This window comes from Camellia sinensis, chromosome 9, assembly GCF_055761805.1.
Source record: "Camellia sinensis isolate YWXY chromosome 9, ASM5576180v1, whole genome shotgun sequence".
NCBI lineage: Eukaryota > Viridiplantae > Streptophyta > Magnoliopsida > Ericales > Theaceae > Camellia > Camellia sinensis.
The window spans coordinates 79655008-79727096 of record NC_138969.1 but is presented as its reverse complement, the minus strand read 5'-3'; the positions used below and the strand labels follow the sequence as shown (position 1 = coordinate 79727096).

General features: G+C 41.1%; 1 long non-coding RNA gene across 1 annotated transcript; it reads right to left on the bottom strand.

Annotated features, from left to right (window-relative positions):
* Positions 1 to 40822: 40822 nt before the first annotated feature.
* On the bottom strand, positions 40823 to 62783 carry LOC145798667 (uncharacterized). Its single transcript, XR_014340012.1, has 2 exons — positions 62671 to 62783; positions 40823 to 40931 (listed from the first exon to the last, which is right to left on the bottom strand). It is a non-coding gene; the product is annotated as an uncharacterized LOC145798667 (long non-coding RNA).
* Positions 62784 to 72089: the final 9306 nt, after the last annotated feature.

The window sequence follows — 72089 nt, the reverse complement described above, 5'->3', positions numbered from 1 at the left end:
ACATGCCAGAAATTTCATGCCAAAAAGGTCCCCAATCTTGGGACAGGTTGCATTGGACGAAGGCCAATCTCTTCGCAAAGTGGAGGCAAATGGAAAGAACAAGGTAGGGGCAAGCATTGGTGTAGACACCCCATTTTTGACCGACCTTGAGACTCAGACGTCACCAGTTGAGCACTTGGTGATATTGCATAATGTGCTCGTTCAGAAGTTTCAGAGTCTTGGCTGCGAGCCCTGCCTCCGGACTTCCGAACCCTCTTTTGTGTCTTGCATCGGTTTGCGAACCAGACTCGGTTTTCTCTGTTTCTTTTCCTGAGGGGAGGGAGAGGTCCCGTAGACCATCTCTTAATGTCCGTAGGCTACATTTTGTGGCCGTAGGCCATTTTTCCCATTTCGGAGTCCGGTTTCCGGTTTTCGGAGCCGTCAGGCCGTGTGCCTCGGTTCGGGACCGCTTAACCATCTCTGTTTACTCTAAATTTTGGCATACATCTTATTTTCTCCCTTTCAAGGGACACTGGGGCCTGAGAAACCCACTTCGTGGCCGAACGCCACTTTCGGTGCTTGGCAGCCAAATTTCGGGATCCCGAACTGCGTGTTTTGGCCCCCGAGCATTCGTTTTGCATTGCTTTTCGTTCATTTTTGGCAGGTGCCTCTGTTTCATCACCAGGGAGGTCACTGGAGGGTGAGAGGCCAGCAATTATCTTGGCAACCAGTTATGTTCCATTTTCGCCCTCCGACACCCGTTTTTCGCACTTCCGGGCCAATGTTGAACACCTTGGAGCCATTTTCTTCAAACCCAAACCACATATTTGTGATGTACACACATGGGAGGACCCTAAAAGTTCATGGCCGGCCACTAATGTTTCTTGACCCTTTTGAACCCCTCCTTCCGAGCCAATGTTGAACACCTTGGGGGCACTTTCTTCAACCCCAAACCAAATATTTGTGATGTACACACATGGGAGGACCCTAAAAGTTTATGGCCGGCCATTAATTCCATTTGAACCTTTTGAACCCCTCCTCAAAATGGCTTTTTCTCTCTCCTGTTTCAGAGTTTCCAAATTCGAACCACAGGGTTATGTTGAGGGCACATGGGAGGACACCATTATGTGGTGGTCGGCCACTAATGTTTCTTGACCCTTTTGACCCCTAGCCGGTCGGCTAGGGGTGGTGGCCGGCCGGCCACCTGAAACAAAAATACCTGGCCGGCCATGATCCTCTCTCTGCACACTTTACAGCTGTACAGCTGTTTCCCCCAGAAAATATCTATATCCGGGGGATATTTTGTGGGGGAACAAGAGGCTCATTTTGGCTCCACTTTGGCCTAGAGTCTTCTCTCCCTCTCTTGCATTTTTTGCTGGCCTCCCAACTCAAGAAAAGGGGTTACAAGGATTGGTTGGAGCATATACATACGTATCACCCCATTTCCTTCAAGTTTTGGGCTCCATTTCTTCATCATCTTCAAGCTCTACCACTACCCCTCCATTCCAGCAGCAAGGGGAGGAATTCCAGCAGCTTAAAGTCATCAAAGTTGGTCCAAGAAGCAACAAAAGCATTGGTCTTCAAGGGTGAGTAGCATTTCCCCCTTTTTGGTCCATTTCTTGCACCTTTTGTAAGCCATACATGCTTATTGATTTGAGCTCCGACCAAAACTGAAAAGGTCATTTTTTTGAGCTCATTTTCTTGTTTCATTAAGGGATCAACCCTGTTTGAGCCCTCCATATTGCACTTGCTTCAATATCCTCCTTGAATGCCATTTTCTTGCATGCTTTGGCAGCCTATCATGCTTCTGTTTTTGGTCTTTTTACAGGCCTAGAAATAGTCTTATTTTGATCTTATTAACATGTTTTATTAAGGATCTTTGGCTGTTTGGTGAATGCTTTGCATACTTTGTGTTATAGCCACCTTTTGAGCCTCATTTTGCATTGCATTTCTAGCATGTTTGTATACTGTTTTGGAGTTTTTACAGTTCTGTAAATATGCTTATTTTTGGTGCCTCTTCAATGTTGTAGAAGGGAATTTTTCAGTTTGGGCTTTGCATATACCACTTGCCTCTTTGGCCACCTTTTGGCCCTTTTTCTTGCATGGGAGTGCAGCCATACTTGTGTTTGTTTTTGAGGTTTTTACAGTTCTGTAAAATGTCTTATTTTTTGCCCCTCTTCAATGTTGTTGAAGGGCCCTAACCTATTTGGAGTCAGCAGCTGTGAGTTGCTTCATAATCTCATGTTTAGGGCCATTTTTGCATGCCATTGTTGCCCTATCTTTGCTTGCTGTTTGGCCATGATTTGTACTGGAAAAATTCTTCTTTTGAGGCTGCCTTGCTTCTGTCTTTCCATTCCATGTACCAATTATGCATGCTTTGTATAGCTATAGTTCATTCTATGTGCCTAATTTTGCATTTCGGGAGAGATTCCATGCATCGGGTGTGTTTTCGCCTCATTTCGGGGCTGTTTTCCCCCACTTTTCATTGCTGAAAATCCATTAGCATGCTTATATGTCATTTCCATGCCATTGCATTGCGTATGCCATTGCCTCGGTTTGCGTGCCCGCGTGCACGCATTTCGAGGCACTTCATTTTCATCCATCGGCCTCTTATGTGAGTGCGGCTGAGGCTCTCTCATGTTAGTATAAGTCCATGTTGCATTCTATATGCCATTTTAGCCATATTGCATTGTGAATGCCATTGCCTCGGTTTGCGTGCCCGTGTGCACGCCTTTCGAGGCACTTCATTTTCATCCATCGGCCTCTTATGTGAGTGTGGCTGAGGCTCTCTCATGTTAGTATAAGTCCATGTTGCATTCTATATGCCATTTTAGCCATATTGCATTGTGTATGCCATTGCTTCGGTTTGCGTGCCCGTGTGCACGCATTTCGAGGCACTTCATTTCCATCTATTGGCCTCTTATGTTAGTGTGGCTGACGCTCTCTCATGTTAGTGTAAGCCCATATCCTATTTCCATGTCATTTGCATTACGTATGTCATTTTTTCGGTTTGCGTGCCCGTGTGCACGCATTTCGAGGCATCTCATTTTTATAGCATTGTGCATACTAGGTTGTATCTTAGATCGTATTCTGTCATTTTCTCGGTTTGCGTACCCGTGTGTACGCATTTCGAGACATCTCATTTTCATAGCATTGTGCATACTAGGTTGTATCTTAGATCGCATTCTGTCATTTTCTCGGTTTTCGTGCCCGTGCGCACGTATTTCGAGGCATCTCATTTTCATAGCATTGTGTATGTTAGGATTGTATCTTAGTCGCATTTCATGCATATCATGCATATTGCATCGTATCCGGGATAGGAGTTAGCCCGGGCACAGGAAACGAGGTGCATTTCGTACTCCGAGTGACGGAATGTGTCTCAATTCCCAGTCACCGACACTCCGGATTATCCATGATGGAGTTAGGTTTTAGCTGTGTTTTCATGTGCATTCATCCTATATTGAATTGTGCATTTCGACTCCTCGGCCATCATGCCTCGGTATGCGTGATTGGTGGCACGAGGATCGAGGCATGCATATATTTGTGAAAATACATTGTTATGCCCCTTTCCTGCTCTCTGTTGCAGCAAAATGAAGAATCAGCAACTTTTCGGGACTTGGGACGCTTTTCAAGAATAACTGCTAAACAGAGGCTAATTGGGGCATCCCGGTGGATTTCCGCGCAAGGCAGCCTAAATGTACATCATTCATCAGAAGCAAGGCAGTCCCTGGCTTGCATGCCAGTTTTTACTGTTTTCTTAGTTAATTCGTTAATTAAATTAGGAATTTGTACATATTTGGACTGTAATATTCTTTCATTCGGGACTGTATTATTTATTCGGACCCTCTGCGCGAGGGGACAACTGTAATAAGTGTGCGTGTGTGTGTTGTATGTCTTCCAACCCCACGTCTTTCTCCCTTTTATTTACCTGCTTATGATTGTTAGATTAGGGCATGTTTAAATTAGCATACAGTATGACAGCATGTTTGCATCATTTATCTGTATTGCATGCACCGGGCTCGGCGCATCATACTAACTGCATTGTACTTTCAATTCCAAATTGAATACATGATAGTTGTAGCATTTCATATGCCATCTTAGAATAGCCGAGCCTGCTATAGTTTCATTTTGCATGTGTTGCATTAGGCATTTTTGTATACTTAGGATCATGCATGATTCTAATGTAGTTTCTATTTTGGCTTGGAGTACTCGGTAAGTTCTATGCTTTAGCATCCTTGCATGCGTGTGAGTGACTGCCATGAATAGCATGCTTATCATGAGGCTAATTGCTTATGTGATATAACTGCCTGAGTGCCTGTGGGTGAAGGTTGGGTTATTTGAATTGGAATAATTCATCAAATGTGTGTTTTAAGCCCACTAGATAGTGGCAAAATCATGTTTTCTAAGCCCACCCGAGGGTGGCAAATCCACGTCTTAGCCTACTTGCGGGTAGCACCATCAAACCACTTTCAAATAAACAAGCATGAAATGTTTTGTTCCAATTCAGGCAACTCAGTCTATACTTGTATGCTGTGCGCATCACATAGTAACCTAGGCTAATAACCGGAATAAGAACATACAATGTTTTCAAAAATAGATATCATGGTTAGTAGAGGCCGATCTTTGATCGGGCGAGCGGGGGTGCTCACGAAGTGACCTTCCCCAATCGTACCCAAGTTCCCGAGCCGAGGCAACTTTGGTGATGACGGACACATGGCCTTAGGCAACGAGTCAGGGTTTCCTAAATTTCCCAAAATAAAATATTTAGGTGGCGACTCTGTATCTGGCAAAGCAGTCCATGTTTGGCACTTCTTTCAAAAAAATCTGTTTTCTCAAAACGATTTGCCGGATTTGGACTCTTTGGTTCAGACTTAGAACCGTGACGAATTTGAGAGTCCTGAGCTGTAGTGACCGCAAAATGAACGGAACGGGAGCTCGTTCCTCCCGGGGCGTTCGGGGACGTCTACAGTTTCTGGCGACTCTGCTAGGGATTTAGAGAACTTGACTCGAACTCATGATATCTGTTTTTGACTACACTTGTGTGTTTCTTTGTATTGCATTTGCATTGGTGCGCCTAGGACACCGTGTTTGCCATCTGCTATTCCTGAACGGTTTGCCGGAGGCTTGTCTTGTCAAGGCATGACCATAAGGCTGACCGGTTGTGGGCTCTGCCAGTATGGGAACACAAACCCCGGTTTTACCGGGGCACCCTTTTTGACCATTCGACCTTGTGCATATTCGGATCCATAGTGACCATTCCAAACTAGGACAGGTTGCTTACCCGTTTATAGGTTGTTTGAAACCGCTGCGTGCGTAGTGAAACCCTAGCTCCTAACAAAATAGGACAGGGAAACCCTACCCCTTCATAGGGGTGTTTTGGCTCTCACTTATCTGTTATGTGCTTTAGAGTGCGTCTCTACAGGAATGCATGTATCAGTGTATGAGTTTGGGCATCAGGCCTGCGGGCACCAGTTTGCGAATTTTGGCATCAGGCTTGCGGGCATTACTATCAGTATTTTGGAGTCAGCTTTACCCGTGGGTATCAGACTCAGTTTAGGGCAGAATTTTGGGGCAGAATTCAGTAGAGAGCACACTCATTCAAATAGGTTCGTATCTATTCAGGTGGAATCAGGCTGAGATGCTGTCTGTTTTCTCTTTTGCTAGGGTAGTCTGGGAACCATAGCTTCAGAAGGCTCCGATATCCCCCGAGGTTCATCGAACTTGTGCTGATAGACTTTGTCAGGTCAGAAATTCAATTCAAGGGCAACCAGTGTTCTTTCGCTGAGGCAAGGTAAAGAAAAGTCGGTCAGGGCTCATCTGTTCATCTAATCCGTCAGTCGCCAGTCACATCACCTTTGTTCGGACTCAGCAGACCGTGATGGCACAAGGTTCGGAACAATTTGCGGCCGTGACAGCAGCGCTAAATCAGGGAACTGCCATGCAAGCTGAGACCAGTATTGAAACGCAGCGCCCATCTGGGGCATCTGCCTCACATCCAGCTTTGGGACCCCAGCCGAACTTCGACCCAATTCCGCCAGTTGAAGATTTGCAGTGTCTGAATCCTCAAGAAGGGTTGGCTCACGCTCAGGTGCTTAGACCCCTGGTGCAGCCTAATGAGAAAACTCAACCCTTTCATGTTGATGAGTTCAATCTGACTGCAGTGAAAATTGCAAACCTTGAGAAGCAATTCAAAAGGGCACAGGGCCTTAACTCCATTCCTGGCATTGAGGATGGGCACACCGAGGCTTTCATCCGGCTCCCAAATAGATTCAAAATGCCATATATCGACCGTTTCGACGGGTCTGGAGATCCAATGGTACATATCCGACTTTTCTTAGATGTCCTGAAGCCGATGGGTCTGACTAAGCCACAGAAACTCTCTCTGTATGGAAGAACCCTGTCGGGTGTAGCAGCTACTTGGTATACCAAACTGGAGGATACAGTGAAGCAAAACTGGGAAGAACTGGCTGAGGCCTTTGTCGATCAGTATTCCTACAACACCCAAGTTGAAATGACCATCCAAGAGCTTGAAGCAACCCGCTAGAACCCAACAGAGCCTTTTGTGGAATTCGTTGCAAGGTGGAGAGCAAAGGCAGCACAAATGACAGATCGTCGCCCTTCTGAGAAGGATCAAGTGCAGATGATGGTCCGAAACCTCGAGCATGATATGTTGCAAAAGTTGATAGTTGCTCCACTATTCACTTTCAAAAGTTTGCATGAACTGGGGGTTCAAGTCGAGAATGCGTTCAACAGCGAGATCATTCCCAGGACAAGGGAACTGACAAGAAAGGTGATTTCAGGGAGTACCAACGCTGGTAGTAGCGCTATTCCCAAACCCACCGAAATCAATACAGTCGCCACAGCCGACCCTTTTGCCAAACCAAGCCTACAAACAGCTGGCCCAGCCCGAGCTCAGGGTAGAACTTTCACCCCCCTCTATATGAGCCTGACTAGCACACTAAAAGCCTTGATGGAAAAAGGGCATCTCAAACCCCTCGGTCCTCAACCTCTTCCCAACCCACTCCCAGCCAAACATAACCCCGCCAAGTACTGCATGTACCATCAGCACCGCGGTCATGGCACCGACCGTTGCTACCGCCTTCGTCATGAGGTCCAAAATCTCATCGACAACCGGACGATAGCTCCACCTTCAGACCCCAATGACCAAACATCTCCTGCCTACCTCAATCACATCCACATACTGCCATCCACCTTTGACCCCAGGATATACATCACCCTGGCCCATCTACCCAAGCCTGAGGTGTTTATCCCAGAAAGCATGGACTTATGCATGATGGGTGCACCTGAACCTCAACCATCTCAAACCCGTGAACCCACTGCTTCTGAGTTGATGGGAATGATTAAAGATCTTCAAAAAACCGTGACAGATCTGGCCTCTGGGACATTGGCTCCATCATCGACCACACCACATACCGGGAACTTCATGTCGAAAGACTCCCCGATGTTGGGACGGGTTGCATTTGAGGAAAGCCAATCTCTTGACAAAGTGGAAGCGACTAGTACGAGCAAGGTAGGGGCAGGCATTGGTCCCCATGAACACCTTCGGTGGGATATTGAGGCTTTGAAAGCTGAGGGACTGAACAAAGAGCAAGTCCTCGCAGTTGTTGCAAAAGCTGTGGATGACACTTTCGCTGCTCAAGTTGGGGGCGGTCTGAATCAAAGGGAACATCGGGAGAAGGACTGTCATACTAGAGACGATCCTGCTATCTCTAATCCTCCACTCGGAAGAGATCGGCAAACCAGGCCAGCACCTGCCAATCCCTTTGCTGGTGCGCCCAGTAAAAATCCACAAGCCTTGAAGTACCAACCCCGAGGTCGGAGGGTCTTCCATGCCCTCTATATGCCTTTGTCCAAAGCTCTCCAAATCCTTGTTGGACAAGGCCATCTCAAACCCCTTGAGCCTCGGCCTCTCCCGAACCCTCTTCCGGCTACACATGATACTACCCAGTACTGCGCGTACCATCAACAAACTGGCCATACTACCAACGCCTGCTTCTGTCTTCGCCATGAAGTACAGGATCTATTTGACAATGGGGTCATCCCCGCACCAGGTCCTGCAAAATCTATCGGCACTTGATCAGTGAACTTGTAGGGGATAATGTGATGTGATCGAGGGATGAACCACCTGCGGGCAGCGCCCGGTTTACTCCAGATATGGTGGACGGCATGCACTGTTTTGAGCATTTGCAAATGCTAGTTTTTGTACTGTCTGACTCGGGTATTGGGTCAGTCTTGTTCTTTTGTTTTGAGTCTGCCTTTTTTCTTTGAGTCAGTCTCTTTTTATTTTGGGTCTGTCTTGTTGTATCGAGTCAGTCCTATTGTACAGGAGTCGGGTGATTCCGGGGGGTGTTACCTCGGGCATCACCATTTTGTTTTGTGTTTGTCTTTTCTTTTTGTTTTGAGTCTATTTCTGCCAAGAAGCCAGTTGTGCTAACAGATTTGAATGAAACAACAGTGGTTTTTCACGCTCTTGTGTTTGCCTCGGCCGTGTGCCAATTGCGCCAGAAAGTTTGAATGAAACAACAGTACTTTTCGCCTACTCTTCTGCACCCCGAAATCATTGCATTGACCTAAGTTTTTCAAAACTTTTTGAACACCGCGGTGAAAACAAAGAGGAAGGGATTCCTCGGGTTTTGCAAAATTTTGATCAATTGAGAGAAAGAGAGGCGTGCTAAGCCTTTAACGAATGGAATCATGCTTGTTAGCGTAAGTACTGGGAAGGATCCTGGCTTGATCCAGATTGGTTCTACACTATCTTCAGCGCGAGCGATTTGTCGCTTTCTTAAAAATTTTCAAAAACAAAATGTTTTGCGCGGTCCTGTGAAGACTTGTGTGGAATCGCTCTTGAGATTGTGCAGCTTAGGATCGCTCTCAGCCTCGAGACTCGAGCCCTTGCTTTCAAACCTTGGGCCCATTCAGAACGTTCAACGGTCAACTACAATGTGAGGCCTGTGTGGCCAGATTCAAAGCAGCCCTCGAACAAGAGGCAAGGAAGTCGGGTCAAGAAGATCAGGTCTCATCAGAAGAAGTTTACGAAGCTAGAACAGCAGCCATTCTCCTGGATACAGATGGCTTCGAGATCCTAAAACCATTTGGCATAGACTTGTCACACTTTTATCCTTTGAGAGGCTCGCTGGGCCGAAAACCCGGAAGGGCGGTCCAGGCAAAAGTTAGAGCATGAAAAGAAGAAAAAAAAAGAACAAAAGAAAGATGCAAAGAAAAGAGCAAAAAAAAGAAAATCAAAAAAAAAAAGGAAATGAAAAGATACAAAAATTGAAAAAAGAAGAACAAAGCTCGCAAGGTCGAAAACCCGCAACGGGCGCCTTGGCAAAAGTTAGAGCCAGAAAAGGAGAGGTTAATACCCGAGTGTACCTTAACCCCGAACTACGTAAGGCCTGATTCCCATCTTTGGGATACGTAGGCAACTTCATTCTGAAGTCCAGCCGTAAAACAATTCGATTGTGTCCATGCGATGGTTCTGGTCATCTTTGTCTTCTCTGTATCTGAGGATTTGGTTGTGTTCGTCACTCTGAGAACTGCCTACAATGCGCTGCGATGTCATCCAAACAAGGGGCAACTTTCCGTTGCCATTCAATGCGCTACGGTGCCATCCAAACAAGGGGCAACTTTCCGTTGCCATTCAGTGCGCTGCGGTGCCATCCAAACAAGGGGCAACTTTCCGTTGCCATTCAATGCGCTGCGGTGCCATCCAAACAAAGGGCAACTTTCCGTTGCCATTCAAATGCGCCGCGGTGCCGTTCAAACAAGGGGCAACTTTCCGTTGCCATGCAGTTCCCCTCAAGCAAGGGGCAATCTTCCTTCAAATTCGAGGTTGTGCATCTCGAGAGTAGGTTCCGTGCTCGTTGAGCAGTGGTCGTTTGCAAAAATAGTTTTTGAGAATTTTTACTAAGGTTGACTAATCTTCTTGAAAAGTATTCCATTTTTAAAACTGGACCATTTCTTGGATCCAAAAGAGGAAAATTTTCAGTGCTCATAGCCTGACTTGCATGATTTTAAATCAGAAAATTGAGCAAGCATGATTAATCTAAATCTCATTTTGGTCAAATTTTTTTTTTAGGAGAAAACTAAAACAAAAATGGTCAAAATGATGAACTAGGGGCTCAGTTGAGTCAGGCTTCCTGTCTTTCCCATTGTCAACATTCTTGCCAAGAAGGGCATTCTACCTGCCAGAAGAGGGCACAACTGAAGTTAACAACAAAGGGCTGAAAGCTCTCTCATCCTCCAAGCAACGAGGTATCAAGCTAAGTGCGAAGCACGAACTGGAATGGGACAAGACATTCCACTCCCTTATCTGGACAGATTTGATCATAACCCCTCTGTGGGAGAAACTCACTGTTGTGAACAAGAAGAAGAATCTAGCGGAATGCTAAGGGCACGAGCCCACAATTTGCTGTTTATCCATCAACCACCCAGGGGAGGGATGAAAAATGAGAGATTGAAGAATAGAGAGAAGTGCGATGAGAGGAAAAGTGAGAAGTGGGCTTTTTTCAGAAAAACAGAGCTTGAGGGCCGAGTGATGTGAGAACTACAAATGAGAAAGGGTGGGAAACACTACCCGGCGAAACAGGCTCCCTGTGCACGTCTGAGTGTCGTGTCTTTTTGTTTTATCTCGATTCTTGTTTTGAGTCGTTTCGAGTGTTACTCGATGTGTCTAGGTTGTGTGCCTTTTATTTCCTTGTTGAGTCGCTTTCCTGTGTTCAGTCGTAGGCTCAATACCCGGTTAAGAACTCATTTCTCAATTTCAAATAAAATCGTTTTGTGCTCCGAGTGCTGTGCCATTCTCCACATTTGTACAAAACAAGATTCATTCTTTCATAAAACTGCAGGGTCCACCCCCGATAAGTGTGAGCGGTAAAACAAGGACCTATCTGAAGCTATATAAGTTCCGGACTACGAAGCAAAAGAAAATAGGGAAAATTTTGAGCATCTAAATGTGTTTCACCTTCAGAAAATTCTGCGATTGCATTCCATATGTACCTCTTCAGGCCTTGCCAGTGCCCTGAAGAATGAGCGTGCCTCTACTCCAAGCTTAAGCATGTTTCAAGCCAGAACGGCAATTAAAGCAGCAGTAGCAGATGTTATCTCTCGCCAATATGAACAGGGTGTGCCCTTTTTGAGCTGAGTGTGTTGCAAAGTCCTCTAAGAGATAAATCAGCGGCACCAGAGTACATATTTGATGCTCCTCTACTACATAGAATGTGCACTTTCATATACACTTCTGTGACATGCGTGCCGCACATCGTTATGATTCATGCATAGAATATGCTTGCTTTCGATTCTGCATAGAATTTGCTTTCAATATTGCATAAAATATGCTCCTGTTTCTTGCATAGAAAATGCTCATATCTTTTGCATAGAAAATGCACTCTTCCATACTTGCATAGAAAATGCACCTCATTTGCATAGAACATGCATTCACTCGCACTATCTTGTGCACTTACACTTTGTATCTCACTAGCATTGTCTTGTGCATCTTGTGGTTGTATCTCACTCGCACTATTTTGTGCATTGCATTTCAATCGCGCTGTTTAGCGTATCGCACTGTCTAGTGCATTTCAAATCAATCACGCTGTTTAGCGTATCGCACTGTCTAGTGCATTTCAAATCAATCGCGCTGTTTAGCGTATCGCACTGTCTAGTGCATTTCAAATCAATCGCGCTGTTTAGCGTATCGCACTGTTTAGTGCATTTCATTTCAATCGCGCTGTTTAGCGTATCGCACTGTTTAGTGCATTTCAAAATCACTCGCGCCATTTTGGGCATCGCACTGTTTTGTGCAGTTTACATTGCGCGCTATTTTACGCACATCACTCGCACTGTCTTGTGCATTTCAAATCACTCGCGCTTTCTTGCGCATTGCACTGTTTTGTGCACCTTACTTGCATTTTTGCATGCATTCCATCGCTCTATCTTGCGCATCTCACATGTACTTGTTAGTGCATTGTATCGCGCTATCTTGCGCACCTTATCTGTATCGCACTATTTTGTGTATTCACCTTGCTCGTACTGTTTTGTACACCTCTAGCATCGCACTATTTTGTGCATCTGTTTGGCACTGTTCTGTGCATTCACTCTGCATCGCACTGTCTTGTGCACTCCCCGGTCTAGGAGACCTTAAATCCTCTAAAGGTGCAATTCCTTTGGTGTTTGTCGTGCCCGAACGACTTCTGGTGGTCTGGTATAGCCACCTGCCTGTGTTTGCGGTAAGTTCCTAGGAGACCAACTGAGACGGTGGAAACTAGAGTTCGAATGGCTTATGCCTAGAACGCAAAGGTTCGGAATTTTCCGAGACTAAAGTCTGGTTTAAATACCCAGGGGCGCGTCCTCGGCTTGAAATCTGTATGGAAGCCCCATAGGTTGAGATAGCATGTATGCACCTCAATTCTGGATACTGAACCAACCTAGTCTGTCACCCTGTCGGAGAATAGGGAAAGCTGCGACCATAGTCGGGGAGAAAAGTAGTACCTGCAGTTCAACCAAGAAGAAGTGAAAGATTCCCAACAGCATGAGGTAAGTCATCGCCATTACCTCTTAGCCATTACATTGCATTTTAGCCACTACATTACAGTGCATTGCATGAATCCTCAATTTTCGAACCGGCTTCGCGTAGCGTATAAGTCCAATCTTCAAATTTTTTTTTTCTGCATATCATTTGCATTTTGCCCCTGCCTGCGGGCATACCTGCGGGCACATCTTTGTCTATCCTGTCTGCTCTGTCTAAGTCTTCGGCCTTGTCAAAAATGGGTCGTCTCTGGACTTTGACATTCACTCCCGTCATTCTTATGACTTCCGAGTTCTGCCAAAGAGGGGCAACTATAGACACCCCATTTTTGACCGACCTTGAGACTCAGACGTCACCAGTTGAGCACTTGGTGATATTGCATAATGTGCTCGTTCAGAAGTTTCAGAGTCTTGGCTGCGAGCCCTACCTCCGGACTTCCGAACCCTCTTTTGTGCCTTGCCTCGGTTTGCGAACCAGACTCGGTTTTCTCTGTTTCTTTTCCTGAGGGGAGGGAGAGGTCCTGTAGATCATCTCTCAATGTCCGTAGGCTACATTTTGTGGCCGTAGGCCATTTTTCCCATTTCGGAGTCCGGTTTCCGGTTTTCGGAGCCGTCAGGCCGTGTGCCTCGGTTCGGGACCGCTTAACCATCTCCGTTTACTCTAACTTTTGGCATACATCTTATTTTCTCCCTTTCAAGGGACACTGGGGCCTGAGAAACCCACTTCGTGGCCGAACGCCACTTTCGGTGCTTGGCAGCCCATTTTCGGGACCCCGAACTGCGTGTTTTGGCCCCCAAGCATTCGTTTTGCATTGCTTTTCGTTCATTTTTGGCAGGTGCCTCTGTTTCATCCCCAGGGAGGTCACTAGAGGGTGAGAGGCCAGCAATTATCTTGGCAACCAGTTATGTTCCATTTTCGCCCTCCGACACCCGTTTTTCGCACTTCCGGGCCAATGTTGAACACCTTGGAGCCATTTTCTTCAAACCCAAACCACATATTTGTGATGTACACACATGAGAGGACCCTAAAAGTTCATGGCCGGCCACTAATGTTTCTTGACCCTTTTGAACCCCTCCTTCCTAGCCAATGTTGAACACCTTGGGGGCACTTTCTTCAACCCCAAACCACATATTTGTGATGTACACACATGGGAGGACCCTAAAAGTTTATGGCCGGCCATTAATTCCATTTGAACCTTTTGAACCCCTCCTCAAAATGGCTTGTTCTCTCTCCTATTTCAGAGTTTCCAAATTCGAACCACAGGGTTATGTTGAGGGCACATGGGAGGACACCATTATGTGGTGGCCGGCCACTAATGTTTCTTGACCCTTTTGACCCCTAGCCGGCCGGCTAGGGGTGGTGGCCGGCCGGCCACCTGAAACAAAAATACCTGGCCGGCCATGATCCTCTCTCTGCACACTTTACAGCTGTACAGCTGTTTCCCCCAGAAAATATCTATATCCGGGGGATATTTTGTGGGGGAACAAGAGGCTCATTTTGGCTCCACTTTGGCCTAGAGTCTTCTCTCCCTCTCTTGCATTTTTTGCTGGCCTCCCAACTCAAGAAAAGGGGTTACAAGGATTGGTTGGAGCATATACATACGTATCACCCCATTTCCTTCAAGTTTTGGGCTCCATTTCTTCATCATCTTCAAGCTCTACCACTACCCCTCCATTCCAGAAGCAAAGGGAGGAATTCCAGCAGCTTAAAGCCATCAAAGTTGGTCCAAGAAGCAACAAAAGCATTGGTCTTCAAGGGTGAGTAGCATTTCCCCCTTTTTGGTCTATTTCTTGCACCTTTTGTAAGCCATACATGCTTATTGATTTGAGCTCCGACCAAAACTGAAAAGGTCATTTTTTTGAGCTCATTTTCTTGTTTCATTAAGGGATCAACCCTGTTTGAGCCCTCCATATTGCACTTGCTTCAATATCCTCCTTGAATGCCATTTTCTTGCATGCTTTGGCAGCCTATCATGCTTCTGTTTTTGGTCTTTTTACAGGCCTAGAAATAGTCTTATTTTGATCTTATTAACATGTTTTATTAAGGATCTTTGGCTGTTTGGTGAATGCTTTGCATACTTTGTGTTATAGCCACCTTTTGAGCCTCATTTTGCATTGCATTTCTAGCATGTTTGTATACTATTTTGGAGTTTTTACAGTTCTGTAAATATGCTTATTTTTTGTCCCTCTTCAATGTTGTAGAAGGGAATTTTTCAGTTTGGGCTTTGCATATACCACTTGCCTCTTTGGCCACCTTTTGGCCCTTTTTCTTGCATGGGAGTGCAGCCATACTTGTGTTTGTTTTTGAGGTTTTTATAGTTCTGTAAAATGTCTTATTTTTGGCCCCTCTTCAATGTTGTTGAAGGGCCCTAACCTATTTGGAGTCAGCAGCTGTGAGTTGCTTCATAATCTCATGTTTAGGGCCATTTTTGCATGCCATTGTTGCCCTATCTTTGCTTGCTGTTTGGCCATGATTTGTACTGGAAAAATTCTTATTTTGAGGCTGCCTTGCTTCTGTCTTTTCATTCCATGTACCAATTATGCATGCTTTGTATAGCTATAGTTCATTCTATGTGCCTAATTTTGCATTTCGGGAGAGATTCCATGCATCGGGTGTGTTTTCGCCTCATTTCGGGGCTGTTTTCCCCCACTTTTCATTTCTGAAAATCCATTAGCATGCTTATATGTCATTTCCATGCCATTGCCTCGGTTTACGTGCCCGCGTGCACGCATTTCGAGGCACTTCATTTTCATCCATCAGCCTCTTATGTGAGTGCGGCTGAGGCTCTCTCATGTTAGTATAAGTCCATGTTGCATTCTATATGCCATTTTAGCCATATTGCATTGTGTATGCCATTGCCTCAATTTGCGTGCCCGTGTGCACGCATTTTGAGGCACTTCATTTTCATCCATCGGCCTCGTATGTGAGTGTGGCTGAGGCTCTCTCATGTTAGTATAAGTCCATGTTGCATTCTATATGCCATTTTAGCCATATTGCATTGTGTATGCCATTGCTTCGGTTTGCGTGCCCGTGTGCACGCATTTCGAGGCACTTCATTTTCATCTATTGGCCTCTTATGTGAGTGTGGCTGAGGCTCTCTCATGTTAGTGTAAGCCCATATCCTATTTCCATGTCATTTGCATTGCGTATGTCATTTTTTCGGTTTGCGTGCCCGTGTGCACGCATTTCGAGGCATCTCATTTTCATAGCATTGTGCATACTAGGTTGTATCTTAGATCGCATTCTGTCATTTTCTCGGTTTGCGTGCCCGTGTGCACGCATTTCGAGGCATCTCATTTTCATAGCATTGTGCATACTAGGTTGTATCTTAGATCGCATTCTGTCATTTTCTTGGTTTGCGTGCCCGTGTGCACGTATTTCGAGGCATCTCATTTTCATAGCATTGTGTATGTTAGGATTGTATCTTAGTCGCATTTCATGCATATCATGCATATTGCATCGTATCCGGGATAGGAGTTAGCCCGGGCACGGGAAACGAGGTGCATTTCGTACTCCGAGTGACGGAATGTGTCTCAATTCCCAGTCACCGACACTCCGGATTATCCATGATGGAGTTAGGTTTTAGCTGTGTTTTCATGTGCATTCATCCTATATTGAATTGTGCATTTCGACTCCTCGGCCATCATGCCTCGGTATGCGTGATTGGTGACACGAGGATCGAGGCATGCATATATTTGTGAAAATACATTGCTATGCCCCTTTCCTGCTCTCTGTTGCAGCAAAATGAAGAATCAGCAACTTTTCGGGACTTGGCACGCTTTTCAAGAATAACTGCTAAACAGAGGCTAATTGGGGCATCCCGGTGGATTTCCGCGCAAGGCAGCCTAAATGTACATCATTCATCAGAAGCAAGGCAGTCCCTGGCTTGCACGCCAGTTTTTACTGTTTTCTTAGTTAATTCGTTAATTAAATTAGGAATTTGTACATATTTGGACTGTAATATTTGGACTGTAATATTCTTTCATTCGGGACTGTATTATTTATTCGGACCCTCTGCGCGAGGGGACAACTGTAATAAGTGTGCGTGTGTGTGTTGTATGTCTTCCAACCCCACGTCTTTCTACCTTTTATTTACCTGCTTATGATTGTTAGATTAGGGCATGTTTAAATTAGCATACAGTATGACAGCATGTTTGCATCATTCATCTGTATTGCATGCACCGGGCTCGGCGCATCATACTAACTGCATTGTACTTTCAATTCCAAATTGAATACATGATAGTTGTAGCATTTCATATGCCATCTTAGAATAGTCGAGCCTGCTATAGTTGCATTTTGCATGTGTTGCATTAGGCATTTTTGTATACTTAGGATCATGCATGATTTCTAATGTAGTTTCTATTTTGGCTTGGAGTACTCGGTAAGTTCTATGCTTTAGCATCCTTGCATGCGTGTGAGTGACTGCCATGAATAGCATGCTTATCATGAGGCTAATTGCTTATGTGATATAACTGCCTGAGTGCCTGTGGGTGAAGGTTGGGTTATTTGAATTGGAATAATTCATCAAATGTGTGTTTTAAGCCCACTAGATAGTGGCAAAATCATGTTTTCTAAGCCCACCCGAGGGTGGCAAATCCACGTCTTAGCCTACTTGCGGGTAGCACCATCAAACCACTTTCAAATAAACAAGCATGAAATGTTTTGTTCCAATTCAGGCAACTCAGTCTATACTTGTATGCTGTGCGCATCACATAGTAACCTAGGCTAATAACCGGAATAAGAACATACAATGTTTTCAAAAATAGATATCATGGTTAGTAGAGGCCGATCTTTGATCGGGCGAGCGGGGGTGCTCACGAAGTGACCTTCCCCAATCGTACCCAAGTTCCCGAGCCGAGGCAACTTTGGTGATGACGGACACGTGGCCTTAGGCAACGAGTCAGGGTTTCCTAAATTTCCCAAAATAAAATATTTAGGTGGCGACTCTGTATCTGGCAAAGCAGTCCATGTTTGGCACTTCTTTCAAAAAAATCTGTTTTCTCAAAACGATTTGCCGGATTTGGACTCTTTGGTTCAGACTTAGAACCATGACGAATTTGAGAGTCCTGAGCTGTAGTGACCCTAAAATGAACGGAACGGGAGCTCGTTCCTCCCGGGGCGTTCGGGGACGTCTACAATTGGTCCCTATGAACACCTTCAGTGGGCTGTTGAGGCTTTGAAAGCTGAAGGACTGAACAAATAGCAAGTGCTTGCAGTGATTGCAAAGACTGTAGATAACACTTTTGCCACTCAAGTTCGAGACATTTCGAAACAACGGGCAAGTCAGGAAAAGGGCTGTTATACCAGAAACACCCCTTTTAGCTCCAATCCTACACTCGGAAGAGATCATCAAAAGTCAATACCTGCCAACCCCTTTTCTGGTACATCCATAACTCCACCAACCTCGAAGTACCACCCCCGGGGCTAGAGGGTCTTCACCCCGCTTTACATGACCTTATCCAAGGCTCTTCAAATCCTTATAGAGCAAGGCCATCTCAAACCCCTTGAGCCTCAGCCTCTCTCAAATCCCCTTCCAGCTAAGCATGATGCTACCAAGTACGGTGCCTTCCATCAACAAACTGGTCATGGCACTGACATTTGTTTTCGTCTTCGCCACGAAATACAAGATTTGATTGATAATGAGGTCATCGTCGCACCAAGTCCTGTAAAGTCTATCGGCATTGGATTAGTGAACTTGGGGGATAATGTGATTATGTGATCGGGGGATGAACCACCTGCTGATGGCGCTCTTTTTACTCTAGATGTAGTGGATGGCACGCACTGTTTTGAGCAATTTAGGAATGCTATTTATTGTACTTTCTGACTTGGGTATTGAGTCAATTTTGTTGTGTTGTATTGAGTCTGTCTTGTTGTATCGAGTTAGTCCTGTGGTGTTAGAGTCAGGTGATTTCGGGGGTGTTACCTCAGACATCACTATCTTGTTTTGAGTTTGTCTTTTACACTCTTTCTTTTGAGTCTGTTTCTGCCATGAAGCCAGTTGGGCCAGAAGATCTGAATGAAACGACAGTGTTTTTTACTTACTTTTTTGTGCCTTGAAATCATTGCATTGACCTAAGTTTTTCAAAACTTTTCTAACATTGTGATGATAACAAAGAGGGAGGTATTCCTCGGGATTTGCAAAAATTTGATCGATTGAGAGAAAGAGAGGCATGCTAAGCCCTTAATGAATGAGATCAAGATTCATTAATGTGAGTACTGAGAAGGATCCTAGCTTGATCCAGATTGGTTCTACACTGTCATCACGAGCGATTGGTCGCCTTCTTAAAAGATTTGAAAAAATGTTTTGCGTGGTCCTGCAAAGACATGTATGGAATTGATCTTGAGATTGTGCAGTATAGGATCACTCTCGACCTCGAGACTCGACCCCTTTTGCTTTCAAACCTTGGACTCTAACTCAGAATGTTCAACGATCAATCACAACATAAGGCTTGTATGGCCGGATTGGAAGTAACCCTTGAACTAGGGGCAAGAAGGCCAGATCAAGAAGATCAGAAGTTATCAAAGGAAGCTTGCGAAGCTAGATCAGAAGCATCCCTTGAACTAGGGGCAACAAAAGGTCAGATGTGCTCAAAAATTCAAATATGGGTCATTTCACCAACCAATGAAGACTGGCAACAAAGCCAAATCCAAAAAACAAAAAGAAGAAAAATATTGCTGAAGGACAATCGAGTTCCTATCCACAACACTATGGTCAAATTCAACCCCCATTGGATGGACTTCTACATTATCAGCGAACAACATCCATTCTCTTGGATTCATATGGCTTAGAGATCCTCTGACCAATCAACATGGACAAGTTAAACTTTTTGTCCTTGAGAGGCTCGCTAGGCCGAAAACCCAAAAGGGAGACCTAAGCAAAAGTTAGAGCAAATGAAAAAGAACGGAAAAAAAAAAACAGAAATGAAAAAAGGAAAGAAGAAGAAAAGAACAAAAATGAAAAAAATTAAAAGAAAAAGAAAAGAAGAAGAAAAGAAAAGATGAAAAGAAAAACATAGCTCATAAGGTTGAAAACCCGAAAGGGCGGCCTTGGCAAAAGTTATAACGCAAAGGAGAGCGTCAACACTCGAGTGAACCTCCACCTGGAACTACGTACGGCCTGATTCCCATGTTTGCGATACGTAGGCAACTTCATTCTGAAGATCGGCCCTGATCATTTTCAGCCTGCTTGGCTCATCCGTGTTGATTGGTTTATCCTTGTTCAAACTCGGCTATCTTATCCATGTGAAAATTGGCTCGTCTTCGTTCAAAATCAGTTGTTTTATTCGGTTAGAAGATTCAGTTGCAAGATAATTCAAGTTCAGATCTGAGGTTGTGCATCTCAAGAGTAGATTCCATGTTGGCTGAGCAGTGGCCATTTGCAAAAATAGTTTTGAGGATTTTTAATGACGTTGACTGATTCTCTCGAAAATTATTCTATTTTTTCCAAAATTGGACCATATCTGGGACCCAAAAAGGAAAATTTTCAGTGCTCACAACCTAACTTGCATGATTTCAAATCAAAAAGTTGAACAAGCATGTTAATCAAACTCTCATATTGGTCAAAATTGTTTTAGCAGAAAACCAAAAATAAAAAATGCTCAAAATAATGAACTAGGGGCACAGTCAAGTCAGGCTTTCTGTCTTTTTCCCCTTTATCAATCCATTCGCCAGAAAAGGGGTAACTGAACTAACAACAGATGCCAAAAGACTTCCTCATGCTCCAAAGCAGCGAGGTATCAAGCCAAGTGCGACGTACAAACTGGAATGGCGGAGGACATTCCACTCCCTTATCTGGACAGGTCTGATCATATTCAAATTGGCCAACAGAATTGTCAACCGCTGTCAGTTGTGGATCAACTGCATATCCTGTCGCAACCCCTCTGTGGGAAAGCTCACTGTTATGATCGAAAGAAGGAGAATCTAGTAGAATACTAGGGGCACGAGCCCACAACTTCCTGTTTATCCATCAACCACCCAGGGGAGGGATAAAAAAAATAAGAGGGATTGAAGAATAGAGAGATGTGCGTTAAGAGAAAAAGTGAGAAAAAGGCTTTTCAGAGAAAAAGAGATTGAGCGCCAGAGTGATGTGAGAATCACAAATAAGAAAGGGTGGGAAACAATATCCGAAGAAATAGGCTCCTCGTGAACTGAGAGGTCTCCCACTTGTGCTACACATCTGAGTGTTGTGTTTGTTGTTTTTGTTTGTCTCGATTCTTGTTTTGAGTCGTTTAGTGTGTTTGTGTTGTTTTTTTTTTACTTTGTCTTTCCCTTTGTTGAATCGTTTTGACAGTGGTCATTCGTAGGCTCAATACCCGGCTAAAAACTCATTTCTCAATTTCAAAAATAATTCGTTTTGTGCCCGGAAGTGCCGTGTCATTCTCCACATTCGTGCAAAATAGGATTTGTTCTTTCATAAAACTGCGGGGTTCAACCCAGGTCATTGTGAGAACAATCAAACTAGGACCTATCTGAAGCTATCCGGGTTCCAGACTGCAAACCAGAAGAAAAGAGGGAAAATTTGGAGCATCTCAGCATGTTTCAACTTCAGCGGATTCCAAGTCTACATTCCAGGTGCACCTTCTCAGGCCTCACCTTTCGTTGGAGTATGAGTGTATCTCGACCCTAAGCTTAAGCCTGCTTCAGGTCAGAATGGCAATTAAAGCAACATGCAAATGTTACCCCTCGCCAATATGAACAGGGTGTGTCCTTTTTAAGTTAAGCACATTGCGAAACATGTTTGATGCTCTTCTATTGCATAGAATATGCCCTTTCATATACACTTCTGTTGCATGCATGCCGCGCATCATTTATGATTCTTGCATAGAATATGCTTTCAATGTTGCGTAGAATGTGCCTGTCTCATGCATAGAATATGCTTTCAGTGTTGCATAGAATATATTTGTGTCTCTTGCATATAATATGATTGTTTCATGCATAGAACATGCTTTCAATTAACATCGTGCATCTATCGCACAATAATCTTACTCAGTGCATCTATTTCTCAATTTTGTATCATTCACACTGTCTTCTGTGCCTTTGTAGTTGTGTATCACTCGCATTGTCTTGTGCACTTTGTGGTTGTGTGCCACTCGCATTGTCTTGTGCACCTTGTGGTTGTGAATCGCTCACACTGTCTTGTGCGCTTTGTGATTTTGTCTCACTTGCACTATCTTGTGTATTCTTTGGTCTATGAGACCTTAAAATCTTGTGTTTACACTAGCGCTTTCTTGTGCAGCGCACTTTTTTGTGCAGTTTACACTTGCGCTTTCTTGCGCATCGCACTTTTTGTGCAATTTACATTCGCGCTTTCTTGCGCACTTATTCCCTCTTTCTCCACTCACATCAGGCGCGTGTGGACGCATTTGCACTTTCTTGTGCAACTTACATTCGCGCTTTCTTGCGCACTTATTCCCTCTTTCTCCACTCACGTGAGGCACGTTTGGACGTATTCGCACTTTTTTGTGCATTACACTCGCGCTTTCTTGCGCATCTCACTGTCTTGTGCATCAGCATCACAATGTTTTATCCACCATGTGTTGCACTGTTTTGTGCATTCACTCTTGCATCGCACTGTCTTGTGCACACTGTATAGCATTGTTTTGTGCATTCATGCTCCCTGCACTTGTTAGTTCATTGCTTGCGCTGTTTTGCGCACCTTACCTGCACTTGTTAGCACATTGCATCGCACTGTTTTGTGCACTTTGCATGTTGCATTGTCTTGTGCATTCTCCTCTGTTTCGCACTGCCTTGTGCACTCTTTGGTCTAGGAGACCACAAATCCTCTGAAGGTGCAAATCCTTTGGTGTTTGTCATGCCCGAACGACTTTTGGTGATCTGGTATAGCCACCAGCCTGTGTTTGCGGTGAGTTCCTAGGAGATCAACTGAGATGGTGGAAACTAGAGTTCGAATGGCCGATGCCTAGAACGCAAAGGTTTGGAATTTCCGAGACTAAAGTCTGGTTTAAATACCCAAGGGTGTATCCTCGGCTTGAAATCTGTATGGCAGCCCCGTAGGTTGAGGTAGCGTGTATGCGCCCCAATTTTGGATACTGAACCAACCTAGTCTGTTACCCTGTTGAAGAATAGGGAAAGTTGTGAACATAGTTAGGAAGAAAAGTATTACTGTGGTTTGAAAATGCAAGATACAAAAGCGAGAGATCCCTAACAGCGTAAGGTGAGTCATCACCAATTGTCCCTGTAAGGTAGCTTCACTTCCTAGCTACTACATCATCTATTATGCCTATTGCATAGCATATAGCATCTATCGCATACATCTACTACATTGTTTTATCATACTGTCCTTTCCATGTTAAGCTTAGTCAGACATGTGCTCATACATTTCCTTCATTGAAGCATGGTTCTGTGATAATGTGTGCGTGCCTATTCCACTAAGAGAATTGTGGTCTGAGGGTTTCGACACATTTTCTGTGTTAGACGTGGTCTGTTTTGTCTCCATACCTTTTCTAGGTAAAATGTGGTTTGGCCATGCCCCTTATTCACTTCATCCATTTATTCCGTTGCATTGTACTTTGTTTTGTTGCATTCAACATTTAGGATCACGATCTTTCCTCAGCAGATTACTTCTCACTTATACCATCCCACCCAATTACTTGTATTCTTTCTGCGAAACACATAGTTCTGCATGTGCACACGCCTACTCCACTAAGAGAATTGTGGTTTGAGGGCTCCGGTACCTTTTCTATGTTAAACGTAGTTTGATTTTGCATCTCCATCCCTTTATGATATTTGAGTGGCTTTGCACCGTTTGTGGTTTGATTATTTTAATTACATTGCATGTCATTTGCATTGTTTCATTACATTGTATATCATTTGCACTGTTTTGTTGTATTGTGTATCATTTTGTATCTTGCCCTTGAACTACGCTGGTTTGATTCCTTGCAAAGGGATACGTAGGCAGCCTGCAGGTGCAACCATTTGTTTCTGCATCTTCATTTTATTTGTTTGTCCAAGTCTTCAGCCTTGTCAAAAATGAGTCATCTCTGGGCTTTGACATTCACTCATGTCACTTCATGACTTCGAGCTCTGTCAAAGAGGAGCAACTGTAGACACCCCATTTTTGACTGCCCATAAGACTTGGGCACAACTGATTCTTTACTTGGTGATGAAAGTTGTGCAGTGCAAAGATTCGATTTCTTCAACAAGAGGGGCTTCAAATCCCAACTTCACACCCCTTTTTGGACAAAAGCCTTCTGCCTAAAATGATTTTTAGACCTTAAAACCCTCTCTTTAAAAATATTTTTGAAAAATGATTCTACGATGTTTCAAGGCTCGCATTTTGTTAAGTGTTGCGCTTTTCAGTAAACCGAAAAGGACAAAGTGGAAATGAATGAAAGAGAGGTGAACTCTTTGAAAGAATGAGCATAACTTTTTTCACACTTGGAATTTTGATGTGGGGCTGCCACCATTGGAAAGCTTACTTCCAAGGCTTCAATTTAGACACAAGAATAACCTAAAAAGGTGTCACGACCCGGACCTGCCCCCATGGGTTAAGGACATGACCGACCAATAATCCTGAGATTACCTACGGCCTCAAATCAAACCAGACATAACTCATCAGAGTAAAGGGGCCAAACGGAAGCAAAATTTAAAACTTTGTCCATAGAGCTGTTCTTACATGGCACATCATTACAAACCATACATACACGTATTAATAACTCACATCAAAATATGTACTAATACAAAGCTTTGTACATACAAGATCTATCAAGTCTAGGTCAGCCAATCAAGACCATATACATATACAACATAAACCAAAGTCCTCGCCAACATAACATAATAAAATAAGATAGCAAAAGGGCGAAGATGAGTCTCGTGCATGAGACGTAGGACTGACTCTTCAAAACCTCGGTTGTTCCACACAAACTTCACTGAGGCTGGGTTTGGACCTCCCTTGGCTCACCTGCAAACACATGAATGAGCGTGAGCGAAAACCCAGTGAATAATATTAAATAAAGAAGTTACACAACGGTATTTGGAACAACGTACTTCAAACGGCCTTGGGCCCAATTCGTATTTCTATCTAGCTTATATATAAATATACGTCAAGTGACTGCGGTTCCAAACACATCATATGGCCTCGGGCCCAATTCATTCGTATCATTTATGTCGAACGGCCTCTGGCCCATTCATTTGTATCATACGGCCTTTGGCCCATTCGTTCAAGTCATACGGCCTTTGGCCCATTCATTCATGTCATACGGCCTCTGGCCCATTCACTCATGTCATACGGCCTCTGACCCATTCATTTATGTTAGACTATCATTCGAGTCAGACTATTATCTATGTCATACGGCCTCTGGCCCTTCCATTTTTCCATTCATGGCAAATTGGCCTTTGGCCCATTCATTTTATCATTCATGTCATACTGGCCTTTGGCCTATTCATTCTATCATTCGTGTCAAACTGGCCTTTGGCCCATTCATTCTATCATTCGTGTCAAACTGGGCTTTGGTCCATTCTTTTGGCATAGCAAACATTCGTCCACCATTCAAATTAACGAACTTATAAGACTTACACAGAAGTAAGCAATTGGACAAACAACATATTTCAAATATCTTTATTAAGATATTACTCACAGTGATTGGCTGAGTGATTTGCCCTGGAGCTTGACTTTACACATTACATGAACACAACGGGTCACAAACAATTCAATCCGTCCCTTGATTCACATATTCATCTTTAGGCTTCTTTAATTCATTCACAATGCTCAATGCATGCCTAAGAGTACTTAGAAGTGAACGAGAATGGAAAACGAAACACAGAATGCATTTTTAAAATTTCAGAAACAGGGGTCCCCGCTCGAGCGTGAACTTCCCCGCTGAGGTCTGTAAAAGTACTGGTTACATCATTTTCACGCTCAAGCGCGAACTCGGACGCTCGAGCTGAAGGTCTGTCTACATAGCTCCCCGCTCGAGTGTGAACTTCCCTGCTCGAACGGACACCATGTCGGCAAAATATTCTGGGAGCTCCTATTTCACGCTCGAGCGGCAGTTTCCCCGCTCGAGTGGACATCATGAATTCTGGGTTTTCCAGAATTTGTTCTTGAGCTCAAATCTGACCTTCCAAGGTTTAAAACCCATAGATTTGGTTCCAAAACATGCAAACACATTATATAACATGAGTATATAAGCAAGGTGAAGTAAATTGCTCAAAATCATGGTCCAATTCTTCCAAATCAATCAACATTTCTTTCTAACTCAAGGCTCATACATTCAAACTTTACATAAGCTTCATATCTTCCATAATCAAGCATGCATGTCAATTTTCATTGCCATTTCAAATTGCACCAATGATGCTCATAGACATGAAAATCAACAAAACAATGATTGCATGTATGTTTCAATGCTCAATTCTTCACAATTCACATATTACATGCTAGATTATGCAATTTCATAGCAATTCTCTACATGCACGCACACATGAACTTCAAACTCATCAAATACAACACAATTCTAGTTCTTGATCACCAACCAACTTGAATTCACAAAATCACAACATTGAGCTCATGATTTAAGGGTTGATTACTTACTTAGGAGCTTTAATCTTTACAAATTCTAGTTGAATCTTGAGTCCAACCTTCCAATTTCACAAACTTGAGCCAAACACACAATTTTCTTTCTTTCTCCCTCTCTAGCCGACCCTCTCTCCTTTCTCATCAGCCAAGTTGAATAAAAGAGGAGTATTAAGCATGTAATGGCCCTCATATAGCCCCTCTAATTAACATTATTTTAATATTGAATAATTGAGCACTTAATTCATTAATTTAATCCATTTAATCTGATCCGAATCAATTTTCAATTAAATTTCACCGTAGGCTCTAAAAATTACGCCAATCATAATGGCGCAGTCAATTTCGGGTTTTGTGGCCGATAAGGTCTTCAATTTAAATTACAAAGCAAATAATCAAACAGATATTCCTATAGTGAATAGAGAGAAATTCAAAACCATATATTTTCACATAAATGGTGCACAAAATCGTATCAAACACATAATCACATTCATAATAAGGACCAATTAGTGTAACTGAGTTGGTCAGCAGTCCGAGCCCTCTCCTTCTCAGCTTCGGCTCGAGCACTTTCCATTGCGGCCCGCATCCCCTCGAACTTAGTCCTACTCCTCTCACCTTCAACTTCAGACTTCAAGCTGCCAATTCTTTCAATGGCATCGTGATGCCGATGGCCTAGTTCGCCTATCCTTCCAACTATCTACAAAACAAGGAGTTGGGATCAGCACATACTAAGAAATATCGTACGAAAACCAAACCAAACAAGAAAAAGAGTCACATACCAGAAGGGCCGACTGGGCAACTAAGGCTACAGCTACCAAATCCGACTCTCCTAGAAAGGTGGCCTTGTCAGCCGGCAATGAAACTAAGGCGGCCAAGCTCAACACTACGGCTGGATCCTTCATGGCGGATGTGTCAGAGGAGATCGGGGTGTTTTTGATCTTTGGCTAAACAATGAAACGAACCACGTCCAATTTCTCTAATCGAGGCCGTTTGCCAGTAGGGCTATCCTCGAACCCAACTTCTCCCTCGGCGGTACATTTTTCATCCCGTCCTTCTGGAATCAGCCATTCTTCTGTAAACTGCTGTTCGATTTCCTTCTCCGTCTCGGCCACAATAACTTGAGTCGTCTCTCTTCCAATAACGGTTTACGAAGATTCAATCGAGGCAGGTTTAGAACGGGTGACCTCGGCTTTCTTTCGTACAGCCATCCGTTTGGCATTTCTCTTTTGCGCCATCTGCGTAAGATTTTCCCCAGCCATACCTTCAGAAAAAGAGTCGGGTAGTTCTTCCAAATTTATAAAAATATCTCTGAAGGAAAATTTTGCCCGACCCGAAGTGGACGATGAGTTAGGCTGGTTAAGACCAGCTACCTCGAACGCTACGTTTAGAGCTTCGTCGACCTCTTCGGCCTCCGTAGCAAACTCTCTCATTGGTTCGGCAACTACCTCGACCACTGGCACTACGTCTTGCTCCGAATCGAAAACTTCGAGACCAATTTGCCTAAGGGTCTTGAAGCTGGGGAAGATTAGAGCCGTAAGGTGATGTTCGCCGGTCGGGATCGAAATGTCATCCGCAGCCGAGAACGTAGTATAAGTAGGCTCGTACCACAAGAGTATATGGGCAGATCTCCCTTGATTTTGCACGTTTGGACGGCCAAAATACTTTAGTGCAGTCCTAATTTCCGCAAGGACTGCGTCATCAGCCGAGGTCAAAATCCTTTTTCAACTTACTACCTGCGAAAACAATGAATTAGACTTGAAGAAAAAGCTGAATAAAAGAAAGATCAATAGACACAAGGGGTTATGCGGCAACCTGGTTCGCCCCTCTTTCTGGGAATAGGGTCTAGGCGATCTTCGCCCTCGCCGAATTCCCAGTTGCCACGGACATTGACCATTACATCGTCAACTCGTTTGCTAGAGCTGGCAAACATGGTAACCAAGTGATGGTCGATGTCCTTGGCCCTGAGAAAGTAGCGCCCAAGCCGACCGGAGGATTTGGCTAAGGCGTAGCAGTGCCGAATCGCCGAAATGCCAAGGTTGATCCTAAGGCGCCGGCTCAACTCTGCGATTCCCATTATGACTCGAAAGAAGTTCATATTGGGTTGGGAAGGAATCAAACCCCAATGGCGGAGGACGGCCTTAAGAAATGGGTGAGGGGGAAAATGAACCCCGCCCTCCGCAATGGATAGGAGAGGAAAAACGATGGTATTTTGGTCTTCCCTCTCCATATCAAGGGTATTATCCATTACTAGAGATAGATGGACATCGTCAGGGATAGAGAAATGTCGTCAGAACCCGGAAATTCGACCCTCGGAAAGGAGGTCTTTCAAATGTTTAGCCATTCTCGTAAGGACACAAGGATATTCTAAATTAAAAATAAATACGGAAAGTAGGATTACAAAGAAAAGGGAGGAAAACTTACGAAAGCAAAGGAGACAAGAAGAGATGGAGAGGAGTTGCAGAAAACGCGAGTCAGAGAAGAGATACCGACTGGCAATCCAGGAGGCTCAAATATTCAAAAAAGTGTACATTTGAAGGGACTAAAGTTTCAAATCGTAATAAATGCGAGAGAACATGAATGAGGTGGGAAAGCGTTACAATGACCAAAAAGCATGTACGCATTCTGACACGCATCGGGGAGAGGATTAACCGTCGAATTTTTGACTTCCCAGACTAGAAGCCAAACACGCCGACTAACTAGTGCTAGTAGGGGTGTTTGGGGGGCAATTGTGGGGGCCGGATAATTGGAAGAATCAGAAACGTACTCTAGAAGACAGATATTACTCGGCTTTTTTCTGCATGATCAGGAAAGCCGAATAAAACAGATGAGCCGAGTAGATACCGAACTATAGAGCCGAGTAAATAAAAGGATAATGAGTGAAAAGTGGACCTGGCCCCGAGGTCCAGGAAACGAGTATAAATAAAGGAACAACAGACTAAGAAAGGTATATGAGAATTGTTGTGCTTAACTTAGAATATAAGTAATCTTGAGAGTTGAGACTGACTTGTCCGTCATAGTGCTAATTCCGGCACCCCCGACCGGAGTGTTTATTCCTTTTCAGGTGACTATTAGCGGATCACGAGTGTCCCCCAGGATCAGAAGAGTATTTCCAAACCACTTCTCCACAGATGTTATGTGAGATCCCCAACTTTTGTAAATTCTATTAAGGCTCTTACTTTTGGATTATTATGATGAAAACCCTCAGTTCCTCGTTTATTTGCAATTTTAATCATAGAATCGACAATGCATCACGAGCGAAACTGTATAAACTCTAATTGACCTTGGTAGCTTAGTGATCATTCCTAACATTCTAAAATTAATTATCTGACTCTAATTATAGATTGATCGCTCAAAATGCCGGTTTCACTGTTTTCGTTCGATTACTTGCCTTTTAATTCAAAGTGAAGCAACTCAAATCGTATTATTTTTCACTACAAGAAAAAACACTTTTCGTGACCAACATTTTGGTCGCGAAAAGTACCATATTTGGTCGCTAAATCCTTTTGGCGACCAAAATATGTTGGTCGCGAGTTGGTCGCTAAAGCCTCGTCACAGATAGTTTTCTGCGACCAAAAAAACCTTTGGTCAATAAAAGTGACCATTCGCGACCAACTTTTTTGGTCGCGAAAAGTCCAATTCATATTAGCCAAAAGGGAACTTTTAGCGACCAAAAAAAGTGACCATTGGCGACCAACTTTTTTGGTCACGGAAAGTCCAATTCATATTAGCCAAAAGTAAACTTTTAGCGACCAAAGATAAGTTGGTCGCCAAAAGTCAGCACCTTGACCAAAAAAAAATAATTCTTTTGTGCTGCCTGGGACTTGAACTCCTAACCAAGGACTCACCATGCACCCAATCCACTCTGCCAATAACATGCTTCTTGTTCATATTCGGCAAAAAAAATATATAACCCATAAAAATTGGGTTATATATTATTTTATAAAACTTTTAATGCCTAAACAGAAAAATAGCATGTAATTACAGTAGTATCCTTTTTTTAAAAATTTATTCCGCCATAACTTTCCGCAACCAACTTTTTTTTTTGGTCGCCAAAGGGTAAGCTTCCGCGACCAAAAAAACCTTTGGTCGCCAATAGTATACTTTCCGCGACCAACTTTTTTTTTTGGTCGCGAAAGGGTGATCTTCCGCGACCAAAAAAGCCTTTGGTCACCAATAGTATATTTTTCGCGACCAACTTTTTTTTTTTGTCACCAAAAGGTGATCTTCCGCGACCAAAAAAGCCTTTGGTCGCTAATAGTATACTTTCTGCGACGAACTTGTTTTTTTGGTCGCCAAAAGGTGATCTTCCGCGACCAAAAAAGCCTTTGGTCGCCAATAGTATACTTTCCGCGACCAACTTTTTTTTTTGGTCACCAAAGGGTAATCTTCCGCGACCAAAAAAGCCTTTGGTCGCCAATAGGTATACTTTCCGCTACCAACTTTTTTTTTGGTCGCCAAAAGGTGATTTTCTGCGACCAAAAACTTGTGGTCGCCAAAAGTTAAATTTTAGTCGCAAAAAGTGGACTATTTGCGACCAAAAAAAAAAAAGGTGGTCGCCAAAAGTGTTTTTTCTTGTAGTGTTTCCTAACACTATTTTAATTAATTCTATGCTTGAAATATATATTTTAATTGAGCTCATGCCCTTACACTTTATTAAAGTTGTACTTTAGTCCCAAATAATTCTTTATATATAAAAAGGGTACAATCCATTATAATATTCTGTTTCCTCAAAACATCTACATTATATATATGAGTTTTACACTAAAACATATTTAAAAATCACACAAAAACCCCCTCACATGGCCAGCCACCCTTGAATATATATTGCAATGTCCTTTTGCAAACATATTGCTTGAAATATGGAAGAAAAGTTTGACCAAGAATGATGGAAATTTTTTTGTCCTTGAATTCAATCTAGTTCTATATTGACTAACCTATAATTAAATCATGTCTTAACACATAATTAGACATCCTAATCAACCTCCATTCCATTACCTTTCAATTGAATCCAAAACTATTCCATTCCATTAGAGCTAAGGCCACTCTAGACCTTTCACCACAATTTTCCTATAAATAGACCACCTTCTTCAACACTTTTACACACTCAAACACAAACACACACACATTTTCAGCTAGAGAGAGAGAGAGAGATAAAGGTGACCAAGTGTGAGTTTTGGGAAGAGAAGAAACGAAAAAGGACAGAAAGCTTGCACAACACCAATCCTAGGCAAGAAAATAAGTCACAATCCAACCTATTCCTTTCTTTTCTCTTCTAAATACATGATATTAGTTACTTAGAATATAGTTTTTACATGTTTATGTGTATGGTTCATGTGTTTAAATAAGAGAAGTTGTACTTCGTTGGTTACCGTGCTTGTATTTTTCCTTTGTTGAAATAAAGTCATTAATTTCTATCCATTTCATATGTTATTTTTAAAGAAACACCTTCAAACTAAAAATTTGAGTTATTAGTATATTATTTGGCATGTTTTAATCATAAAAGAAGTGTAAAATTTCCCATGGTTGCCTCAGTTTTTTTTATAATTCTTTTTATTTCAAGTTTTAGGCACAAATAACCAGTATTTTTAGTCAACTTTCAAAAATTCTAGAAAACTTCAGAAAAAAATCCCCTTGAGCTCATTTTTGTATCAAAACCTTCCTTGAAGTGTTAAATTTCAAGAAAAAATGGTTTTATTAAAAATCAATGAATGGTTTGAGAGAAAAACTGATTTTCGTAACAACTGACGAATTTGGACAGAGCTGAAGTATTTCATCAATAACTAAAAATATCGAAAAACTATCACACTTCCATAAATTGATTTTTAAACCAGACAAAATTATCTACATATCCTAAAAATGCCACTTTGATAGCTATCTTCAAAGTAAATCGAATCTGAAAATTTGTTCTTGTTAATAGTTTCATGTTCTTAGTTGATTGAATATTCCTTATTATTTTTTTCAAGCTTTAGTATGACATCTACATATGTTTGTTATTGTATTCCCTTAAATTGATGCCTTGAAATGTTTATACTTGTGTTGAAATTGTGATTTCAATTACTTGTTCTAACCTTGGCTTAAAACACTTAACACGACGGGAAACTTAATAATGGTGGTATTGGGTTTTCAATCAATTGGAAAATTTTATGAGATAATGATATGTGTTAATGTCAAGTATAGATTTATGGGATGCGTTCCCTAATTTAAGGTTAAGTCTTGCACAAGTGGTTGTTTCAAAACCCTTGAATGGATTGATTGTATTTGGACCCCAGGTGGTTAATGGTAGATAAGGTAGGAGGAGGTTATGGGTGTTGACACCTATTTTACTGTCTCTTTTGAGGTCCTCAATTGGTGCTACACGGTATGCAACCATTTTAGACATTTAGAGTAAGGTCTACAAAGCAGCAAAATATGGGATCTACTAAATAATCCGAGTCCAATTTTTCTAGTTGGGAGGATGAAATCTCTTTGAGGAATTTCTAGTTTACTAATACCTAACTTATGATCTCTTTGTTTATTGACTTGAAGATCATGCTTCATTACTTGTTACAAATGTGATTGTGTACTGGATTGGAAAAAGGGATGTGGTGTGTGTGAGTGCTCTTTTACTGGGTATTCAAAACTTATGGCATTTCATGCCAGGTATTGAAGACTATTACCCGATCAAAGGCAAAGCTGAAACATTTGAAGATATATAGCTACCCTAGAAGAATTAGAAACTAATTTTGTTAAATCCCATTTTGTAATCATGCTTTGGAATTGTAATGTTTATACTCTTAATGTAATTAAAACATGATCTTGTAATTATTATTTTACTTGTATAAATATATCTATATATCTTTTGTGTAAACCTATCTTTTATTTTTCCTGTCAACTATGTAGACCTTATGTTAATACCTTGTTAAGATTCGTCAAAAACGTAACTTTATTATCTAAGGAGATTGACTTAGAAGAGAGGCTATTTTGACTCCTCTGATTTTTCTTAGAATCTTACTTGGTTATTGACCAAACGACTTATTAGTGAGGTTTTCTAAACTTCAACCCTTAGAGTAGAATTTGGGGCATCACATGTTAGCCCCAACATTTGATGTGTTTCACACTTCTATGCTTCTCAAATACAAACTTGACCTTTTACATGTGATTGATTGGACTGACTTAGAGGTAGTTGAAAATATCTCATATGAAGGGAGACCGATTTAAGTCCTAGACACCTAAGAACACGGGTTGAGAGGCAGGACCATACCATTAGTGAAGGTATTGTGGAGACACCACAGAGTTGAGGAAGTTGCATGAGAACGGAAGGCGGAAGTCCGCTCTAAGTATCCGGATTATTTAAGAGTACTTAGCCTAATTGATTGCTTAACTTTCCATGGTGTTGTTTTGAGTTTATAAGCATTGTACTTGCTAACCACTTGCTATTATATTTGTTATCATTTTCAAGCATGAGAATTGTTATTGGATTATCACAATTGTTATTGAATTTCATGCTTATGATAATCATGTCAGTTGTTGTTGATAGATATGGTGACTATGGTCCTATTAGGATCATGAGAATTATCATGGAAATATAGTTGATATTGTGATCTCCGAGCGATGATTTAGTTGTTGTTGTTATTAATTCATTATTAACATTTGCCATTTGGAATTTCTCAGCATTGTTGTGCCATTGTTATTGTCTTAGAATCATTGGTGAGAGGAGTATTTAATTTCGGGGACGAAATTCCCTAAGGTGGGGAGGTTATGATGTATCAGGTATTTAACCCCATTTGTCCTTTTGTTTGTTTCTGCCTAAGCATCTTTTTTTCGAACCTTAATCATATTTTGAGACTTTATGGATCGTATGGTGTCACCACACTTTGTAACTTACTTGTTTTAATCTTCTAAATTAATCCCGATTTAAAACTTTCAAATTTTGGACGTGAGGGCAGAATCGAAGTTTGAGGAATACCTAGAACCATAGCATTAAACATTCTCGCACATGCGGGGGTAGAACTGCATGTGTGGAGTTAAGTGCCACACTTCCAACGAGAGGGGTAGTTGTTGGGTTGCATTATGAAATAAAAGCACATATGGAGGAGAATTCTCACATGTGCAAGAAGAAGCACCACACGTGCAGCCAAGGGGGTCGCTCGTGTGGAAGAGGGTACCGCACGTACAGAAATGTCTGACTTAACTACAAAATTTGAACAATTTTTATAAAATCTGATTCACTCTCTCCCTCTGTCTTCACTTTTCCTTATGTCTCTTTAAACTCATATTTTCTCTTCCTTCTCTTTAACCCACTCACATTTTGTTTTATCTATATAAATCCACTAACATTTTGACCTATGTTCTTGGGGCAATATTGAAGAGCTTTGTAAGAGGAGATTGACTTCCAACGCCATCAATTTTAAGACTTTTCTCTCATCTTCCTCCTAGAGCTAGAAGTAGGGATTTCTTTGAGTTATACATATATTTTTTCTTCTCTGTGTGTTATTTGGGTGAGATAGTTGTAAGAGAAGTTAGGGTTTTAACATTTGAGATTCTATAAATGTAGGGTTTTCTCAAATATTTTTTAAAATCCTTAAAATTATAGACTATGATGATAGTTGGAAGTCTTTTATGAGGAAAACTATTTTCAAAAGTGAGAAAACCTAATTTTTGTAAAATCCCTAAATTTTGGAAGTATGAGGGAAAATGTTATGTTAATGAAAAACCATGATTTGTATAGTACTACTATTGAGACATGATAAGATTTTTAAGAAGGTTGCCAATTACTTAAAAATCCATGAGAAAGGAAGTTTGTTGTTGAGGAATTATGATATAACATGGCATTATACTAGCATTGAGAAATAGAAAATAGAAGTGATGATTATGAAATTGAGATTTGCTTGCTTATATGAGGAATGAAAGTGGATATGATTGTATATCGTTATTGGCTTTGGGAATATATGTATATATATAATATTGAGTATAGATGTTTTGCTAAGCAACAATTGAGAGTTGTATTGTTGAGATTGAAATTGTCAAAAGATTAGAGAATAAGAATGTAATTCCATTTCATTGTCATCTCAACTCATATTACATGTTTTCAAATTGTCGTTTGTTGAAATGTGGTTTTGAAAGGAAAATAATTATTTATTAAAAGCAAATGTTGTTTTTGACTTGCTTTGGGGTAATTACTTTGATAAGTCAGGATAGGGTGTGTAGTTGATATAAATTAAGTTGGCTTGAGATCTATGGTGAAAGTTCACAAACCCGTGGGGTAGGTACTAGGTTCCTTCTGGTTAAGAGCCAGTAAAGTGGCTATTGGGTAGTGCCTTGAGAGCCTACTTGCAAACACCAGCCTAAGAATTACCTGAGTCATATTTACTACTCCTTGTTTATCCATTGAACCATTGAACTGATTATCGTTTGAACAAGTGCATTATATGAGATTTCAAATAAGAAAAATCTACTTTTTGCTTGGTATGACATATGCATATATTCCATGAGATTGATAAAACCGCATGTACTTTGTTAGAAAATCCTTTATTGGGCTTTATGCTCATCCCTTAATGGAAACAGCTTTTCGGTAAAGGGCGTTCTGATTCCGCTGAAATGATGACGTGGAAGAATTGTTTTTGGAGCATGAGGCTCTTTTTTCTTTATATTTTTCTTTTTTTCTTTTTTTTTTTTTTTTTTTGTTGCTTCGTTTTTGACAAGCCAAAGGTTAATGTATATGGGTTTGAAAATCATTATGTGTAACCAGGTTTAAGCATTAAAATTTGAAGCTCGTGTAGCATTCTTTTGTGTTTAATTCTCCGCACTATGTGTTATAGAATTCATATTTTAGGAAATGCGGATGTATAATTGTATGTGGGACATTTGAAATCTCTTGATTATGTAACCAATACAAGGGATGAGATTATAGATGGATATATATTGTTGACGAGAGACATTTAGATAATTGATCCCTTGTAATGACTGTAATTAATGAGATTTGGATTACATTAATAGAATAATTAGAATTACTAAATGTTATTATATTTTTAGGGCGTTATAATAAAATTAAACTATTCAAACTCGACTTGAGGTTATGGGTTAAGACTTTGCCTAATAACGTTGAGGTTATGAGTTCAAATCTTGGGACCATCATTTTATGTATTATGTCAAAAATTAGATGTGTACTCAATATTTCCCTCTCCAAACACACATTAATGTGTATTAATTGATCGTTGTTTATTTTTATTTTTCATTAAAACTCGACTCATGGATGACTTGATACAAATTTATTTAAAATAGACTCGTTATGTAAAATAATTATATTTAAGTATAATTTAAAACTCGTTAAGTTTTTAAATTAAATTTAAATAACTTATTATTTATAAATTCTCCTCGGAAAGGATACACATCATCACGTACGACATGAAATAGCTGTCACACTAAAGAGTTTCTCACGCTGATCGACTTTTTTTTCTTTCTTTCTTTTGTTTTTTTTCCGTATCAAACTCACGGACTCTCTTGGAACTAAAATCCATGTTCTACCCTTCACTCCTCCAAGTATGTTGACATGCACACAAGTGATAATCAAATATTAATAATTTTAGCTCTGAAAAACCATCACGATGTTATAATTTGTTTTTATAAAAAAAATAAAAATACCCAACTAAATGAAATTAAAAACTTCAAAGAAAAAAGAAAAAGCAACTTTAACATCCAAGTCCTAGATGACCCCCACTATTGCAGAACCACTTCATATTCTATTCCTTAGCCTTGTCAACTGCTGGAACTTCTGTTTTCTCCTCAACTACTGCTTCACTTGCTTTCTCTTCTTCAGCAGCTGGGACCGGTACTGCTGCTGATTCCTCAGCAGCCAGTGCATCGGTAACCTAGGTAGCAGTTTCTTCTTTGGTCTCTTCTTCAATTTTTTTTTTTTTTTTTGGTCAGCAAAATGGAACTTTATTAATAAAGAAAGAAAAATATGCTGAAACTTACATTAATAAAGATGGAAAGTGCAAAAAGCATCAATGAAGCACAACTTGGTTGGCACCACTACGGAAGCACAATCATATGCGAGCACTAACCCAAAGATTGGTGAGAAGCCAATCAGGAGGAACCAAAAAAATAGAAAAACAACAAAAATAGCCTACAGCAGTGCCATAATACAGCAAACACCTACGACATACACACTAAGACAGCAAACACCAGAAGCATACATCAACAGACTTCAGCAGCATACAGCAGATCAGGTCTTAGCCCCAGCATCAAACATTGCACCAGATCCTTGATTAGACCAGCCACACAGCAGGAACAACGACAGCCTCTTCTTGCTTCACCTCTGGAACCACTTCTTCTACTGGTTTCTCCTCCTCAACCACCACCACTGGCTCTTCAGCAGCAGCTTTAAGTTCCTCAACAACTTCCATGCTCTCGACTTCAACCTTTGCCGGTACTGCTGCTGGTGCTTCTTCTGTTGCTGCTGTATGTTGGGATCTGGGATCCCGCCCAAGACCTTATAGAAATCAAAACAAGCAGAAAAACACACCCACACACAAGGAGACACAATATTTTACGTGGTTCGGCCCAATGCCTACGTCCACGGGAGAGTAACCGATTATCACTATACCAATGAGGAGATTACAGAAAGATTACAATAGAGGAGGAGCTCACACTCTCCTCACTCAGCCACTCACCCGTCTCCCTCGCTCACACCGAGGGAGACGGTCTCTCCGCCTCACATCTCTCGCACTCTTTGGTTCACGGTTTTCTTCCTCACTTACACCACCTATTTGGCCTCTCCTCTCACCCTCCATTTATACACATTGGAGTAGGTGGGAGTGCCTTTGGGTAGCCTCCATCCTTGACTCTTCAAGATGGTTGGTGGCCGCCAAGGTGGACTTTGGTTGGTTGCCTTCCCATTGTTGCCAACCAAACTTGACTTGGATGATCACCCCTTTCACACATGGGTGAATTCAACAAATCACCCCCTCAACCCATGTGAGGTGATCCACTGCACACACTGCTGCTAATCTTGTCACGCCCAAATTCAACATAGTCTGCATCTCTTCATTGAGACGCTGCATCCCCTGAAGCTAGAGATAAAACATCAGAGATACAAGAGGAGGAGGGAATCCGACATCCTCAACTCAACTCACACCACTCTCTGATTTGAAGAGAGCCACTGCTCCTATCTCCCACAGATCTCTTCCATGCTTCCTGTCTCGGATGTCTATACCTGCTATGCTTGAACTTGCGCAACCAAGATATCCGACACCCCCTGATTGGATGTCCTGCACCCCCTGCTTGGATGCCCTTGACTATCATGCAACTCCTTGCATGATGAACACTGGAGCAACTAGAAAACTTCAGAGTTTGACACATCAACATCCTCAAGTTTCCTTGCTCGGAGCTTATTTCTGAACAACCAGCCTTTGCCCTTCTGCACTTCTGAACAACCTCCTGGCGTTTCCACATACGCTTGTTGTCTGTGCTACAATCCCTGATGTTCGGTTCTGTCTCACTTGTCCGTACTGATGTTTGACAGTTAGCCCTTCTGTCAAGACAACTTCCACCGGTCTGTACAAGTTACCACTATGCAACTCCGTGCATAGTGCTCGCACCCATGGCTTCTGGTCTCCCTGCGTCAAGCTTGCTTGAGAGATCTGCATCAACTCTATCATCTGCTGCCATGGAACTAAAGAAACCACCATAGAGAAATAAGACTTACCACTCCTTGGCACGCACTCTTGCGTTTTACCTGTCTCAATTTCTCTGTCTGGAAGTTCCTGTGAACTGTCAACAACCCGCTGCTGCACACTCTTCTCGCGCCTCTGTACGACACTCTAGCGTACCCTTGCATTGTTGCACGTCTGCAATTGTACTTCTGCGCTTAGTATGCTCCTCTGCAACTATTGTTCTACATGTCCACATACCATTAGTACCTTCTCGTATATAGTAGCTCCAACAGCCACTGTATTTCCCTGAGCCTGTACTGGTTGCCAAATCATCTATCCGTCGATGAATGGTCTTCTCTTTTGATTGAACCAGATCCTCCGATCACCTCAACAACCAGGAAAGTTCCCAGGAAAGACTGGTGGGGTCACAACCGGTCCCACTTAAGAACCAGTCTCCTTAGACAGTGTCTTTTTGACAGAACTTTCCTAGACCTTTGATCTTGAGATAATCATGTCTGCAATCCTCTGATCGCCCCTGACCAATCCTGATCTCCCTCGATCTGCCATTTGATCAAGCCTGATCTCCTCTGGTCTTCAATGATCTATCTCAATCTGTATCTGGTTGTCCAATCGGGTCAGAATCTGCCCATTCTAACCTCTTCAGTGAATCCGCAGCGTTCCACAATATCCGGCAACCTTCCTTCGAGTATTGAAGATGGCAAACACCCATGTTTTGACAATCTTTCCAAACCGTTCAGAATTTCACTATTCTGACCTCGCGGTTGCGTCCGGAGCGGTCCGTTTAGCTAGGACCAACCTTCGCTGCACTTCCAGGGACCTCACTGAAAAACTATCCCCGAAAGCTGGGCCACACCATAATTTTCTTAAAATGTTGGGCCAAATTGCAATTTTCAGAAGTTCAGGGAATATTCCGTGTTCTAACAGAATATTCCGTCCACTGTCCCTAACGCCGTCTGCCACTCTAATCTGCCTTCTTTTTACAGAAACTCCGTCTCCAAAATCTGACCGTACGGATGTGTCCGGAATACTCCAAATAGTCGGAAACCACTATTGGATCACCAAAAACGGACTCCAAATGGCTTCGATCTAGCCAAAACATTTTGTACGCCTCAGATCTGCGGCTGCACCGTAGCCGCGAAGCACTGGATCCCTACCTGCCTCAGGTTGACTGGTCAACATCACTGCTGACGTGGCAGACACGTGGCACAACCGTGCTGACGTGGCGCTGACATGGCTGCTGATGTGGCACGCGCGTGCCTTACACGCGCCTCCCCCACTCGTCTTCTTCCTTCATCCGCGGGTGGGGGCGCGTGCCTGCGACTGGGCCGACGCGCCGGCTGCCTTCACGCCGCGTGGAGGCGCGTGCCGAGACTGGGCCTCACGCGCCTTTTCAGGCGGCGCGTGAGGGCGCGTTCCGACTCCTCTGGGTGTCTGCTTTATATAGTTGGACTCCTCTTCTCGAGCCCTTGCTCCTGGTATGTTCAAAACCTGATTTCGAGCAACTTGATTTCTGGGCAGTTTCAAACACCACGGTGTTTTTGTTCTGAAACGCCACCGACGAGGCTCTGATACCACTTGTTGGGATCTGGGATCCCGCCCAAGACCTTATAGAAATCAAAACAAGCAGAAAAACACACCCACACACAAGGAGACACAATATTTTACGTGGTTCGGCCCAATGCCTACGTCCACGGGAGAGTAACCGGTTATCACTATACCAATGAGGAGATTATAGAAAGATTACAATAGAGGAGGAGCTCACACTCTCCTCACTCAGCCACTCACCCGTCTCCCTCGCTCACACCGAGGGAGACGGTCTCTCCGCCTCACATCTCTCGCACTCTTTGGTTCACGGTTTTCTTCCTCACTTACACCACCTATTTGGCCTCTCCTCTCACCCTCCATTTATACACATTGGAGTAGGTGGGAGTGCCTTTGGGTAGCCTCCATCCTTGACTCTTCAAGATGGTTGGTGGCCGCCAAGGTGGACTTTGGTTGGTTGCCTTCCCATTGTTGCCAACCAAACTTGACTTGGATGATCACCCCTTTCACACATGGGTGAATTCAACACTGTAGCCTCCTCGTTTGGTTCTTCTTCAGCAGCCACTGGCTCTGCCTCTGGGACTGGGGCTGCTGGTGCAACCATGATTTCCTCTAGCTGAGTCTCTTGGGCCTTGCTCACCTCTGTTGTTTCATTTTCGGGCAATGCTGTCACCACGCTTGTAACCTGCAAAACCCAGTTTTCCATCTTAATTGAAATAATGATTGCAAGATTGTATTAAAGAGCAAAAAATGAAAAAGAAACGTTGCATATATTATGTTGTTGATCAATGATTTTGTGTTTTGATTCTCACGTCATATATGTCGACACAAACTTTAAAAATTTTGCTGATTTTATTCATATTTTACCATGACCGCAATTACTTGATACCAAACCAATGGCGGCTTCTTTTTTTTTTTTTTTTTTTAATCAGCAAAAATAAATAACTTTATTGTTAAAAAAATATAATACATCAAGAGTGGCCCCACATCTCAATGACTCATATACTTAAATTAATTGGATATAAGAGTATTGTTGTTTACTCCGAGACCCGGGCTATCCGACCTGACTTGCACATACAGTTGTGATTAAATTCATGTAGAACCCACAAAGAGTATAGTCAATCGTGGCCATTCTTTGAGTACGATTCGGACAGAAGTTAAACACAAAAATATACTAACACACTCACAAGTCTTTGGCTGACTCATGTAAAGTTTGGTAGGGCTCAGAAAGCTTTGTGAGTGCTTGGTATGTTTGTGTGTACAAAAGCAACTTTAATAGTAAAAGTTAAAATGGTTTGCTTAAGTTATTTTTAGTGTTGCAGTTAAAACAAAAAAAAAAAAAAAAAAGTCATTTATTTCCCATACCATGCTATTTTAATACAAACAATTGTCATATCGATTTTTGGTTAGTGGATCTACTAAACAAATCTTTTGTGATCATGATTTAGTTGCGTTGCTAAACCAACAATGGATTTGTCAAATTTTAAACCAAATTTGTACTAATATTTAGTTTTACCATTTTTTTGCCAAGTTATTTTGCTCCACAATTAGAGAATAGTTTTTAATGTGTGTAGCCAAAAAATGACCTATGACATTTTTGTGCGAGTTGTTAAGACTGGATAGTTGGCTTAATCGATATAATTATAAATGTGATATGACTTAATGTATTGAATTATATAAAAATTAAATTATTTACTAAAAATATGCATTATTTACATTGACAATATTGCATTTGTGCAAATAAATTTATTAAGCTTAAAATTGATAAAAACATATCTATGATAGACAAAAAATATAAATGGATTGATAATAATACCAATTGAAAAATGACGTGTTAAAAAAATTAAATATGAAAACAATTAATTAGTACTTTTGTATCTCAAAAAGCAATAAAAATCAATTGTAAACAAAAAAGTAGCAACAAAAAACTGTCCCAATAAGTTTTTTCACCTTAGGCCTGAAAAACGGCGGAGCATACTATAACAAGCTTATATATATACATGTACCATTGTTAGAAATGCATATGAAGTTCACGAAAATAAGTTACACATGTAAGATAAAGGATGGGAAGCACATGAGCTCCACATCATTTCCGCTCTTTGTCTCACAGTTTTTTGTTTTTTTTTTTGATCAGCCGAATAAACATCATTGATGAGATCAAAATGTACAAACATAAGGACTACATCAACAAAAAAGAAGGAAAGCAAAGAGCATCACAGCAGGTCATTCACCATCACAACAAAAGCCTAACCGATCATCCGCTCTTTGTGTGATAACCCTGTTCTGTACTACGCTAATTGGTCCTTATTATGAATATGATTATGTGTTTGATATGATTTTGTGCACCATTTATGTGAAAATATGTGGTTTTGAATTTCTATCTGTTCATTGTAGGAATATCTGTTTGATTATGTGCTTTGGAATTTAAATTGAAGGCCTTATCGACCACAAAACCCGAAATTAACTGCACCATTATGATTGGCATAATTTTTAAAGCCTACGGTGAAATTTAATTGAAAATTGATTCGGATCAGATTAAATGGATTAAATTAATGAATTAAGTGCTCAATTATTCAATATTAAAATAATGTGAATTAGAGGGGCTGTATGAGGGCCATTACATGCTCAATACTCTTATTTTATTCAACTTGGCTGATGAGAAAGGAGAGAGGGTCGGCTAGAGAGGGAGAAAGAAAGAAAATTGTGTGTTTGGCTCAAGTGTGTGAAATTGGAAGGTTGGACTCAAGATTCAACTAGAATTTGTAAAGATTAAAGCTCCTAAGTAAGTAATCAACCCTTAAATCATGAGCTCAATGTTGTGATTTTGTGAATTCAAGTTGGTTGGTGATCAAGAACTAGAATTGTGTTGTATTTGACGAGTTTGAAGTCCATGTGTGCATGCATGTAGAGAATTGCTATGAAATTGCATATGCTAGCATGTAATATGTGAATATTGAAGAATTGAGCATTGAAGCATACATGCAAGCATGGTTTTGTTGATTTTCAAGTCTATGAGCATCATTGGTGCTATTTGAAATGGAAATGAGGTCAAAAATTGACATGCATGATTGATTATCGAAGATATGAAGCTTATGTAAAGTTTGAATGTATGAGCCTTGAGTTTACAAGAAATGTTGATTAATTTGGAAGAATTGGACCATGATTTTGAGCAATTGACCTCACCTTGCTTATATACTCATGTTATACAATGTGTTTGCATGTTTTGGAACCAAATCTATGGGTTTTGAACCTTGGAAGGTCGGATTTGAGCTCAAGAACAAATTCTAGAAAACCCAAAATTCATGATGTCCGCTCGAACGGGGAAACCGCCGCTCGAGCGTGAAATACGAGCTCCTAGAATATTTTGCAGACATGGTGTCCGCTTGAATAGAGAAGTTCACGCTCGAGCAGGGAGCTATGTAGACAGACCTTCAGCTCGAGCGTCCGAGTTCGCGCTTGAGCGTGAAAATGATGTAACCAGTACTTTTGCAGACCTCATGGGTCCGCTTGAGCGGGGAAGTCCACTCTCGAGCGGGGACCGCTGTTTTTGAAATTTTGAAAATGCATTCCGTCTTTTGTTTTCCGTTCTCTTTCACTTCTAAGTACTCTTAGGCATGCATTGAGCATTGTGAATGAATTAAAGAAGCCTAAAGAGGAATATGTGAATTAATGGACGGATTGAATTGTTTGTGATCCGTTGTGTTCATGTAATGTGTAAGGTCAAGCTCCAAAGCAAATTACCCAGCCGATCACTGTGAGTAATATCTTAATAAAGATATTTGAAATATGTTGTTTGTCCAATTGCTTACTTTTGTGTAAGTCTTTTAAGTTTGTTAATTTGAATGGTGGACGAATGTTTGCTATGCCAAAAGAATGGGCCAAAGGCCAGTTTGACACGAATGATAGAATGAATGGGCCAAAGGCCAGTTTGACACGAATGATAGAATGAATGGGTCAAAGGCCAGTTTGACACGAATGATAGAATGAATAGGCCAAAGGCCAGTATGACATAAATTATAAAATGAATGGGCCAAAGGCCAGTTTGACATGAATGGAAGAATGGAAGGGCTAGAGGTCGTATGACATGAATGAATGGGCCAGAGGCCGTATGACATGGATGATAGTCTGACTCGAATGATAGTCTAACATAAATGAATGGGCCAGAGGCCGTATGACATGAGTGAATGGGCCAGAGGCCGTTTGACTTGAACGAATGGGCTAGAGGCAGTATGATAAAAATGAATGGGCCAGAGGCCGTTCGACGTAAATGATACGAATGAATTGGGCCTGAGGCCGTATGATGTGTGTGAAACCGCAGTCACTTGACCTATATTTATATATAAGCTAGATAGAAATACGAATTGAGCCTAAGGCCGTTTGAAGTACGTTGTTCTAAATACCGTTGTGTAACTTCTTTATTTGATATTATTCACTGGGCTTCGCTCACGCTCATTCATGTGTTTGTAGGTGAGCCAAGGGAGGTCCAAACCCAGCCTTAGTGAAGTTTGTGTGGAACAACTGAGGTTTTGAAGAGTCAGCCCTACGTCTCACGCACGAGACTCATCTTCGCCCTTTTGCTATCTTATTTTATTTTGTCATGATGGCGATGACTTTGGTTTATGTTGTGTATGTATATGGTCTTGATTGGATGACCTAGACTTGATAGATCCTGTATGTACAGATCTTTGTATTAGTACATATTTTGATGTGAGTTATTAATACGTGTATGTATCGTTTGTAATGATGTGCCATGTAAGCACAGTTTCATGGACAAAGTTTCAAATTTTGCTTCCGTTTGGCCCCTTTACTCTGATGAGTTATGTCTGGTTTGATTTGAGGCCGTAGGTAATCTCAGGATTACTGGCCGGTCATGTCCTTAACCCATGGGGACGGGACCGGGTCGTGACAGAGTGGTATCAGAGCATGAGTTAATAACTCACACACTTGTCCAAAAGAGTAATAAGCGTCTAGAAATGATCTAGGATGCATTCATGTGATAAGTATGAATTTGAAAGCATCTAGAATACGCTTAAATGTTTTAATGTGTTACGAGTTTGTGCTTTACTTGCATTGTAAATTATTTGAATATGTATGCTCTTTAGTATATGCATACTTGTGAATCTTTTGTATGAAGTATAATGCAAGTTTAATCAGATGGTGAGAACAAGAGGTGATGAGATAGAGGAGTCTTCTACTGTCAAAATGGATAGAATGGAAAGACTGATTCAGGAAATGGTAGAGACATTAAGGCAACAACAAGAGTGGCAACAACAGTGGCAACAGCCACATCCTCCACCTCCACCTCCACCTCCACCTTTGGCACCACCCGTGCTAGATAATCAGAATGATGACCGAATCATAGCTCTCACCAAAGAATTCAAGAAAATGAAACCACCACAGTTCCATGGGGGACTAGATTTGTTGAAAGCCAAAGCATGGGTGTAGACGTCCCCAAACGTCCCGGGTGGGAAATCCCGTGTTGTTCATTGGGCTCACTACAGTTCAGGACTCAATGTCACGGTCCTGTATCTAATCTCGCAGAGTGCAACGCAAGACCGATGAAATCATCAAAGAGTCCAAAATCTGGCAAATCGTTTTTGAAAACAGATTTTTTTGAAAGAAGTGCCAAATCATGGATAGCTTTGCCAGATACAGAGTCGCCACCTAAATATTTTATTTTTGGGGAATTTAGGAAACTCTGACTCGTTACCTAAGACCACGTGTCCGTTATCACCAAAGTTGCCTCGGCTCGGGAACTTGGGTACGATTGGGGAAGGTCACTTCGTGAGCACCCCCGCTCGCCAGATCAAAGATCGGCCTCTACTAACTATGATATCTAGTTTTGAAAACATTATGTGCTCTTATTCCGATTATTAGCCTAGATTTACTATGTGATGCGCACAACATACAAGTATAGACTGGATCGCTTGAATTGGAACAAAACATCTCATGTTTGTTTATGAAAATGGTTTGATGGTGCTACCCACAAGTAGGCTAAGACGTGAATTTGCCATCCTCGGATGGGCTTAGAAAATATGATTTTGCCACTATCTAGTGGGCTTTAAAACTCACAATTAATGAATTGTTCCAATTCAAATAACCAAACCTTCACCCACAGGCATTCAGGCAGTTATATCATATAAGCACATAGCCTCATGGTAAGCATGCTATCATGGCAGTCACTCACACACATGCAAGGATGCTAAAGCATAAACGCTTACCGAACTCCAAGCTAAAACAAAAGCTCTGTTAGAAATCCATGCATGATCCTAACTATACAGAAATGCCTAATGCAACGCATGCAAAAATGAAACTACAATAGGCTCGGCTATTCTAAACATGGCATATGATAATGCTACAACTAACAAGTATTCAACTTGGAATTCAAATACAAATGCAGTTAGTATGATGCGCCGAGCCCGGTGCATGCAAGACAGATGAATAATGCAAACATGCAAGCATAAGTATGCTAATTAAAACATGTCCTAATCTAACCATCATAAGCTGGTAAATAAAAGGAAGAAAGACATGGGGTTGGAAGACATACATCACACTCACGCACACTTATTACAACATTGCCCTCGCTCAGAGGGTCCGAAAGAATAATACAGTCCGAATAAATAGTACAGTCCGAATAAATAAATACAAAATCCTAATTAATTAACAAATTAATCTAGGAAAGCAGGTAAATTATCACGCAAATCCATGGACCGCCTTAGCTCTGTTCCGAATGGTGGAATGATGCATGAAAGCCTGATGCGAAAATTCATTACGATGTCCCGATTCGCCTCTGTTTGCAATTATTTTCGGAATATTGCGCAACACTCCAGAAGGCCGCTGATTTCTGATCTACTGCAACAGAGAGCAACAAAGGGGCATGGCAAAGTATTTCATATATGTATGCATGACTACTTTTCAAGGAGTGTAGTCCTCGATCCTTGTGCCACCAATCACGCATATCGATGCATGATGGCCGAGGAGTCGAATTGCACGACTCAATATGAAATGAATGCACATGAAAACACAACAACACCTAAACTCCATCATGGATAATCCTGAGTGTCGGCGACAGGGAATTGAGACACGTTCCGTCACTCGGAGTACGAAACGTCCCTCGTTTTTCGTGCTTGGGCTAACTCCTATCCCAAACACAATGCAAATGAGATGGCATACACAATGCAACTGACATACAATCTAGCATACACAATACTATGAGATGGCATACACAATGCACTAACACGCAACCTACCATACGCAATGCTATGAATTGAAAAGGCATACACAATGCATAATGGACTTACACCAACATGAGTGGACCTCAGCTACACTCACATCAGGGGCCATTGGATGAAATTGAGACAATCGAAACGCGTGCACACATGCACGCAAACAGAGGACCGAACCTAAGGCATAAAATACCACTTTACCAAAGCATGGCAAGGATGAAGCTGGAATTCAAACATGCAAATTTCAGCACTGAAACATGATGCTAAATGGTCCCAAAACATGGAAATATGGCACCCGATGCATGGAATAAGTCCCGAAACTCAAAACTAGTCCAATGCATTGAACCACAAGTATACAAGTCAAGCATTATTTGATCATGAAGTCAAAAGACAGAGCCCAGGCAATCCCAAAACATGCACATTTCTAGTTTAGAGCATGGCCAAAAGATGCTAGCATGATGGACTAAAATAGCATGCAACATTGGCTAGCAATCATGGTTTACATGGCATGTATATGAAGCAAATGAGAACTCATCAAACCAGCCAAAAACAGTGAATAAAACATGCCAAAATATGCCCAAATAATCACTGAAATGCAGCCAATGCATGAAGAAATGACGGGCTTCTTTGGAGGGCCTTGTAAGGGGTTGTTAAGCACATACAAGATAGACATGAAGCATAGCAAAACCACCTCTGGAAATGGACTATGACAGCCTTAAAACTCACCAAATTGGCCATGAAATGGGTCTAGGAAACATGCAAAGAAAGGCCCCTTTGAAAGGCCTTGGATGGGATTGCTCTACACATGCGTTGTAGACATAAAACATGGCCGAAAGGGCCACGGAAAGAGCCAAGGAAGACCCCAAAACTCACATAATGAGGCTTGAAACATGACTTTGAAGCATGAAAAATAGGGTCCCTTTGGAAGGCCCAAAAGACCACCAAACAAGACAAGGAGAGAGGGGGTCACCCCCCTCTAATTTTGGCCCTCAAAAATACATCTAAGCCACTGAAAATCCACTGGATTGTAGTGGCTAAGAGGTCAAACCATGGCCAATGCAAGTGCGCTAATGCATGGCCCTAATCATGAAGGAATGAAGCATGCATGGGGGAGGATGACCCCAAACAGAAAAATGCCCTTAATAAAACTTGAATAGGGGCTCAAAATAAGAACTTTTTCAGTTTATGACAACTCTTGAAAATGTTCACAAGTAGGGCTAAAATATGATGCAAAAATAGCCCTAAAAGAGAGATAGAGGGTAAGGGGAAGTAGATGACCTCAAACTGAAAAGTGCCCTTAAACAAAGTTGAAGAGGAGCTCAAAATATGACACTTTCTAGTTTATGACAAAGCCCAGAAATACTTTCAAGTGAAGCTAAGTAAGGAAGCAAAAAAATGCAAGTTTAAGGAAAATAGACACTTACCCTTGAAGAGCCGACCTCCGGCAGTTTTTGGACCAAGTTGGTGAGCTTTCAACCTCTGCAAATGACTTCCAAGGTACTGGAATGGATGATGGAGGTGTGGTGCTAAGGGTTGTAGTGCAAATGGACCAAGAAAATTTGAGTTTTGGAGCTTGGAATAGTGACAATGGAGGAGGGAGGTTCTAAGCTTTAAGCAAAAATGTTCAACCCCCTGATGTGAAGAGGAGGGCCTCTCTTATAGAGAAAAGAGGCCAAAGCTTCTCTTGGAAGCTTCAAAGATCCTCCATACACGTGTATGGAGGATGCACCAAATGCCCCCTAGCTGGCACAGTTGTAAAGCATTCAGAGAGGGCAAAAAGCAAGAAGCAGGCCGGCCAATTCAAGTGGCCGGCCGGCCACTCCCCCTGGTCGGCCGACCAAGGGTGAAAAGGTTCAAGCAAAATTGCTAGTCGGCCTACCCAGAAAGGTGGCCTCCCAGATGAGTAGAACACAGCCCTGTAGAGAAAAACCAGAAAATGTGACCTAGGAGAGAGAAAAGCTAGCTTTTAAGGAAGGTTCAAAAGGGTCAAGATGAATTTCTGGCCGGCCTACCCATATTGGTGGCCTCCTAGATAAGCACAACACAATGGTGGTATGAAAAGCCAGAAAATGTGGCTCAAAAGTGAGAAACCAGCTTTCTGTCCAAAAAATCGGCTTTTAGAGAGAGAAAATGAGAAAATCGGCTTTTCAGGGAAAGAGGTGGCCGGCCACCATCCTACCACCTCCCTAACAGTGAAAATAGGGCCTCTATCAAAACATGGACCAAAACGGATGCAAAACGAAGGTTCGGGGGCCAAAACGCGCGGTTCAGGGTCCCGAAAATAGGCTGTTAGGCACCGGAAGTGGCGTATGACCACGAAGGTGGTCTCCAGGGCCACAGTGTTCCTCTAAAGGGAGGAAATAAGATGTGTGCCAAAAACTGGTGTAAACGGAGGTAGCTAAGCTGTCCCGAACCGAGGCACACGGCCGACGGCTCCGAAAATCGGAAACCGAGCTCCAAACGGGAAAAATGGCCTACGACCATGAAACGTAGCCTACGACCACTGAGAGATAGTCTACGAGACCTCTCCCTTCCATCGGGAAGAGAAAACGGAGAAAACAGGACCCGGTTCGCAAATCGAGGCAAGGCACAAAAAGAGCCCCGAAGTCCGGAGGCAAGGTTCGCAGCCGAGACTTTGAAACCTCAGAACGAGCACAACATGCAACATGACCGAGCGCTCAACTGGTGACGTCTAAGTCTTAAGGTTGGTCAAAAATGGGGTGTCAACAATGGGTTCTCGGTGTTGAAAAGCTGGTTGAAGTGTTCCCTTGTTTGGAGACACAGAAGGTGCTTCTAGCCACTTTTATGCTAGAAGATGAAGTAAGAAGATGGTGGATGTTAATGCGTGAAAATCATAAAGATGTTGACTGGGTGACATTTTTGGAGATTTTCTATGATAAGTACTTCCCTCAATGTGTACGGTTGCGGGACAGGAAAGTGTCAGAGTTCATGGAACTTAGGCAAGACAATATGACTGTAGTTGAGTATGAAGCCAAATTCACTGAATTGGCTAGGTTTGCACCACATGTGACTGATACTGATTATAAAAAGGCGAGGCATTTTGATGGTGGTCTTCGAAGCGACATTTTAGAAAGGGTGAATGTCTTGAAGCTAGAAACCTACATTGGGGTACTAGACAGGGCCATAATATCAGAGGCTAACATAGCCAGACAGACTAAGCCAACAATTGACTGGAAAGGCAACAAAAGGCAAGGTTTCTTTTCATAGAAGAAATTTTTGAAAAAGAAAAACACGGGCTCCTCAAGTACTTCGAATTCTTCCCGAGACACATCTCCTATGTGCAACATTTGTAGTAAAAGGCACCGTGGGGTTTGTGACCGTGTGTCGGGAGCATGTTTTAAATGTGGGAAACAAGGGCATATGGCCCGAGATTGTAATCAGAACAATGGAAAGATAGTTGCTAGTTCCACTGCATCGATCCCAAAGCCGGAAAATTCTACGAGATCTACCACCACCGGGGACATCGTGAGACATGGGAGAGTTTTTGCGCTTGTTCCGGGCGATACACGGAATGCCAACACAGTTGTCTCAGGTACTATTTCTATATGTAATCAGGATGCTTTTGTGTTAATTGACTCCAGATCAACACACTCTTTTGTGACATGTGCATTTGCATCTAGATTGAGTAGACCTCTAGAATTATTACCATATCTGCTATGTGTATCTGCTCCATCCGGAGAATCTGTATTATGTGAATCTGTGTATCGTTTTTGTGACATGCGTGTTGGGAATGCCATTCCATATGTGGATTTGTTGCCCTTGAACTTTAGGCACTTTGATATAATTTTGGGCATGGATTGGTTGACTAAATATTGTGCCGCCATTGATTGAGTGACGAAACGGGTTGTGTTTAGACCACCAAAACAGAAGGAAATTGTGTTTGTGGGTAACAGGGTAGTACCTCCACCTTATTTGATATCTGCAATGAAAGCATGCAAACTGATCAGGAAAGGTGCCGGGGTTATTTGTGTTATGTGTTGACTGAACAATTTGTAAATGTTGAATTGGATAATATCCCTATTGTTAGAGAATTTCTAGATGTGTTTCCAAATGAATTACCGGCGGAATTAGTGGACAGAGAGATAGAATTTACTATTGAAGCTGCACCAGGCACCCAGCCTATATCCAAAGTTCCCTACAGAATGGCTACTACTGAAATGAAAGAACCGAAAGAACAGTTACAAGACCTGCATGACAAGGGGTTTATCCGACCTAGTACTTCACCGTGTGGTGCACCGGTGTTATTTGTGAAAAAGAAATATGGAACCTTACGCTTGTGTATCGATTATTGAGAATTGAACAAGGTAACAATAAAGAATAAATATCCCTTACCCCGTATTGATGACCTATTTGACCAGTTGAAGGGATCACAAGTGTTCTCCAAAATTGATTTGAGATCCGAGTACCATCTGTTGAAAGTAAAGGAAGAAGATGCTGAGAAAACCGCATTTAGAACGAGGTATGGTCATTTTGAATTTCTTGTTATGCCGTTTGGGATAACTAATGCTCCGGTAGCATTTATGGATTTAATGAACCGAATTTTTAAAACCTACCTTGATGAATTTGTTGTGGTCTTTATTGATGACATTTTGATATACTCCAAGAATAAACTTGAACATGAACATCATTTGAGAACTGTCCTGCAAATACTTAGGGAGAAGAAATTGTTTGCTAAATTAAAGAAATGTGAGTTTTGGTTGGATGAAGTTATCTTTTTAGGGCATGTGATCAACAAGGAAGGAATTTTAGCGGACCCCCAGAAAATAGAGGCAATTGTGAATTGGCCTACACCGACAAATGTAACAGAGGTCCGCAGTTTCATGGGTTTTGCTGGGTACTACAGGAGATTTGTGAAAGGCTTTTCAAAAATAGCAGTGCCTCTCACCCAGTTGACACACAAGGGGCAATCATTTGAATGGAACGACGAGAGAGAGTCTGCCTTTCATGAACTGAAGACAAGACTAACCACTGCACCAGTATTGACATTGCCCACAGGTACGGAAAACTTTGTAATTTTCAGTGATGCATCTTATAAAGGTTTGGTTGTGTATTAATGTAGAACGGAAAGGTTATTACCTATGCCTTTCGGCAGTTGAGGCCACATGAGAAGAACTACCCAACACATGATTTAGAATTGGCCGCAGTTGTTTTTGCTTTGAAAATCTGGCGGCATTAGTTGTATGGGGCAAAGTGTGAAGTCTACACGGATCACAAAAGTCTGAAATACTTCTTTACGCAGAAGGAGTTGAACATGTGACAGAGGAGATGGCTCGAACTGATTAAGGATTATGATCTCGAGATTTAGTATCACCCCGGGAAAGCCAATACAGTTGCTCACGCCTTGAGCAGAAAATCAACGGGGAGTATGGCTTGTTTGCTTACTCAACAGAGAGAGATTTTACGAGATTTTTGAGAATTCTGAAATTGAAGTGGTATTGTGTGAACAAGGCGGATTGATAGCCGCTATTTCAGCCGAATCGGCGATCGTTGTTGAGATTAAGCAAAAACAGAAAGAGGATGAATTCCTCAAGAAAGTGATTGATGAATTTGAGACAAGCTCGAAAGCAGAGTTCAGCATTGAAAGCGAAGTGTTGAGGTTTTGAAACCGAATGTGTGTCCCAGATATTCCGAAACTAAAGAAAAGGGTTTTAGATGAAGCCCACAAGTCAGTGTTTGTTATGCATCCGGGCAATAACAAAATGTATCGGGATTTGAAACAAAGTTATTGGTGGCCTAAAATGGAGAAAGAGATTGCAAAATATGTGTCCAAATGTCTCCAGTGTCAGCAAGTTAATGCTGAACATCAGAAACCAGGCGGTCTACTTCAACCTCTCCCTATTCCTGAATGGAAGTGGGAGCATATGACTATGGATTTTGTTGTAAGCGTACCTTGGACTCCTCGAGGTATGGATTCTATTTGGATTGTAGTTGATAGACTGACTAAATCTGCACATTTTCTACCTGTTAAAACTACATTTAATGCTTATAGATTGGCTACAATATATGTTGATGAGATTGTTCGTTTACACGGAGTTCCGGTATCTATTGTGTCGGATAGAGATCCGAAATTTGTATCTAGATTGTGGAAGAGTTTGCAGGAGGCTATGGGAACAGAACTGAGATTTAGTACTGCATTCCACCCACAGACAGATAGGCAATCAGAACGAACTATATAGACCTTGGAAGATATGCTAAGGATGAGTGCCTTGGATTTTCAAGGGAGTTGGGAAGACTATTTGCCACTTGCAGAGTTTGCATACAATAACAGTTTCCACTCCAGTATCGGTATGGCACCACACGAGGCTTTGTATGGTAGAAGGTGTAGATCACCAATTTGTTGGACAGAAGTCGGGGATAGAGCTTTACTTGGGCCTAAAATTGTGCAAGACACTTCTGAGAAAATCAAAACCATCCAGCAAAGGCTGAAAACAGCTCAGGACCGACAAAAGAATTATGCAGTTGTCCGAATAAGACCACTCGAGTATGAGGTTGGTGACCATGTGTTTATCCGTGTGTCTCCAATGAAAGGCCAAATCAGGTTTGGAAAGAAGGGCAAGCTGTCGCCCCGTTACATCAGGCCATTTCAAATTCTGGAAAGGCTTGGTCCAGTTGCTTAGAGAGTTGCCTTGCCACCAGGGTTCGAGCAAATCCATAATGTGTTTCATGTGTCGATGTTGAGGGGTTATCTCCGAGACCCGTTTCATGTGATTGATTATCACCGGATAGCTCTGAATAAAAATATGGAGTACGTCGAATGGCCGGAACAAATCCTTGATCAGCAAATGAAACAATTGAGAAGCAAGTCCATCCCAATGGTGAAAGTGCAATGGAAAGAACACTACGGGACGGATGCTACATGTAAAAAAGAGGAGGAAATGCGATTACGCTATCCACATTTGTTTCCCGACGAAGGTAAAATAAGTTTAGAGGACCAAACTTCCTAAAGGGGGGAAGACTGTGATAACCCTGTTCCGTATTATGCTAATTGGTCCTTATTATAAATGTGATTATGTGTTTGATATGATTTTGTGCACCATTTATGTGAAAATATGTGGTTTTGAATTTCTATCTGTTCACCATAGGAATATCTGTTTGATTATCTGCATTGGAATTTAAATTGAAGGCCTTATCGGCCACAAAACCCGAAATTGACTGCGTGATTATGATTGGCATAATTTTTAGAACCTACGGTGAAATTTAATTGAAAATTGATTCGGATCAGATTAAATGGATTAAATTAATGAATTAAGTGCTCAATTATTCAATATTAAAATAATGTCAATTAGAGGGGCTATATGAGGGCCATTACATGCTCAATACTCTTCTTTTATTCAACTTGGCTGATGAGAAAGGAGAGAGGGTCGGCTAGAGAGGGAGAAATAAAGAAAATTGTGTGTTTGGCTCAAGTTTGTGAAATTGGAAGGTTGGACTCAAGATTCAACCAGAATTTGTAAAGATTAAAGCTCTTAAGTAAGTAATCAACCCTTAAATCATGAGCTCAATGTTGTAATTTTGTGAATTCAAGTTGGTTGGTGATCAAGAACTAGAATTGTGTTGTATTTGATGAGTTTGAAGTCCATGTGTGCATGCATGTAGAGAATTGCTATGAAATTACATAGTCTTGCATGTAATATGTGAATTGTGAAGAATTGAGCATTGAAGCATACATGCAAGCATGGTTTTGTTGATTTTCAAGTCTATGAGCATCATTGGTGCTATTTGAAATGGAAATGAGGTCAAAAATTGACATGCATGATTAATTATGAAAGATATGAAGCTTATGTAAAGTTTGAATGTATGAGCCTTGAGTTTACAAAGAAATGTTGATTAATTTGGAAGAATTGGACCATGATTTTGAGCAATTGACCTCACCTTGCTTATATACTCATGTTATATAATGTGTTTTCATGTTTTGGAACCAAATCTATGGGTTTTGAACCTCGAAAGGTCGGATTTGAGCTCAAGAACAAATTCTGGAAAACCCAAAATTCATGATGTCCGCTCGAGCGGGGAAACCGCCGCTCGAGCATGAAATACGAGCTCCCAAAATATTTTGCAAACATGGTGTCCGCTCGAGCGGGGAAGTTCACGCTCGAGTGGGGAGCTATGTAGATAGACCTTCAGCTCGAGCGTCCGAGTTTGCGCTCGAGCGTGAAAATGATGTAACTAGTACTTTTGCAGACCTCATGGGTCTGCTCGCGCGGGGAAGTCCACGCTCGAACAGGGACCTGTAGGCGCACCCTTGGGCTTCAATGCTATAGTTTGGACTCAAATGTCACGGTTCTTAATCTGATCTCACAATGTGCGATGTGAGATTGATAAATCACCAAAGAGTCCAAATCCAGCAAATCGTTTTGGAAAACTGATTTTTGTAAAGAAGTGCCAAACATGGACTGCTTTGTCAAATACAGAGTCGCCACCTAAATATATTATTTTGGGAGAATTTAGGAAACCCTGACTCGTGCCTAAGGCCACATGTCCGTCATCACAAAAGTTGCCTCGGCTCGGGAACTTGGGTACGATTGGGGAAGGTCATTCAATGAGCACCCTCACTCGCCTGATCAATGATCGGCCTGTACTAAGCATGATACTTGTTTTTTGAAAACACATGTGCTCTTATTCCGATTAATTAGCTAGAATTACTACGTGATGCGCACAGCAAAACAAGTATAGACTAGATTGCCTAATTTGGAACCAAGCATTGCATATCCTTTTGTTTGGAAAATGGTTTGAAGTTTGCTACTCGTAAGTAGGCTAAAATGCAAATTTCAATGAATTGTCCCAATTCAAGTAATCCAACCTTCACCCACAGGCATTCAGCCAGTTAATCACGTAAGCAAATAGCCTCATGACAAGCATGCTTTCATGGCAACATTAACACACATGCAGTATGCTAAAGCGTAAACACTCACAGTGTACTCCGAGCCAAAACAAGGAACTAGTTAGAAATCATGCATGATCCTAGTTCATGTTAAGATGGCTAATGCAACACATGCAATATGCTACTAAAATAGGCTCGGCTATTCTAGAATGGCATATGAAATGAAACTTGATACATGTATTCAACTTGGAATTGAAATACAATGCAGTTAGTATGATGCGCCGAGCCCGGTGCATGCAATACAGATGAATGGATGCATGCATGCAAGCATAAGGTATGCTAAATGAAACATGCCCTAAAACTAACCATCGTAAGCGGTTAAGTAAAAGGGAGAAAGAAATGGAGGTTGGAAGACATGCATTACACACATGCATGCTTATTACAACAATACACCCTCTCGAGGGAGGGACCAAATAAGAAGCTAACTAGCTAATATAAGCTAATTAAACTAATTATTACACAACAAATTAATTAACTAATCCTAGTTAACTAATTATTACAAAACGAACTGAAATAACTAACGCATTAACTAATTAAAGTACAAACCAAAGCAAAAGCTAGCTATCTAAGCATGGCAAGTAAGGAAAGCAGTAAAACAGGAGGTTTTCGGAGGGAGAAGATTGGATGCATGCTCGGTTACCTCGTTCGGAAATCCAATGCGATGCCCCGATTTGCCTCTGTTTTCATTTGTTTTCAGAAACTTGCACCAAGCTCCAGAAAGATGAAACTTCACCTTGGAAATCTTGTGGGAGGGTGGCCGACCACTTTTGGTCCCTAGAAACACCTGCCGACCACTTTTGGTTGTTGAAAAACTAGAAAAGTGGCCGACCAGCTACTTTTTCTGGCTGGCTGGCCAGTTGTTGCTGTTGAACTGCAATTTGCTGCAACAGAGAGCAAAAAAGGGCATGGCAATGTATTTGCAAGATATATGTACATAACCACCCTCCTTATCATGTGATGAACTCAAGAGGGTATGGTTCTTGACCCTCGGGCCAACAATCGTGCATTTTCATGCATGATGGCCGAGAGGCGAAGTTGCATAATTCAATGTGAAATGAACACACAAGTAAACACATAAAGCCTAAAACTCTATCATGTATGATCAAGAGCATCGGCGATCGGGAATTAAGGCACGTTTCATCACTTTAAGTATGAAACGTCCCTCATTTCCCGTGTTTGGACTAACACCTATTCCAAACACAATGTAAGCAAGCATGGCATACACAATGCGAATAAACTGCATGGCATACTCAATGCAATGTGACATGATTAACTTAACAAAGCTAATGGCATGCGAACAATGCTAATGCGTGCATGCACAATGCAATACAATAAGGGCAACTTAGCAATGTTAGGGACATGCACACACAATGCAAATATCAGTTAGCATGTACAAGGCAATGATGTGAACTAATCATGCACAATGCAAAGTACAATGCATACATAATGCGATGAACAATGTGGCATACTCGATGCAATATACATGGCATGTTCAATGGACTTAAACTAAAAGGGATAGACCTCAGTCATGCCCAAATCAGTGGCCATTGGTGATGAAATGAAGGCACATAAAGCAAGGCATGCATGCACAATGCATTGGCCATCAAAGAGGCCAAAGAGCACAACTCTCGAGAGTGCTCGATGAGTGACAAAAGTGGAAGTGTAACAACACTCAGTGCACTGAAATGAAGGAAGAAATGATGCCAAATCATTCAAACAACATAAGTAAAGCATGATAGAGTCCTAAGACATTAAAGCTAGCAAAGAGCAACACAAAGGAGGCATGCAACACTTGGCACAAATGCATGAACTAAGCATGGACAAAGCTCAAGTAGGTTAAAACAAGGACCTAAACATGCTGAGATGAGGGTCCAAAGGCCTAGGTATGCAAGCATACAAGCTAAGGCCATAACAAGGCCATAATGCACAACACTTAAAGACATTCAAAGCATGAATAAAGTGGGAACATAAGCATGCTATAAGCTTTGAAATGTCATGTTAGATGATGCTAAATCATGTATATAACACAAATGAAGTATGCAATGATGCTCAAAGCTTGAGGCAAGCAAGGGCACTTGTACTACAAGTATACAAAACATGAAGTATGTGATCAAGGCAACCCAAAACAGTCCTAGTACATGTTAGAATGAGTCTAAAACATGCATGGAAGTAGGCCAAAATATGCTAGCAAAAAGGGCATAAAGCATGACTCATACAAGGCAAATAAGGCAGGTTACACTACACCTATTAAGACCAAGCATGGAATGACTTAAGCAATAAAAATTAGAGTTATATCATGGAAAAATAACCCCAAACAAACATTGAAATGGTGGCTCGCAAGCAAAGGCATGAAGGCATACGCAATGGTTCATGTTAAGACATAAAGGGGGAAACCCTCCAACGCATTGAATGAGTGATAAATGCAAGTGCATGGCCATGAAACATGGACTGAAATCACATAACAAGTTATGCCAAATCATTCAAATAAGCTAAGTAGAGCATGCTAGTGGACTTGGTGTAAAAAGCTAACAAGCTAGATTGAACTAGAGCTATACAAAGCAAGTCATGCATAGCCAAAACAACCAAAATCAGAGCTAAAGCATGTTAAAACATGGACAAAACCTTCATGAAGTTAAGCCAAAAGCATGCTAGAATGACATGTCACAACATGATGCATGTTAGGCTATTTCATGGAAATGCACTACAAGTGCAAGGAGCATGCAAAGGCTAACCAAACCAAACCTAAACAGAGGTGTGACATGGTAAAACAAGCCCAAGAACATGCTGAAATGGACACAACATAGGCTAGAAATACATGCTACTTCATGAAGCATACAAAGCTAGTGTGTGTGATTTACACTACAAGTGTATTAACCATGCATGGAGTGATCAAGATAAGTAAAAATAGTGGTATGCCTCAGCAAAATAACCACAAATACATGCTAAGACATGATCAACATACACTCAACAAAGGTGCTCAAACATGAGGCATATTAAGGCATGCAAAGAAGACACAAGGAGAGGGGACCCTTTCCTTCTCAGGACCTTAAAACACCAGTGGTGAGAAGGCCAATACAAGGTGGTCCCGAAGCTCACAAAAAAGGCTCAAAAACAAGGCCAAACAAGGCCTAAGAGGGGGTAAACAACCCCAAACACAAAAGTGATCTTGAACAAACTTTTTAAGCATGCAAAAATAGAACTTTTATCAGTTATGAGCTAAGCTTAAAACAACATGCAAGATAGGCTAAAAGCTTAAGTAAGAAAGGGGGACTTAAAGATCAAAAGCTCACCCTTGAAGACCCTTTTTATAACTGCAACTCCAGCAGGTTTTTCAAGCTCAAGGCAATCCAAGAACACCAAAATCAGCCCCTAAGCACCTCAGTAGCAAAAGGATGGTGTTTGAGTATGTGTTTGTGTGTTAAAGTAAAACAAATCTACACTTTTGAACACAAAAATGAAGAACAAGAATGATATAGAGACAAAGCTATATGTAACTCTCTTGGGAAAAAATTCTGAACTTGGAGGAGGGAGGAGGAGCCTCCCTCTTATAGAAGAGGAAAGCCAAAGCTTCTTTGAGAAGCTAAGCTTGAATGCCATCCCTCCATACACGTGTATGGAGGATGGCTCAAATGCTCTCCAGCTGTGCCAGCTGTCCTAAAATATCTCCAAAAAGGTGCCAAAAAGCAGCCGACCACTTGAAGTGGTCAGCCGACCACTTTAGGTGGTCAAACAGAGCAAAAACTAGTCGGCCATAGGTGAGAGAGGTCAACCAGAAAAGATGGGCCAAAGACCAAGAAAGCCAGTTATCTGACTGGAAAACTAGCTGGAAAAAGGAAAAGTGGTCGGCCAGGAGAAATATTGGTCTCCCACCCTTGTACCACCTTCCAAACAAGGAAAACAAGGTTTGTACCAAAAACAAACCAAAGCGGATGCAAGACGAGAAATCGGGAGGCAAAGCACGCGGCCGAAAGTCCTAAAAACTAGCTGACGAGCACCAAAAGTGGTATGCAACCACAAAAGTGGTCTCCCGGACCACAGTGTTCCTCTAGGAAGAGACAACAAGTGTGGTTCAAAAACCACGCCAAACGGAGAATGTTAAAAGGTCCCGAGACAAGGCGCGCGGCCAAAGGCTCCAAAAACCAAAAACTAGTCTCCAATCGGGAAAAGTGGCCTACGACCACGAAAAGTAGTCTACAACCACAGAGATATGGTCTACAAGACCACTCCCTCCCTCCGAGAAGGGAAAACAAGACTTGGTCCACAAATCGAGTCAAAGCAGAAAGAGTTCAGAGGCCCGAAGGCAAGGCTCTCAGCCAAAACTCCGAAACCTCAGAATGAGCACAACATGCACCATCACCGAGCGCTCAATCGATGACGTCTGAGTCTTAAGGTCGGTCAAAAATGCGGTGTCTACAGGACCCCTGTTTCTGAAATTTTGAAAATGCATTCTGTGTTTCGTTTTCCGTTCTCTTTCACTTCTAAGTACTCTTAGGCATGCATTGTGCATTGTGAATGAATTAAAGAAGCCTAAAGAGGAATATGTGAATCAAGGGATGGACTGAATTGTTTGTGACCCGTTGTGTTCATGTAATGTGTAGAGTCAAGCTCTAGGGCAAATCATCCAGCTGATCACTGTGAGTAATATCTTAACAAAGATATTTGAAATATGTTGTTCGTCCAATTGCTTACTGCTGTGTAAGTCTTATAAGTTTGTTAATTTGAATGGTGGACGAATGTTTGCTATGCCAAAAGAATGGGCCAAAGGCCAGTTTGACACAAATGATAGAATGAATGGGCCAAAGGCTAGTTTGACATGAATGATAAAATGAATGGGCCAAAGGCCAGTTTAACACGAATAATAGAATGAATGGGCCAAAGGCCAGTATGACATGAATGATAAAATGAATGGGCCAAAGGCCAGTTTAACATGAATAGAAGAATGGAAGGGCCAGAGGCCGTATGACATGAATGAATGGGCCAGAGGCCGTATGACATGAGTGAATGGGCCAGAGGCCGTATGACATGAATGAATGGGCTAGAGGCCGTATGACTTGAATAAATGGGCCAAAGGCCGTTCGACATAAATGATATGAATGAATTGGGCCCGAGGCCGTATGATGTGTTTGGAATCGCAGTTACTTGACCTATATTTATATATAATCTAGATAGAAATACGAATTGGGCCCAAGGCCGTTCGAAGTACGTTGTTCTAAATACCTTTGTATAACTTCTTTATTTGATATTATTCACTGGGCTTTTGCTCACGCTCATTCATGTGTTTGTAGGTGAGCCATGGGAGGTCCAAACCCAACAACCGAGGTTTTGAAGAGTCAGTCCTACATCTCACGCACGAGACTCGTCTTCGCCCTTTTGCTATCTTATTTTATTTTGTCATGTTGACGAGGACTTTGGTTTATGTTGTATATGTATATGGTCTTGATTGGCTGACCTAGACTTGATAGATCCTATATGTATAGAGCTTTGTATTAGTACATATTTTGATGTGAGTTATTAATACGTGTATGTATGGTTTGTAATGATGTGCCATGTAAGCACAGCTCTATGGACAAAGTTTTAAATTTTGCTTCCGTTTGACCCCTTTACTCTGATGAGTTATATCTGGTTTGATTTGAGGTCGTAGGTAATCTCAGGATTACTGGCCGGTCATGTCCTTAACCCATGGGGGCGGGTCCGGGTCATGACACTTTGTCTCGCAATTGTGATTCATTCTATGAGATTACTGGACTTGATAAATACATATATATATATATATATATATATCATATTATGATGTTTTGAAAGATCTAGATACAGATTATAGATCAATCATTGTAATATGTGTTGCAAACACAAACAAAACACTATACAGGAGATCACGCAAATAATGGGTGGATTTAATAGTAAGCCAGTGCTTGATCTTTTTTTTTTTTTTTGATCAGCAAAAAAGGCCAGTGCATGATCTTGATGCTCATGAATCCAGTAACAAGCTTGAATTTGCGATCAATCGATCGATCGATCTAACAACTGGCATAGATGATCATCATATGTTTTTCTTGTTTGCATAGTTTGCAAGTTGACAAACTAGCAATAAGATTTGTAGTGAGAGATCATCATGCTTTGCTAGTCACCACGGGCATAAATATGGGATAAAAAAAACATTATGATTACCGTCAAATTTTGATTTTACAATAACAAAGTTATGAAAACAAATCTGATCATAAATAGGTAAATCAAATATGAAATCATATATAGATTGATAGATAAAAGAAAAAGTAGAGTAGTTTAAGTTGAGTTACCTCAACAATGGCCATTGAAAAGCAAAGGGAATGAAAGAGCAAACAACAAAGAGCAAAGAGAGTGATTTGGGAAATGAAGAATAGAAGAGTAGTATAGTAGTGCTTTTGGTTGTGAAGCGCTGTGATCCAATTTGAGAGATATATACAGAGAGAAATGTAATTTCTTATAATTAATAAAAATATTGAGTCCGAGGAGCTGGCAGCACTTCCAAAAAAATATAATAATAATCTTACCAAATTAATTTGACACCTCACATTCCTAACATAAAGGGCAATTTAATTAGTATAATATTAGAGATAATAAATTTTTTATCAAATAAATGACTAAATGCCTCATATGGGTGTGGGGTCTATACTTTTTTGTGAACCTCATACCCATGTGAAACGTTTAGTCATTTATTTAGTAGAAAATTTGGAATCTATAGCATTTTCTATTTAATTAGGCATGCCTAGTTGTTAATGTTTTTACCTTTGAAAAAAAAATCAAAATAAAATAAAGAATTTTAAGATGATTTTTTTTTAATTGTTGTTTTTTTAGTGAATTTTAAATCTATATGGGCAATCCGAGTTCTAGTCTAAGAGCATCCCTAGCAGATGCCTTAAAATAGCATTTCGCTATTATAAGGAACTGATTCTTCAAAAATGCAACCCCATCAGATCCCTTATATGATTCCTTAAATTTAGGATTGCTACAGTGACTCCATATTTGTAGGGAGTCACTGTAACTCCCTCATATATAATAAATTCATATTTTATTTCGTTGAAGACGCTAACACAGCAGCCCAGACAAGGGGCTGGATGTCCAGGGGGTTGACCGGCCGGACGACCGGCCGGAGATCCAGGCAGATGACTCCACCTCTGTTAAGAGAGCCTTTGTTCCAGGGGGTTGAACACAGTGGACTGTTGAATGGTTTTGGGTTTGAATTTCCAGGGCATTGATCCACGCTTGAAACATCGTTCCAGTAAGCCTTTGTGTTTGAAGCCACAAATCCATGCTTCAGATTCTTCACTGCAACATTCTTGACATTGAAGCCAACGTTGTCACTAGATAGGGCCTCCAAAAGATCTTCATGGTGCATCTCTGTAATAACCCTCATTCTTGTCTTAGTCACGTTCATGTGCATTTGCATGATTTTGTCTTGTTAAGTTGCATTTGTAGACTTTGACTTGTTTTGCCTAAGTAAAGGTCCCTGTCTTGTTTTGTGCTTATGTGATTTGCCTAAGTGTTGCTTGCATGCTTTGTTCTTTGCTTGGTGTGTTAAGCCTAGGCCATCTATCCATGTTGTCTCAAGCCTAGGTCATCTCAAGCCTAAGTCATTTCAAGCCTAAGTCATCTCAAGCCTATGTCATCTCAAGCCTAGGTCATACCTTTGAGCCTTTTACACCTAGGCCATTGCGCACCAACACCTAGGACCATCTTGGAACCACTTTGGTTGACCTCCACCTTCACCCTAGTATATTGGTTGAGATGTCATTATCTAGGTCGAGGTGTGCATCACCTAGGCCGAGATGTGTATCATCTAGGCCGAGATGTTATCATCTAGGCGTCCTAGATCTTTAATCCTTGCACCTAGTGATCTTGTTCCTTGACCGGTATGACCTAGACTAAGGTGTGGCACATCTAGGTCGAGGTGTGGCATAGCTAGGCCAAGTGTTATCCTTCCTGGCCGAGATCAGTGAGACCTTACTTGCCGAAGCCTATGTCCTAATCCGAGATCATTGCCTTGTCAGAGTGCCCATGCTGCCTTACTTGTTATACACACTTTGTCATCCTCTTGTTTTTTCATTCTGGCACCTTTTTGAGGAGATCCAATCTGGTGATACCACGTGTCCCAGTAGAGGGTTAAGTCATATTGTAGCTGAGAAACCCATATCATTTTGTCATATCCTAGCCTTCTAGAGAGAGAAGCTCTAGGAAGAAGAGAAAGAAGTTCTTAGAGAGAGAACTAGATTTCCAAGGTTGATCTTCACACCTTGAACCGTTAGTTTCGTGTTTTGAGGTTAGATACTTGATCTACTCTTGTTGTTCTTTATGTTGATCTGATCACATTGCATGATCTAGCATGATTCATGAGCCATGCATTGATTTAAAGTTTTGTTTAAGAAAGAGAAAATGATGTCCTTGTGTTCTTGAAGAAAAACTATGTTCTGATTCGAAAGTTTATAACAAGTTCCATGTTTTTGTGTTTCTTTTCATGGAATCTCCAAGTATGGGTACCCAGGTCCATGTTTTTGAACTCATAGCATGAAATCTCAGATTTTGAATAAAGAGTTATGATTCTAGCATTCATGTTCTTTTTGTTCTTCATGTTCTTCATGTTCTTCAAGAAGAAACCCAAATTTCCAGACTTCATTTGCTTAAGTGTGGTCACTGAGACCCACTCTTGCCTAGACCACACACCTAGACCAAGCATCGTATCTCACCTTGGCCTACCATGCATGATCACTTGCACCTTAGCCTATCTTGCATGCACACCTAGGTTGACCAACACACACCTAGGCCAACCACCACACACCTAGGCCGACCATGGTACACCCTTGCCAGCACCTTGTAACATCTCGGCAGGCAGCCGCACACCTAGGCCTTGAAGACCACACCTCGGCCAAGAGGTGTGGGACCTCGAACAAAAGGTGTGGGACCTTGGCCAAGACTCCCTGAGTTCACCTAGCTAGACCATTTTAACCTAGATCATCTATGTGTATCCATTCCGAGACCTGGTTGGTACCCAGCATGTTTTTCCCAGAAGAAAAACAGTGTTTTGACTCCCAGCACATGTTTACTTTGTCTTGACTTGGTTTTTGAAAGAAATGCTAGGATCATTTTCACTAGCTTATTTTGAGAATGCATTCCATATCCATCTTTGAGCATCTCTTCTTGTCTTCTTGAAGTGCATTCAATGGGATTTATTATGTACTTGTAGGTCTTGGATTCTTGCCTTAATCCCTACACCCGAAGAGCTATGTGAGTGGTATTTCTAATAAAGCTATGTTATAATGTTTTGATAAAAGCTTTGCTTTGTTTTGTTTTGAAAAAGTATTTGATCAAGTATGAATGATTATCCTTTAGTTTTTTGTATAAAGTATTATGTTTGTTTTGATGACATTCTTGGAAAGTCCTTAGTGCTAGGGGACTATAATGCAACTAGTACCCTTGTTTGAGATATCTCTTTTGCCACCGACGGTCTTGTACGGGTGGGTTTGTCTAATCGATTTCGAGTCGGCCACCGACGGTCGTGAACGGGTGTACTTCGATTCCGAAACAATTATTTCCTTGTTTTGCCCCCAACGATTTTCCAGGTGGGTTGTCTAACTGATTCCGGGTCAGCCATTGACGGTCGTGAACGGGTGTGCTTCGATTCCGGGATGGTTATTCCTTTTTTTTGTTCGGAATGTCATCCCTTGGTATTAGGTAGATGTTATTAAACATCCAGGAAGCTTTGAAAGAATTTGATTGATGAACTTAATTCATCACATGTTTTGTTATAAGTTATGATATGTATTGTTTTGATAAAGATTTCGGATATCATTCATTTAAACCTTTATTACTTATACCATTCACTGAGTATCCAAGCTCACCCCCCCCCCACTTTATATATATGTAGGTGATGAGCAAGAAGGCGGTGAAGCCTACATGTTATTTGCAAGTTGTTTTGGATTCATGTTTTGCTAGCATCTTGAAGATTATGCATCTTAACTTTGTAGTTCATGTCTTTTCTATATTTCGGCTTGAGAAGCCTTTTGATCAAGATGTAATGTTTAAGCTTAATTCATTTGTATCCAAGACGTAAAACCATGTTAAAATGTATGACATTTCATTTGATCTATGCACAGCTCTTATGGACTACTTAGATTTAAATTTGCTTCCATACATGTAAGCACCATATGTATACTCTGATTGTGTGAATCTTTGTAAGTTGGCCTTTGGTAATCTCGGATTACTGGCCATCATGGCACCATTCTACTAGGGGCAGAATGGGGTCATGACAATCTCCCTCATTAATTACCATATATATATATATATATCCAAGAACAACAATGCAAAAGTCACCACAAACATGTATATATATAAAAGATGGGTTTGATTTGATCAGATCAAACTAGAAAGTAGAGATATGAAAGGGAAAGTGAAAGAAAGAAGATGAAAAAGTGAAAGAATATGAAAAAAATATTTTAACAATATTTTAGGGAAAAAATAAGGAGTTTGTCGGAGAAAGTAAATGAAAAAGTGATTTCTAAAACAAGAAATGAATTTTTTAATAATATTTTATGGTGAAATTTAGGTAAACTGATGGGGATGTTCTAAGTGGTTTTGACTGCACCGAGATAAGGTTTCAAGTTTAAGATTATAGTAATCCAATTTTTAATTCGCTAAAATCTTACTTATGTTAATGAAAACAAAAACAAAAAAACAAGGGTAAATTATGCAAATAGTCCTTGTACTTTACACGATGTGTCAATTTGGTCCCTGTAGTTTCAATTTGCTCAATTTTGCCCCTCAATTTAACGGATTGTGTCATTTTAGTTTAATAAATAACAGTTGTTAAATTAATTTAACGGAAGGTCAAATAATATGTCAATTTGGTCCCTGTACTTTACACGATGTGTCAATTTGGTCCCTGTAGTTTCAATTTTCTCAATTTTGACAGGGACTATATTGGCATATTGGGAAAAATACAGAAACCAAACCGACACACTGTTTGACTTTCCGTTAAATTAACTTAACAACTGTCATTTATTGGACTAAAATGACACAATCCATTAAATTAAAGGGAAAAATCGAGCAAATTGAAACTACAAGAACCAAATTGACACATCGTGTAAAATACGGGTACGATTTGCATAATTTTCCCAAAAAACAAAACATAACTGTGCGGGCTGAAAATGCCATCTGGTGTCTCAGCCTCTTATCCGTCATCACCAAAGTTTCTTGGCTCAGGAACTTAGGTGCGAGAGGGGAATGTCATGAATTGAACACTCCACTTGCCCGATCAAAGATCGGCCTCTACTTATCATGATGTGATTTTTATGTACATTATATACTCTTGTTCCGATTATAAGGCTAACGTTACTATGTAATGCACACAAGTATAGACTAATTTGTAAAAGTTGCAATACTTTGATTTCATGTTTTGTTTTGAGAAAAATGGTTTGAATACATACCACTTGAAAAAGTTGACTCGTATTTACTTGAATCAATTTATCCCAATTTTCGCAATTAGCTTCATCTACCGGCATTCAAAGAGTTATATCAATTAAGCACTTAGCCACATGGTAAATATGCTTAACATGGCAATAATCACACGCATGCGATATGCTAAAGCAAAAAGTGCTCACCTCGTACTCCAAGGCAAGCCAAAAGACACAAAAGAGTTAGAAAATGCGCATGTTCCTAACTAATGCAACATGACTAATGCAACACATGTGATATGCAATTTAAATTGGCTTGGCCACTAACATGGCATGTGAATCAACTTGATAGCATGAGGTTTGAGCACATTTTCAAAGAAGAAATAAATAACAATGTGAGTTAGAATGATGCGCCAAGCCTAATGCATGCAAGACAATGGATGCAAATCATGAGAAATGCTAAACGAAATATGATGCTCTAAATTATCCATCATAAGCGGGTAAAGGAAAAAAGAAATGGGATTGGAAGACATACACGCTTATTACACATTTGCCCTCATGTAAGAGCGTGCAGATCAATGTCCGAGTGTCTCAATTAAACTAACAATTACAAAACCGAATGAATGAATAAACAACTAACTAGCTAAGTTATAATCAACTAACTAGCTAATTTATTACAACAAAATAAACTAACTATCTAATGAATAATTGCAACAACAATACTAATTACAACGATAATTATTACAACAATGACGAAAGCATTAATTTACAATTTACAATGGAAGCACAAGAATGGCATGCACATAGCAGTTTCAGAAGTAACTTTGTCTGCCTTCCTTGGATTCTGTCCTATTTCACCTTCAGTTACTACCCTCTACTTCTGGAAAACACCCTATTTACTAAACATAGAAGGCCGGTCGGTCCCCAATAAGGCCCAGTCGGGCCCAAATAAGGCCAATCATGCCCTAATTTTGTGTAAAACCTTGTTTTGTGTTCTGAGGTAAAAGCAGTACAGGCAAAGTTGCTCTGAGCTCTGTTTGTCCTTCTTACACTTCTCTGTTATGGGAATCCTCAAGAGAAGAACGAAGCAAGTCCCAAAACCATCAATGAACAAATTGATTGCTTGATGATTTCGGAGACAATCGGACAAAAAATCAATAAATGTTATGCATGACCACTCCTCTCTCCTTATCAGGGAATGAACTCAAAGGAAGAAGATAGAGACGATTCAAGTTTCATCAACACATCATGAATTGGTGTGTGACGATTCTTGACCCTATGGATTCGGCATAACATCTGGCCGAATCCAAGCAACCTTGCTCATATTCTTTACGTTGGTTTCATTAATTTTAAGCCCATTTTATTAGTCATTTCCATTCTTTAATCAATTTTTTCAAAACGATGATTAGGTCCACTAAATGAGAGGAGACATCAAACAAAAAGTGATTCTTGGCATTAAAGAGAGCCTATGCCTTGACAATGAACCTCCGTACAGATTAAGCCATTGAGCATACGTTTCTTTCCCATGCCTTGAACAATCGTCAACTGTTTGAAATAACTCTTGAACAAAATAAAAGAAGAAATGAGGGAGGTTGCAAAGATGACCGTGCGAGATTGATTTACTCAAAATGAGACTCTTGACATGAGAATAAACAAAGAAAAGCTATCAAAACATGAGTGACATAACACAACAAACTAGATACATGGACTTACAACACAATAAGTATGATATTTAAAGCATAAACTATTTAAATGAATTAAACAGCCCATAACAACCCCTAAAACATAAAAATAAATATGTAAATAAATAAATAATTAATTAAAAAAAAAAGAAAAAAAAAAGAGTAACTAAAAGCAAGAGAAAGTAAGCAAAAACAGTATAGAAAAAAAACTATGAAACAAAGTCTAAGGAGGGGTGGCTAACCCCTCCACTTTTAGCAATCTTAAATCACATATTTCTGCCCCAAAATAGTCCAAGAACAGTCCCAAAAAAGCCCAAAAATAGTGGCTAAAAGTGTGTTTAAAGGGCACAAAAAGATAGACAAAAACAAAAGATGTAAAGCTAGTAAGGAAAATCAATGAGAGGTGGCTAATTCCTCCACTTTTAAGACTTTTAAACCATGTTTTTTAGCCTTTTAAACTCTGAAATGCAGTGTAAAAACCGAAGAAGAGAGTGCCAAAATAAAGGGTATGAGCTATGGGATAAAGTACAAGAAAGGGTGTTAAGCTTCTCTACCTTTGGTAGCTCTTCAACCCCAAGTTCCAATACTTGGAATAGATCCAAAACAATAAGAAAACACAAGAAAAATATAGAAGAAGACTGAAATGAAAGCAAGAAAAAATGTGACAAGCTTATACCTCTTGAAGATAGCAAGCTTTGGTTATTGATGAAACTTCATTTCAAAGACCCTCAAGTTTATGAAATATAGTTTGAAACTCTAGCAAAAAGTTTCAAGAACAAGCTCTAATGGTGTATGTATTGTGTATGTATAGCTAAAGAAGGTAAGGTCAAAGGAGGAAGGAGGATGGAAGGAGATCTTTTAACTCTTCAAAGTTTTTTGAAAAATTCTGAATGCAGGGGCTTTGTTTGTAGAATTTGAGCCAATTTGATCCAAAATATCTTCAAAAGACAACAGTTAGCGAATTCTCGCCAGCTATCCTGTTTCTCGCCACTAAGACCCGGCCGGGCCGCAAAACACACAGCCGGTTCTAAATGGACCCAACTGGGTCCAAAAATCAACATTCAGGTCTGACTTCAAACGGGCATATTTCTCTCATCTGGACATTGTTTTAGGTGATTCTTAAGTATAAATTGAAGCCCAGTGGCCTCACATATAAATTTTAAGCGGTCAGAGAGATATGCCTAATTTAGTGAAAGCTGTTCATTTTTATCTTAACGGCTTGATGAACAACCTCTTCCTAAAGTAGTTTTCTTCCATCCCCTCCTATTTACTTTAACTCCAAACCTATAAATAAGATGTTTTTAAATATTTTTCAAAGAGTTCACCTCTCTTCCATTTGTTTCCATTTTGCCCTTACTCAATTTACCGAAAAGTGTAATATTTTAAACAAAATGCGAGCCTCAGAACATCGTAGAAACATTTGGAAAAATATTTTGAAAAATAATGTTTTAAGATCTAAAATAGTTTGGCCAAAATGGGGTGCAAGGTTGGGATTAGGGCTTGAATCTAAATTTCTTCACTGAGAATTCAAAAGATTGCACAGTGTAACTTTAATCATCGGGTGTTCAGAATAAAGCACCCAAGTCTTAAGGGCGGAAAAAAATGGGGTGCTTACAATTGGATGTATTGGGACCATGGGTGGCTAATGGTGGATAAGGTTGGAGGAGGTTATGGGTGTTGACCCATATTTTACCGTTTCTTTTGAAGTCCCCAATTGGTGCTACGCAATATGTAACCGTTTTAAACACCTGGAGTAAAGTTTGCAAAGCATCAAAGGATGGAACATATTGAATAATCCAAGTCCAATTCTCATGGTTGGGAGGATGAAATCTCTTTGAGGGATTTCTAGTTTACTAACACCTAACTTTATGATCTCTTTGTTTATTGACTTGAATATCATGCTTCATTACATGTTACAAATGTGATTGTGTATTGGATTGGAAAAAGGGATGGGGTGTGTGTGAGTGCTCTTTTACTGGGTATTCAAAACTTATGGCATTTCATGCCAGGTATTGAAGACTAACCTGGTCAAAGGCAAAGCTGAAACGTTTGAAGATATATAGCTACCCTAGAAGAATTAGAAACTAATTTTTTTAAATCCCATTTTGTATCATGCTTTGGAATTGTAATGTTTAAACTCCTAATGTAATTAAAACTTGATCATGTAATTATTATTTTGCATATATAAATATATCTATATATCTTTTGTGTAAACCTATCTTTTATTTTCCCTGTCAATTATGTAGACCTTGTGTTAATACCTTATTAAGAACGGTAAAAAATGTAACTTTGCTATCTAAGTAGATTGACTTAGAAGGGAGGCTATTTTGGCTCCTATAATTTTTCCTAAGATCTTACTTGGTTATTGACCAAATGACTCATTAGTGAGGTTTCCTAAACATCAACCCTTAGAGTAGAATTTGGGGCATCATATGTTAGGCCCAACATTTGATCTGTTTCACACTTCTATGCTTCTCAAATAAAAACTTAACCATGCACATGTGATTAATTGGACATACTTATAGGTAGTCGAAGATGCCTCGTATGAAGAGAGACCGGTTTAACTCCTAGACACTGAAGAATGCGGGTTAAGAGGTAGGACCATACCAT